Genomic DNA, 54,760 nt, shown 5'->3' on the forward strand with positions numbered 1-54,760 from the left:
ACAACTCAGAGAGGTTCTGGTTTCAAGGGGAACTGGGACTTTTCCTCCCGACTCCCGTTTTGAGTGCTAGAAGCATTGAGATGAGAAGGCTCTGGACTTCTGGGGCATGTGTCTTCCAGCAGGGGAGCCAAGCTTATGGACGTCTCCTGTGTTATAATTTACCAAGTGCTAAGGTAGGGGGATGAAGTGTCCAGAATACTGAAGGAATGAAGAGGGAGGAAAGGAGTCAGGAGTCCTGCTACGAAAAAGGCCACCCAACTTGCTATGAACTACAAGCAGCTGTTTCCTGGGCGCTGGTGGGGACAGGCTGTTCTAATCCTGCCTGGGCCCCGAGTGACTCTGGCTAGCCATGGCAAGTTCTGTGAACAGAGCAGTGGGTGAGATGAAAGGCGGCTGTGGCTGAGGTGGGGCCGGAAGGCAGGGACCTGCAGCCAAGCAGGGAGACCTGAGCTCACCCACCACACAGACACTGAGGGTCTCCAGCAGTGTTCTGTTCAGGTCTCACCTCTCTTTTATTTTCCCACATCTGGCCTTTCACGGTAATCTGGGTCTTCAGTCTGACACGATTTCTTTCTGATCACAGCTGCAGTGTTTATTCACAAGGCCGTGCAGGGCAACCAGAAATTTTCCAGAGATGCAGACCTGTGAAGCTAGTCCACAGGGGCCTCGAACCAGGGACAAGCCAGGTCCTCAGTTCTTCAGCTTCCTCGGCTTTAAAACGAAGCTAGCCCTACTCACAAGGGATCGTTTTCTTTCCTTCCTTTTTAGGACACAGCTGCCACTGGAGACTGTAACCCCAAGCTTCATTTGCAGCTACAGAGGGTCCTATGACTAAGTTTGGTCATAGGGGTATGTCAACTTTCGACAGGCCTTAACGACAGGCACAGTACTTACCACGCCCACAGCTCCTTCTTCCCCTCCCCTTTTCGGGTAACAACATGGAAACAGCTGGAGTTGTTTGTTTCATGCGGATGTCAGACTGGCCTGCCACCCTGTGTTCCTGGATGCTCTAACAGAAGTCCTGCCTACCCTGGACCACTCTCTCTTAGACTATTGCATAAGAGAAGGATAAAAGCAGTGCAGCACCTAGGTCCCTTGGCAGCACCAGCTTTATCTGTGGCCTAAGTGACATCCAGCCTCATTTTGGAGGCTGTAGGTAGTATGAGGGCAGCCACATGACACACAGCGGATCTGTGATGAGTGGGTACCTGGTACCTGAGGCTGTCAAGAGGGTGAACTGACAGAATGCACCCATTCATTAGTGGTGGGTGCACACAAAATGAAGTTCATTGGATCCTGAGGTTTCAGCCTGGGGATCTGGTGGTGATGCTAGCCATGGGGATAGGGTTGAGGAAGGGAAGAGGTAGGGGGATTGGAGAGGCAGCTTTTGCTGTGTTGGATGGAATCGTTGGCAGGGCTCTCCGAAAAAGACGCCAATGGGCAGTTGAAGTGAGAACTGAAGTTGAGACCTGGACACAAAGATTCCACGGGCTGAGGGCTGTGGGAACAATGAGGTTCCTGAGGCGGGGAGAGCTGCAGACACCAAGAGTGGAAGGGTAATGAGGAGTCAAGTCTGGCAGCTGGTAAGGCTTCTTGGAGTGGGAGAGGAAGAAAGGCCTGGAAAGCAGGTGGATCCAGGCAGGACTGGGCTGCAGATGCCTGCTAAAGGAGCCAGAGCTTGTTCTATAGGGAGCTATGGTGGAGGAGGATGAGAAAGGAGCTACCCAGTATGCTCAAGTATCCCTGGGGGTGAGGATGGGGGGGATCCACTTCCTCTAGAAGACTTAGAACCATTTCACTGCCATTTTAACAAGTGTGTAAGACAGGAAGAACAGCTGCTTCTTCATGGCATAGCACAGGGCTAGAATGTTTCCAAAGCACAAGGGCAGGTGCAACGGAAGATTTTATCTAGGTCTGCATTATGGAGTTGGTACACCGAGGTACCTCAAGCTGGGGAGATTACTATGGAGACAATGAAATCAAAGCTATGGTCAGATGACCACAGGGACTAGAAGGGAAGAACAAGAACTGAAGTAGGAATGGGGAAAGGGGGTCTCCCATTCATGGCTTCAGTCATCAATCAGAAAATGTTTGTAGAGGGTCTGCATGCCTCCATGCACCAGGTCCGTCTTTCACCCTGGATGCAGGACGGAGCCCAAAACTAAACAAACATTCTGGGAATTCCTGAGTGCTATGGTGAAAGATAAAGCTGGGTGAGAGTATGTAAATGAAGGCACAGCTGCCTACCACAAGGAAGTCCTCAGCACTGACCTTAGAGCCCAGACGTGTGGCAATGGAAGGAAGCCACGCAGCTCTCCAGGCCACAGCATTCCAGCTGAAGAGGATAGTGAGGGCCGAGGTTATGAGGTGGGAGAGAGGCAGCCAGGAGCTGAAATCTGGAATGAGAATGAAGTAAGCAAAGGACCTAAATATGAAAGGAAGCTCTTCCGCCCAAAGCCTTAAAAACCTGCCACCATTCTTCCTTTCTTGCCTTCATAGTGGCAGGAACCAAGCGTGGAAAATAAAGAGAGGCTGCAGTCCCCAAAGGTTCTTTAGACTTCAAAGGTTTGAGAATTGGGAAATCCAAAGCTCACCCTGCCCCCAAACTACTTCCAAGATCCAAAATTCTATGGAGTCTATGAACTCAAATCTCTGGGAGAACAACTTAAATAGAGAAAGAGTTGTTTCTCTGTTTTGGCTCATGGTTTCAGATGGATCTCCCCATAGTTTCTTGGCCCCACAATTCCTTGGGCAGAATGTAATGGTAGCAGGAACATGTGAAAGGAAACCCTCTTTATTATGGTAGACAAGAAGCAAAATCCAAAGAAGGGATCAAGACCAGGTACGACCTTCCAGTTTAGGCCCCTGAGTAACCTTCCCTCTCTAGCGAGGCTCCACCTCCTGAATTTCCCAGAACCTTCTAAAATCACACCACCAGTGAGGACTAAGCATTCAATACCAGAGCCTAGTAGGGGATGTTTCATACTCAAACTATAACAAGGACTCTGTTGCATCAGCCAATTAAGTCCCATGTTGACATTTTACAAATATCTATTGTCTGCTTGTTGTGTCCCAGCTCTCCAAACATGGCAGGGAACATGATGGCTATACCAACTCTTCACCATCCCCGGCGCCTTTGGGCTCTGTGCATCTCTTAGCCATACCCTGACTCCCTTTCCCTTGCTCTACTCTTCAGAAAGGGCCCATGAAGTCCTTTTCACCATGCCATTGGCTCTGCCTCCAGCGGACTCCAGGGCAAGCTTGGACTCCATTGTAGTACACCGCCTTATGGAAAAAAAAACTTTGTAGAGCCTTAGAGGGCCTCTTCCCTGAGGGTGGAAGGATGGGGACACTTAGATCCTGGATACTAGCTACTCTAAATTTCCACTTGACTCATGGTGCCCTGCCCAGGGAGGCTGCTGGATCCCAGCTGGCCACAGTTCAGGATGCCAGGATTCACTTGCAAATGCATGATGAGCAAAGAATGGAAACTCTGGCCCCACATGCAGGGAACGCCCATGACAGACTGCCTTTCTCTGCAAGAAACTGATAGCAGAAAGTGTTAGTAACTGATAGCCAACATGTAGGGGTCACCACCAAGCAGAAAGTGAGCTGAGACAAGAGCAAGCAGGCTGCAGAAATCACTATGATTTGTTTCCATGTGAGGTTCAGCCATTAATATCTTGTTACCCAGAGTGATGGAAAGAATAAGTGCCAAGGTCCTGGTCCTCCAGGAGCCTGCTTCAGAGAGGTCCAACCAGGAAATGAATGGAAAGGTCAGTCTCCAGAAGGTCTAGGAAATTCACACTGGGTTCCAGTCTGGTCTAGAATAATTCTTTCCCTGCCTTCAACTATGTAAAGTGCTTGTATTTGCTAGCGTTAGCTCTAAACTATCTCCACAGCCTTCCAAGGTGTGCCTTACTGTGCCCATTTTTCAAATGAGGAAACTGATACCCAAAGAAGAAAAATGACTTAGCCAAGGCCACATGATACAATGAGATTCTGTTCCAGGTCTACATGAACCTAAGATTTTCTGCCAACACATCACATAGCTTGAACAAACCTAATAGGCAGGAGCTCATCATTTGCCAGATTCAGAGGCCTTATACAAACCAATTTCAAAGGCTGGAAGGTGAAGCCCAATTCCTAAGCAGTAGAACTAAGGCTCCTCCTATCTCCACATGTTGTACTCATGCTTCATATGTGATGATTTCTCTTCAAACTGCTCAAGCAGCAGCTGGCAGGTAGCAGGTGATATCAATGCCTGGTGGATGACTGGGTCCTTCCTTGAAATGGAGTTCTGTCAGGAGAATGGTTGTCCTGGCTTTATGAGAGAGATGTCAGTGATTCACTGCACTCAAAGTCAAGGTGTGAATATGAGGGAAAAGCTGTTAACCATGAAGTAGGTCCCTGAGCTCAACTCCAGGAAGAGGAGAACTAGAAAAAGAACTCACTGTTGCAATCTGGATTCAGAGTGGAAACCATGAAGGTTTCCAAGAGAATCATAGAGAAGAGCAGTTCTTAACAACCTTGTCATATCAGAGCGATAAGCATCTAAGTACCCAGGCTCCTCTCCCTGTCCTCTCCCTCCAAGTGTTAAGGTAGATAGATCCACTCACTGAAAATTGGTGGCATTAATAAAACAACTGCTGTGCTTACCTCCAGGGAAAATCCACTCCTGTTTCCCCAAACAGCTAATGGCAAGCAGTGAGGGAAAGATGCTGTCACGTGCCAGCTTCGTATCCAGACAGGAACCCACCCCATCCTCACTGTAACCTGCAAGGGACGCAGCCCCATTATAGAAGGAAAAACAGAGTCAAAAAATATTCTGGGCGTAGCTAATTTCCCCGGTGACTAGCCACTGGCACGAACCTGCATTCAAACCCATGACATCGAGTCTGCGCTTTTCCCCACCTGCCTGCCATGATGACCTAACTTATCAGTGGTGGCCATTCTTCTCACCAAGAACAGCTCACAAATCAGTAATCCTGATGAGCAGATGGGTGGAGCAGAGGAGAGGGAGCAATCTCCACTTTACTAATTTGCAAACTGAGGCCTAGCAGTCAACACGACTCCTGGCCATAGCATATATTAAGGTTGAGTTTCCATGACATGAACGTTTCCGAACCAGCCTTTCCCACTGTCCAGCCATCGGTTTACTTTGGCAAAATAATAGTGAGTTGCTTAACCAAAGCAGCAGGCTCAAAAGTGAAACGTTTGGTATCCAAATCTAGAACTTTCCACGGTTTTCTGTAACCAGGGTCCACCTGCTCCTGCTGTCGTGTCACAGAAGACACGCCTCCTGAAAACAAATGAGCATCTTACTGATTGCCGAGCAGGCTGGACGCTCAGATGCTATGTGGAATGTAGAAAGCCTTCAAGCGTGAGGCTTATAACCCACTTGTAGGGTCACGAGCATGATTGAACCAGTGTGTGAAGCCTGCTTCTGAATAGGCTACCTGGCATGCCACCCAGGAAGCAGTGGGAGAGAAGGAATTTGTGATTATCTTCCTCCTGGGGAGTGGGCAATCACTGCTCTATGCCAAGTGCTTAATTGAAAGTGTTGGAAATTAAAATGGTCTTTGTCTGCTTGAAGGACACAAATGGTCATGTTGAGCCAAAACCACATAGGGCAGAATCAGGGACATGTTGCTAATCTTGCAGAGACATTCCTTTTCAGCCACAGTTAGTCGACCCAAACCCACAGGAATAAGGGTCCCAAACAGGGAAGTTGAGTGGGAGGACCCGGGGATACGAAAGAAAGAATGCAAAAGCAATGGCTGGGACCAGAAGGTCTTGCGTAAGCCCATGAATAATTCCAAGTAAGTTTATTAAAAAGGACAGCATCTTATAGTGTTTGAAGGGGGAAATAAATGGCCAAGGTCAGTAGGAATATAAATCAGACAATGCTGGCAAAGAGAACACAGGATACCTCAGACCACAACTGCCTTAGGACTGATTACCACCGCCCTTCAGAGGGGAAAAGGCCAGGTTCCCAGGAACCAGAACCTTCATTTCTTTGAGGCCTTGATCCCCAACCCCAGGCCAGACCCTGTCAAGTCTGCCCCTGAGCAGAGAACAGAGAACTTACCTTCCCTTTGACTTTTCATTGGGGCTTTTGAGAAACCCTTGGGCTGGTCTGGCACCAACCAGTGCTCAGCAAAGGTCTCCAGGATGCCTGCAAGAGCAGCTGTAGCCAACTGAGAGAGAGGAGATGGACACAGATGACGGTTGTTGTGTTTCTCTGGAGCTTAAGGGGCACTAACAGGCCACAGCCTGTGGTGGTCGCTGACCTGAAATGGAAAATGGAGGCAAGCACCACCCTGGCTAAGAGTCTTCATGTCTGGGCCGATAAATTTGTACTTATAGTTCATTAGGCAATTTTTGAAGGTTTAAGTGGCAACAAATATAATCATAACATTTTAAGTAAAATAGTCTTGTCTTGATTCATCAGCTGCCTACTGAGCACATTACCAGCTGTGGCATGTTTTCATTTTTGCATCCCTGTTGTCGGCATGCTTCACACACATACAAAAAATGTCATGGCTGTGGTTTGCTATCCATAAAATCGTGACAACCAACCTCTAAGACAGCCACTGACAGGTTCTCTCCTGGCTTCCCTGCTGTCATGTAAGGCAACTCACCCAGTCACCTGTGCCATGAGCAGCTCTATGAGGAGGTCCACATAAGGTCAACCTCAACCTCAGCCTCCTGGGGGAATTTTAACTTGGAGGTGAACGGGCCCATCACAGATGACCATAGTTTCTTGACAGATCCTGGCCAGAACCACCCAGCTAAGCCCCGCCCAGCTTCAAACCCTCAGCACTTGAATCCACATGGACACATCCTTGTCCATCATCCACAGCTAATGAATGCTTCTTGTTTTAAATTTCATCTCTGCCTCTTGCTTCCTGTGGAGAGGTTAGTAAGACACTAGTCTTCCTAGCACGTGTGATGTGAAGTGAACTAAGAAATTCTCTGGGAGAGGAAGAGACCAGGCAAGATGGGAGCCCTCTGACCCCTTGAGGAAGAAAACTTTGCACATGCCCTGGCAAGCCCCGACCTGTGACCTCACATAGAACTGAGTGTCCCCCTGAACTCTAGGCTCTTCCTGGTCAAATTGATGAGTGACAGTTTTTCCAGAAAGAGACCAAAATACAAAGGCTCATTTGGCCCTGCGGGACTATTCAGGATAGGGAATAAGTGTTGGGTTTGAGGAGAGGTAGGAAGGGGTGAGCAAAAAGGATGATGAGGGAGATCTGAACCTTGCTGCTGAAGGAGACCAGGAAACCCCTGAAAGAGAGGCCTCTCCTCCCTCCCAGGGCAGCTGAGACCTCAAGCCGAGAAGTATCTCTAAAGGGCCAGCTCTTCTAAAGCAAAATATTCAGTGTGTACCCAAGCCATGTGGATTCCCAGAAGGGCCATTTTCCACCCTCCTGGTGTCCAGGAACGGCATCCAGAGAAGGAACGGAGCATGCCGCCACCACCCTCCTCCCTGTCAGCAGCCTAGCCTGGCTCTACCGAGAAAACAGCCGGAGCAGTTTGCAACCTGCTCCTAAGAGGGAGTTGCTGGTTATCTGCCAGATGAGTTTCACGTAGTCCTGGAAGTAACCAGATACGGTAGAGAATGGCTATCTGGACCCTTTCCTGAATGACAGTGAGACAGTAGGACCGCCTGGACATGGAGGTGTTTTCTGTCCCGGGAATCAACCGAACAGATTAGAAATCTGCAAGCCCCAAACATTACTGCAGCGTGTCTTTGAGAGCGGCAGTTAAGTTGTTACTTCATTTCCAAACTGCCTTTGCTTGGTTTGTCATTTGTTTTTCTGAATCCAGACCTCCTGGCCTTGAACTTAATAGGGACTGCCCTGAACTCCTGATCCTCCCACCTCTAACTCCCAAGGAATGGCTTTATGTGCCACCAGGTCCAGCCAACTGTTAGAGTTTTGTTTTGTTTTGTTTTGTTTTGTTTTGTTTTGTTTTACTTTAATTTTGGCAATGTTGGGACTCTTAAGCCTTGAGCATCCTAAGCAAAGCACGTGCTTCATGCCCTGATCTAGGCGTTACTTTTTGTTGTTGTTGTTGTTGATTGAAACATAGTTTCTCTGTGTAGCCCTGGCTGTCCTGGACTCTCTTTGTAGACCAGGCTGGCCTCGAACTCATAGAAATCCACCTGCCTCTGTCTCCCTAAGTGCTAGGTAGGCTTTACTTTCTAATGATGTCAAGTATAAAGAAATCTAAGGCTTGGGCATCTTGCAAGTGAAACAAATAATGCAGAGATGTATTGTTATAAAGAAAACAAAAGCTGGTTTAATGCATTAACACCTCTTTTACTAGAAATCTAACTTTTGTTCATGATGAACAAAAGTTCTTATCGTACTTAACAGATACGTTTTTGTATTTTGAAACTTGGAAAATACTGCTTCAACAAGGCCATGAAACTCACAGCATTCCACACAGAATGGTTACTTGGTACAGTTGTTCAGATCTTGAATACCTCTGTGTTAAAGTCTTGACCTTCAGTCCAGGCTGCTTTTTGTGAGGTTCTGGCACCTTTAGGAAGTAAGGTCTCCTAAGGGGAAGCTAGGTGGTTAAGAAAATGTTCTGGAAGGGGATATTGGGACCCTCTCCCTCCCTCCCACTTCTTTCCTTCATGCCCTAGCTGCCATGAGGTGGGTGTCTTCCTCTGCCACACGCTCCCACTGTCACACACCGCTTCACCACAGGCCTGGAATCAGTGAGCCAACCCACCACAGACTAGAATCAAAACTATGAGCAGAAATAAGCTCCTCTCTTTTTAAGTTGAATGCCTGGGGTATTTTATGATAATAGCACAAAAATGACTACTATCAATCCGGTAAGCAACTGCTCTTGCTTCTGTTCGTGGCTCCTCCTGCTGTTACCATCGGCATCTACTCAGAAAACCCCAGCAGGTTAGCCGCAGGGCTTTGCAAATGTTCCGTGCATAGTGCCTAAAACAGAAGGTGTTCCTCCTTTACGAAGTAAACGTGGGGGTGACAGCATTGGTTTCTATTCCTTAGTGATTAAGTACCTGGGCATACGATCTGTGGAGACATGTTTCAGGCAAAAAAGAAAAAGAAAAAGAAGAAGAGGAAGAGGAAGAGGAAGAGGAAGAAGAAGAAGAAGAAGAAGAAGAAGAAGAAGAAGAAGAAGAAGAAGAAGAAGAAGAAGAAGAAGAAGAAGAAGCTCTAAGAAGGGGAAAGCGGCATGGTAAAGCAGGGCAGAGAACAAAACCATGACTCTCTGCTCTAAATGCCTCTGAAGATTCAGCCTTTCCCTCTGAGTCCTGGGTGACGTAATTGACACGAGTCTACGTGACCTTTTGGTGTCTTTTCCCCAGAGCCTAAAGGATGAGGCAAATCTGTCCTCATCCAGTCCCTCCCTAAGAGGCTCCTCACTACCTTGCAGGCCTCAGTCCCTCTGAGCAAATACCCCTCCACCCAGACCTCACTCCTCCCTTCCAAGAACTCTGCTGCTCTTCCAACCCTCCAAATCCTTGTCCTTGCCATGGCCTCTCCCTGAACCACCTTCCCTCCCTTCCCTTGGTAAAACCCTGTGTGCCCCTCAATAGGGAGGTTTGCCTGTCGTGTTGGGCTACCAAACGAGGATATATCTTTGAGGATGGGGCAAAGCCTCTTTGTCCCCATGGCATCCTGAATAGATCTGGCACTAGGAGACTAGATAGAATGAAGCAATTACTCAAATGATTTGGTGGCAGAGCCAGGGCAGGAATGGCAGCCTTCTGTCCCTAGACCCCTGATGTCCAAAGACATCTCCCTAGAGAGGGTTACAAAACCAGCATGCGATACTTTGCCCTTTTCTAATTCCGTCCTCTCAGAAGACAAGTATAGGGTAATGGGGAAAGTGGCTGTGACTTTAGTAACCACAAGTCTCTTGGTGTGGATTATTTAAAAAGGGGGGAACCCTCCAATGATGACCATGGAAAGAGCATCACACGCTTCAAGATGGATCATTTAAGAGAGGAAGTAAGACACCTCTAACTTTCAGGCTTTTGTCTGTGGCTATCTCTCATCAGGTCCTAGAGATGCAGGAACAGTGGGGAGGAATATGTCAATGAGAACCAAGTGACACATGTTGGCTCTGGTGGCAACACAGCTAAGAAGGCCCAGCTAGGAAGCACTCACAAGGTCAAGACACACACATTGACACTCCCAGTACACCTGGCTTCCTATCCTGACATCCTCACTGGCAGTCACATGGCAGGATATGACAGTGGCGCTGAATCCAAAGGCTCTATTAGGTAAAGCCCCAGTTAGGGTCCCAGTGAGGATACGGTCAGGCTGTGAGCTTGGCAAGGACAGGCTGCCACCCGAAAAGATTGTTGTCAGCGAACAAACCACGTTAGCCCAAAGCCCAAAGCAAATAGCATCAATCTCAGTCTTCACTGCTAAGAAAATTGAAACGTGATAGATGTTTCTCAAATGCTTCTCCTGGATGTTCTTGCACTTCAGGAAATATAAAAAAGAAAAAAAAACACTGTATCTTTGTTCCCAGGGTAGCAAGATCACATGGATGGTACTCTTTAAATATGCAAACATTTGATTTGATTAGATAGATTGGTACATACATACATACACACACACACACACACACACAGAATAAAATAACATGGACATTCCTGTAGACTTTAGGGTAATCTGCACACAAGGCATGGAAAGGAAGAAATGAAGGCTTGTAGGAGGTTAACTTGAGTGAGGGATGCAATCTCCAGCTGGGCAGGAGGGAAGTGAGGAAGAGAGGCTATCTGGAAGCCTCTGCACACAAGGCATGGAAAGGAAGAAATGAAGGCTTGTAGGAGGTTAACTTGAGTGAGGGATGCAATCTCCAGCTGGGCAGGAGGGAAGTGAGGAAGAGAGGCTATCTGGAAGCAGCTAAAGGAACGCCCAGGCTTCCGGCAGGGTAGTGGCACGAAGAACAAACCACAGGGTAAACGTAGATTTTATTAGACTAAGGGATCCAGGATCGCTTATCCAGGAAAAAAAAATCAAAGATTACATTAAGTAGACATGGACCCTAAATCTCCAAGCAGGGTTTTTTTCTTGAACTCTATTCCAAAATTCAAATATTAGGCTCACACAACCAGCCATGCAATAACATTAGACAAGACCCTGGAGATAAATGTCCTAGGACTTCAGAGGAAAAGGGGTGGTGGGGGTGCCTGGGAATTCTCACTGTAGCTGGCCCTGGCCTCTTTCCTGCTCCTGCCTGTTGAGAACAGAGGAAAATCCCCGCCCCTCGGAGAAGACTTTCAATACACAGTGATCTCCCATTTCAGCTCACAATATCTTGGGTCTAGCCCGTTGAGGAACAGCTGGGAGAAGTTGGGAGAGGGGCAGTGCCCTACTAAGCTCATTGTTTCATCCAAGCTAAGAGTAGGTGGGCACAAGTCTTAGTGTTCTCTGGTCCCATGCATTTTCATCTGCTCTGGCATTTCCCTGTTCAGACAGCTATGAACTCTTCAAGACTCAGCCCAGGATCACCTTCAAGGGAATGCTGAGTCAGCTGTGGCCTGGCAGATGAGAACAGGACTGCCACTTGCCCAACCTGAGGTGCCCAAAGCCCAACATGCTCCTTAAGAGAGGGAAACTTGCCCTCTTTTTCTGTTCTACTTCAAGACAGAGACTGTTTTTCAGGGAGTGAATCTAGGAAGGGGAGAGAAAGAAAGAATTTTCTAGCCATGGAAACTGTCTTTCCAGATCACAGCAAGCTCCCTGTCATTTGTTGTGAGCAAATATTTTGTGGAAGATGAACCCCAATGGAGAAGTGCAGAACCCAAATAAGCTTCAACAACAGCAACAAATGTCTAGGAAAGGCACCATTAGCAACAGCTTGTTTTGTTATCATGCTGCTGGATCTCTCTCTCTCTCTCTCTCTCTCTCTCTCACACACACACACACACCAAGCGTTCTATCTATTTCTATCTATGGTGAGTTCTTCCTTCTCTTGACACTTCAACCTTTATCATGTGCCTTCCAGATGGGAGCCCCACAGCCTTCCTCTTCTGCTTCCCACATGGACAAGGCTGATAAAGGCAGAGGCCATGTTTATACAGAGAATGTATTTAGAGTCAATGGTGAGTGAATCCTGTTGAAAAAAAAAAAAAAAAGCCCAAACTTTGAGACCAAAACAGGAGCTTCTGGAGACATCAGGACTTTGGAAGATCTGTGTGTCTTCTATGTGCCCTGTGCCCAGGCCAAGGTCAGGGGCTGCCCATCCTCCACCACATCTTCAGAGCCTTAATTTGAGCACCAGTCATTCACCCTGCTGAATGACTGGTGCTCAAATTAATAAAGAAGTGAACGAAAATGGACAACCTTCACCTAAACTATAAGGTGCTACACTGAGCGGTGTCAAAGCCTAATGGAGAAGTGGCAGCATTGTCACAGAGGCCTTCCAGGCCTGAAGCCCACAGTTGTTGTTACCGCTGACGAGGCAGCACACATAGATCACAAACCGCTCTGACCTTTGCCAGCTGCACAACTGACAGAGAATTCATGTCTGGAATATACAGAGAACTCAAAAAACTAAACACAGACACAACAACCCAATTAAAGCGGGCTGTTGAATGGAACGGAGAGTTCTCAGATGAAGAAATACAAGTGGCGGAGAACATTCCAAGAAGCCATGCTCTTTATCGGTGATAATAAATGACCTTGGTTATCAACTTGACATACCTGGGAAAGGGAACTCTCATTGGAAGAGTTACTTCCACAGAACTGGCCTGTGTCGTGCCTGTGAGGTATTTTCTTAATAGCTGATTGGCATAGGAGGGCCCAATCCACTAGGGTGATGCCATCCTCAGGCAAATGGAAGACATAGAGCTGAGCAAGCCAGAGGAAGACAGCCTACTCAGTCAGCAACCTTCCACCCTTCTCTGCTTCAAGCTCCTGCCTTGAATTTCTTGACCTCACTCAGTGATGGGCGGTAACCTGTAAGCTAAAATTAACCCCCCTTCCCCCCCCACCGGCTCAAGTTGCTTTTGGTCATGCTGTTTATCGCAGAAACCGAAAAAAAAAAATCAAACTAGGACATTAGCCATCAGGGACATCCAATTAAACTTGCTTTGAGATTTCATCTGACTCCAGTCAGAATGGCCGAGATTAAGAAAACAAAACCTAACAAATACTGGTGATTGTGTAAGAAGGGAGAAACTCTCATCTGCCGTTGGTGCAAACTGGGGTGGGGCAGGCACTGTGGAAATTAGTGTGGTAGTTCCTCAAAGCACCAGAAATGGATCTCCTGGATGACCCCACCATGCCCCTCCTGGGCATGTACACACAGGACTCCACATCCCGGTACGAAGACAGGCTCATTCATGTTCGTCACTGCTCTATTCACAAAAGCTAGGACATGAAAACAGTCCACATGACCCTCAGTAGACACGGACCCTAAATCTCCAAGCAGGTTTTTTGTTGTTGTTGTTGTTTTCTTGAACTCTATTCCAAAATTCAAATATTAGGCTCACACAACCAGCCATACATTAACATTAGACAGTGAATGGGTGATGAAAACGCGGTACCTGTACACAACTGAATGTTATAAGCTATATCACAGTGCTAGAGTGCTTGTCTAGCGTGGATAAGAGGCTGTGTAAGTCAGGAAGACGAGCATTGAGAATGCTGTGAGACCACAGAGACTGAGATTAGAGAGTGCTGAATTATTTAAAAGCATTTATTTTATTTATATTGGGTCGGGGGAGGCAGGTGAGTGTGTGCAGAGGTCAGAGGACAACTTGCGGAGAGAGTTCTTTCCTCCTTTTGTGTGGTTCCAGGAACCGAACCCAGGTAGAAGGAGCTTGGTGGCAAATGCCTTTACCCATTGAGCAGTCTTGCTAGCCCCACATAAGGTGATGAACCAAAACCCTTGGAACCTTGAGGAGGTAGGGCAGAACTAACCACGGAGGGGCAGGCTGGAGCTGACTCAAGGAAGAGGAATGTGCCTTGGGGTTGCTTACAATACACCAGGAGTGGCAAAGCTTGCAGGAGCCGTTCTGACAGAAGAGGCACACGTGCAGAGCACAGAGCACAGAGCCCAGCCATTGAGAGGTGATGGCATTCCCAAGTAGGGCCTAGCAAAGGGGAAGGAGCAGAATTAGACTCATTGATTACATAACTAGCACGCAGAAGAAAGGCAACTTGCTTTTTCTGTCAGGGGCCTTCTGGGCAAAGTCTATCCAGGGACAGAAATTCTAATTAAGAAGTCTGAGGTGTCTTTATTCCCAGAAAGTCATGGTTTTCTTCTTCCTAAAGAATTCTCAAGATGGCCCATTCTGGTGGAGAGAGGGGCGTCGGAAGGCTGCCCCTTGGTTGCACGGTGTCAAGGCACTAGGAAAAGGGCCAAGGAGGCACCGATATGTCCATTGCGGTGGCTGTTGCTGGACTGCTTGCGTGACTTTGTCTTCTCTTGTCCCCACACCCATCCCGTGGCCCCAGATCTGCCACCAGCTCCATGTTGCTTTCAGTAACTTCAGTGTGGCTGTATGTATCAGGCTCCCCAAGCCCAGAATTCACTTACAACATAATCTCACATCTGAATCGGTACAAACATTTAATGCAAGATTAGAAATCAAACTAAAGGAGCCTTCTCCATTCTCTTGAGGCTGCTCTGCTTCAGCTAGATGACAGCCTACTGCAGAAGAGCTGCCCGGTATAAAAAGGCCTCACTTCCCCTCATCTATCCATCCCCATGAGTCTCACAAAGATCAACCCAAGACTTCCACCTGCTCCTTTAACTGTCCTTCCTACAGTCATCCAATGTCATATTTGCATTAAAAGAAAAACTTCAGAAAAATTACATTTGGCAAAGGGCCACCCAGATGGCTCCCTGAATAAAGGTGCTTAGGCTAAGCATGATGACCCGAGATCAATACCCAGAGCCCATGTGGTAGAAAGAGAGAACTAACGTCCACAAGCTACCCTCTAACCTTCACACATGAGCCACGGCATGTGCACACACACAAACACACAAATAAATAAATAAAGGTAATACATTTTAAGATTATTATGTGTGTGTGTGTTTCCCCTGCACATTTCTTTATGCACCCTGTGCATGCATACCTGAAGAGGCCAGAAGAGGACATCAGATCTCCTGGAACTAGAGTGACAGATGGTTGTGAGCTGCCATGTGGGTGCCAGGAGTAGAACTCGGGTCCTCTGGAAGAGCAGTTGGTGCTCTTACCTCCCGAGTCATCACTCCAGTCCCAGACATTACTTTTTAAATTTTATTTAGGAGATTCGTTTGAGAAAAAGAAACCATTCATGAGTCTGACACCACTGGGTACTGAGACTGGCGGGGAGCGCTGCAGCCAACCCCTGAGCAGGCTATTTTACAACCAGAGGCGCGGAGATGATACGCAAAAGAATCTGATTGGCTGATGTTGGAATTCGCCTTGCTATGATTGGCTGGAGGTCCTGCGGGTCAGGTTAGCAGGGATTTAGTAATTTGCGAGGGTATACGTCTGCGTTAGGCTATAATCTGTCTATACATCAAGTTAGGGTGAATTTCACTGCATTCAGAGATACCCTTAGGCCAAACTTAAAATGCATACAGAGACATCTCTCAGTTGAACTTAATTCCACTTAACATTTCTATAGCAAATCCTCCAGACTCCAAACATCAATGGTTACCTTCTTTGAGTCCTGAATGAACAGTGGGAAAGTATTCGCCATTCTCTTTAACCTCTCTGTGTTAAGGTTGCTTGCTCCCCCATAATTATTGGATCCTGATTTCTGTTTATTATGGTCCCATACTTGTACACTGGTTGCAGAGATTGTCTTCCATGCTGCTAACGGTAACCATGCGATGGAGCTCTGGCCAATAGGAAGCCGTGAAATGTCTGGCAATGCCCTAAATGAAAAATGAAAGCAGCCCCTCTCTCTCTCTCTCTCTCTCTCTCTCTCTCTCTCTCTGTCCCTCTCTCCCTCTCTCTCTCCCTCTCCCCTACTGGCTCATAGAAGTGCAGAGAAGGCTAACTGAAGCTGGGAGAGCTAGCCTAACAGGTAACAGAACCAAGAACGCAGAGCGGGGGTGTGACGACGCCCTGGATGACAGATACTCCACCTCCATTCTCAATCCCCACCGTCTACATTTTCACTCACCCTGCTGTGATCTGGGGCTCAAAGAGACAGAGCAAATATCCTATCTGTTCTGTTTTGCCAGCTGCAAGCCACTCGGGCAGGGTGAAGTGGATGAGCCCCCCCACACACACACAGACTTCACTCGGAGAGCAAGCAGCCAGACCCTGGGCAGAGGCTTCTCACACTTCCGGCTTCGGGACTCAGTCATCCCCGCTGCCACCCCAGCCCCCAGGTTGGATCAGGGTTAAGGTTGAGACTAAGCCTCTGCTAACTCAAAGGAGACAAAGGCATCACTTGTATCAGGGACTCGCTCTGCCCTAACCTGTCCATCTCCCTAGGAGCTCAGAATGCTTTGACCTCTTCTGCAAGCAAATAAGCAGTGTTCCTGGGTCTCCCGTTGTTTAAGGCAGGAAGTTCCTGCCCTGAGTTAATCCAGGCTTAGCTTCTACACAGACCATTTCGGGTACCTACATAGAAATTCTAAAGGTGCTGAGGAGAGTAGGAGAGAAGAGAGGCAGAGGGGTGTGTGTAAGAGAGGAGTGAAGAAACAGGAGGTAAGAAAGGGAGACGTGTGTTTGTATGTAAGAGAGGGAAGACAGGAGGAAAGAGGAGGTGGGGGGCTGTAGAGGTCAGAGACAACCTTGGGTACCATCCCTCACCATCTACATTAGCTGAGACAGAGTCTCTGGTTCACCACTAAGTACAGCAGGCTTGCTGGCCCACAAACTTCCAGGAATTCTCCCCTGCCTGCCTCCCAGCCTGCTGTAGTAACACTGAAATCAGATGTAAGCCTGTAAGCCACTACTGACCTGTGGGAGCCGGGAATCAGAAGTCAGGGCACTCAGAACGTGAGCCTCTACCTGCTCGCCCTGTCTCCAGCACTAACAGGTCCTGCCCTGTGAGCAGTGTGGCCACATCACATTTCCCGCCACATAGAGAAAAAGGGGGGCTCTCATACACTTAGTAGCACCCCAGCACCTGTAGGGTACACAAGCTCCTGCCAGCCATGCTCATGTTCTCTGCAACCCATGCTAGAGGACTAATGACCTCATACGGGAAACAGGCGTAATGTGACTGAGAAATTAAGCGTCTTGTCCAAACTTACACAGTCAGAAAACCCTGGGACAGGATCTGATCTAGAATCCATGCGTTCTCAGCTGCAACCCTTTGCACAGATGGGGGGCAGGAAGAATATTAACGGAAGGCCCCATGACAAGCCACCTGGAAAGTCAGCTCACTTTTTCTTCTGATTTTTATTTTAGTTTTGTTTGGTGCTTGGAAAAAAAAAAAATCGGTGATTGCCTTTCTTTCTTTTTTTTTTTTTTTTCTGTAAAGACCTTGATTAAATTCATGTTTAACTTTTTATATTGGGCAGAATTCAAACCATGAAATAACACAAATGTCAAATCAGGTTTCTTTTCAGAAAAAAAAAACATGTGATATTGAAACAGAAGCATTGAGAGCTTTTTCAAAGTCACACTTTGAGCACAATGTTGACTTCTAAGCTATTATTATTTCACGCTGATCATTTTGACAATTTACATATTAAAATTTTCCCTGCATAATAAATAAACATTGAAAATGACAGCTTGCCTTTGAAAACCTGTGATTTCCACAATTAAATAGAAGTGTGTATAAATGTTGTGACTATCTTTCTGTTGAAAGTGAGCTCTGCTTCTGTGCAGGGCTGCCAGAGCCATTTCTTTTCCTCCCACCAATATAAAGGTACACGTGAGAGAAGGTTCCAGAAGCAAACTACGTTCGGTCCTGATGTTGCTGTGATGAGTCACCCCAAAAGCACTGGCTTAAGACAGAGATTTAGTCTCTCATATTTCTGGAGGTCAAAACTGCAGCTTCATAAGATTCCATGCACATTGCCCAACAGTTGGCCGTAAGTCTCAGCATCTGCTTTGATAGTCTGCAGGACAGAGCCTTTCAGAGACCATCCTTGGCGGGTTTCTAGCTTGTTTCCTGTTTTCTTCTTCTTCTGATGTCCATCCTCTTTGCCTTTCGGGATGGGGATTGAGCATTTTACAGAAGATGACAATACAGCCACTCCTGATGAGATCTGATAGACTAAGATCAGAAGGAAGGAGAGGAGGACCTCCCCTATCAGTGGACTTGGGGAGGGGCATGCGTAAAGAAGGGGATGGGAGAGTGGGATGGGGGGGAGGAGGGAGGGGCTTATGGGGGGATACAAAGTGAATAAAGTGTAATTAATTTAAAAAAAAAAAAACAAAAACAAAACTCCAGCTTCAGCTGCACAAAGCTAAAGGTGAGGTGTAATGGGAAGATTCCTTCCAGGGACTCTGAGGGGGCAGATCCATTTCCTCGTGTGAGTCAGTGTCTAGTGGCCACTGGCCTGTCTTGCTACAGCTGCTTCCTGCATCTGAAAAAGCATCATTCCTCTTCTGCTCCAGCACCTCGATGCCTTCTCCTTTGGCTCTCATTTTTCTGGATTGTCCTATAAAGACCCTGTGTTTACAGCTGTCCCACCAGGTCACTCTGCTTCACCCTCCCACCTAGGCCCCCCCTCATCAGGTACATACTCAGAAGCCCCAGGTGGGGTAGATAAGATCATCTACGGGGGGAATTATTCAGGTTAGTACATAGGACTACTTGGGTGAGGGGCTGCAGCTAGAGGTTGGATGGAGACAGAGGATGTGTGTGAGCTCTGATACTACAATGAGGGGGAAGCAGGGATCTGGGGACTAGGGACCAGTTCAGGACCAGATGTAGGACCTGCAGAGCCTAGTGCAAAATCAAAGTATAGGGTCTAAAACTGAGTAAAGATTTCAGTGTGGAAAGAGCTACCATTAAAGGAAGCATGGGCTTCCGGCTCAGGGCCTGGGTGGGCAATCTCACTGGTTTGCTTTCCTGGGAAGCCAGTGCTGGAACTACAAAAAATCCAGACCGAAGCATGTGATAATTCTGTGGCCTTGGACAATGTCATAAACCTCTCCTTGGGCCATTTTCCTCTCTGAAGAATAAAAAATGATCCTTGTATTATAGGCCTATTGGTTTCTTGGAAAACAAATGCTGTTATTTCAAATTACCAAAAACTTCCGGGCTTAAATGACAGAAATTTATTTTCTCATGGTCCTGGAGCCAAAAGCATGAACTCAAGGTGTTGGCAGAGTTGGTTCCTTTCTGAGGGTGAAAACAATTTCATGCCTCTCTCCTGGATTCCATGATAGCTAGCAACCTTGTGATCCTGGACCTGTAGATTAATGGCTCCAGCTTCTGTCTTTGCCTCACAGCATCTTCTGCACTCCATCCTTCTATGCTGTAAGAACACTACAAGATAGGAAAGGATGACGAAGGGTACAGGGTGCAATTGGCTAAGAGGCACACCTACTGTTATAGAGCTCTGTGTATAACAATAATTAATCATTTCCAAAGAGCTGCTAGAAAGGAATTTGAATATTTCTAACACAGCAAATCATATATATCTGGGGTGATGGATATCAATAACTGTGATTTTATCATTATGTATTATGTACATGTATTGAAATATCCTTCTGTACCCCATAAATACATACAATTACTATGCACCAATTTAAAATAAAAATATATTAAGGAAGCTGTATCCATGAACTCTCAGTAACATGTCTCTCTGAAAAACAACAGCGTAATGATGACACCAGTTGACATGCCAAGGTGAACAGGGGAAATTCCATGTGATCCCACGGCTAGATGAAGAGTTACAGGTGATCAGTGTCCGCTGAGAGAGAGAACCAGTCTCCTCCAGGGACGAGCTCCCTCATAGATTGTCCAGTCCCAAGTCGTCAGCCCTAGACACATGTACACACACACACATACACACACACTCACATATATATACACATACATATATAATACACATACATACATTATAGACACATATACACACATGTATACACACATACATATACACACACATACATACACTCACATATACACACATGCACACACATATGCACACACATGCATGTATGAACACATAACCAGGAATTGGGGGAGATCTCAAGGAGAGTTGGGAGGGGGAAGAGGAATACAATACAAGATATTGTTGCAGGCCTCATATACAAAGTTCTAAAAAAAGAAAACTCGAGTAGATAGGGGTTGATGGCTGTGTGTGTTTATTCATCATCTTACTGTGCTTAGGCAGGGGACAGTGTCAGGCCCTGGGGATACTAAAACACAGAAAGAAAATCATACTTTTATCTAATTTTTGGTATGGCCTTTGTAAAGCTTGTTTGCTTTTACCATGAAATTAATTTAAGGTTCTTGGGAAATAGTGGAAGCAAACAGAAAAGCTGAGTGGGCAGTGATGGGGATAAGACTTTAGGCTTTGAAGCCAGCCCAATCTTGCCTTGCCTTGCCTTGCCTTGCCTTGCCTTGCCTTGCCTTGCCTTGCCTTGCCTTGCCTTGCCTTGCCTTGCCTTGCCTTGCCTTGCCTTGCCAATAGGTGTTTTACAGAGTCCCAAACATGCTTGTGCTCTGCTCTATGTGACATTACAACTTCCCTGGTTGATGTTCATCAGATGCTAACAGGTTCTTGTTTTCTGGATTGTTGCTGCTGCTTTTTTCTTCCTCATTTTAAGCAAGATCTTTTCCTGCCCGTGTGGTAGCTGGAAATAAAAGCAAGAAATATAGACTACAGTGAAATTGGGAAGCCTTTCCTGTAAAAACCCCAGCAGATTTATCGCAGATGTCTGGCCCACTCATGGCCTTCTCCTGAATTCTATTAAGAACAATAACAAACAATCAGGAAACTGAACCCAAAAGCCCAGAAAACAGTGTTCTGGGTCTTTGGCAAAGTGGGGTCATGTACACACACAAGGGACCTGAGGCCCTCCAGGCACTTCTTGGTTGCTGGGACAAGGAAGTAGGCAATTACCAAGCACCCCTGCACACAGCACTGTACAGGGCTCTTTTACAGTCCTAAGCCTTTTTGGATCCTTTCAGAGATCCTTGAGTCCCAGTGCCCCCATTCTTCAAGTAAGAAAGCCAGAGACTTTATTCTAGGGTTCTTGGGTAGGGAGCTGCCTCAGAATTACTGGGCAAATTTCCTTGAGCAGAGATTTGAACTATGCAGGCCAGTGGCAAGACCACAGCACAGGCATTCTTTTGGAAGGGTCAGGTGTGATTCCAATGTGTGCCTTCTGCTGGTACAGGCTCCAGCGCCAACCTAGTCAATCACACAGTAGGTGGCAAGCTGCTTACACGCTCCGGATCTCTGCTCTTTGGGAATATAAGACCCAATTGATTTCAGCCAGGATTAGATGCACAGCGGGGGGGGGGGGGGAGCACGAACACTTGTATTGGTGGCTAGAGCACACTAAGCGCTTGCATTAGCTCCTTTCTTCATCACCAAACTAGAACCACATAAGGAAAGAACACATTTGGGATCAGGCATGCTGGTTGGTTTGGGTCAGTTTAACCGAAGCCTAGATATATCAGGAAAGAGGGACTCTTAGTTGAGAAAATGTCTCCACAGGCAAGCCTGTAGGGCATCTTCTCGATTAATACAGGAGAGTCCATCCCTTTGTGGGCAGTGCCATTGTCAGGCAGGTGGTCCTGAGCGGTATAAGAAAGGAGGCTGAGAAAGCCATGCTGATAAAGCTGATGAGCAGCTCTCCTCCATGACATCTGCACCAGCTCCTGGCTTGAGTTCCTGCCCTGACTTCCCAGATTGACAGATTATACAAGCTGTAAGGTGGCACAGTTTTGGATCAGTATATTCTTTCATCACAGCAATAGAAACCCTAACTGAGGCACATGGGTTTGGGTGTCATAGCCTACCATGGAAGGGAAGGCACGGCAGAATTCATGGCAGTTGGAGCAGGCCAAGAGGCAGAGAAAAGCTGTTGCTCTTAACCTTTAAGTCCACCCTCTGTGGCATGCCTCTAGGAGGACCTGCCTCCTAAAGCCTCCATGGCCTTCCAGACAGCGCTACAAACTGGAAACCAAGTATTCCAACATGAGCATCGGAGGCACATTTTAGAATCAGACTCTCTCTGTACTCAGCCACACAAACTTCTGATTAGTTGTGTGAGCTCAAGCAACCACCTGAACTCTGGCCCTTTAGGTCCTCCTCTCTAAAGTGAAGAAACCTTCAGCTGGCATCTTGCTGCACTTAACCTTGAACAAGCCCCTGGATCCCCCCACCGTGAGGAAGGATGTGACCAGAGGAAGCTATGATTCTGGGCTAAGGAATTGAGCAAGAAAATGATGATTATTGCAAACCAGTGTGCTTTTGTTCTGTTGTTAGAAGAACTGGTCCATCTTCTGCAAACCATGTCTCAGCCAACCCTTGCTGACATGTCTGCAGATCACTCCCAACTTATTCTTCCCAAGAGGCTGTCTCTGTGCTGCCCAGGGTTACATCACAAGCCATGTGTAGTGGAAGGGACAGCACAAAGACAGACCACAAAACTAAGTGCCATTGTCTAATTCTTCTGCTCTCAATCACAGGATTGGATGAGCAACAGGTAGAGCATAAGGCACACTCCCTCCTTTAGTGTTTGTTAAGCACCTACTATGTCCTGGGTGCTGAAGACACTGAAACAAGACACAAGTCCAGCCCTTGTTCTTATAATCAAAGGAGGGAGAACAGTCAGGAAGAGGAATCAGGAGTGTGACTAAGGAAAGAATGGTGGTTAGGGTTACTTAAAGATGACTTCAATGCCAAGTTCAGGTTTATTTCACACATTGATTCCTTAATATGAGAACCTACTATGTGCCAGGCTCCAAAGAAAGGACATAAGTTTTCTGGTTCATCATCAGATTCAGTCTTCGGATTTGAGCTACTTGTAACCCAGAATACGGAGATTTCCCCCATCCATCCCCTAATACAATGGTATTCCACAGGTATTGTTCTGTGCCCCTTTTGTTTGAGCCTCTGGGGCCCTAGGCAGCTAGAATTCCCAGCCTCTGTGGAGAGGAGGCTGAGAGGGCCTGCCATCTAATGGATGAGAGAAGTCAGAGGCAAGGGGAAGCTGAGCATCCTCAATGAAGAAAGAAATAGAAATTTCTCCCAGATAGACTGTTGAGTAGGACTGTTTTAGCCCTTGGGACTAGAGAGATACAGCCATGCCTGAAGGCTATCTATGTGCGGACAGAGGCATTTATAAAACTGAAACCCAAGGTCTTGGCCACAGCCACACTCCCAGAAGGCCTCATTAGAAGTTACACACGGGCTCTGAAGGAGGTAATACATATGTCCCTAAAAACATGTGTCAGTGTTGAAAGGAGGGGTGATCACTGTTCAGCTTAAATGTGCCCTACTTTGTACCATTGTTTAGTGTTTTGCACTTGCTTTCAGTTTCCTGTGATAGCACAAAGAAGCTTGGTATTGCCTTCATGAAGGACATTGGCTAATGGAGGCCTCTGATCTCCATGGAACTCTGTAAGAGCGTTCCCCATGTTGTCAAAGTCACTTCCTGATCTGCCCACACAAAGACCTGAGGACTGAAAGGAGAAAAATGAAGTCCCCCAAGGTACTGAGACATCATAGAACTGTGCACTTGCCAAGACCAGACACGTAGTGAAACAGAAGTCTGCCCGAGGCCTGTGTGCACAGGCCATTTTATACAGCAAGCATTGTGCCCTTCCTGAGAGGGGAGGCAGATGAGTCTGCAACTTCTCTCATAGTGGGGACACACACACACACACACACACACACACATACACACACCAGAAAGAAACCTCATTAATCTCCCTTCCAATGGGAAGGAGAGAGGCTTTCCAGAAAGAGACTTCAGTTGGAACTGAGCAAATTTTGTTATGGACACGGCCCAGGAGAAAGCAGTCTTGGGATCGAATCCCTGGAGCTCACACCTCAGCCAAACCCAGTCACTCAGTCTGGTGAGACTCAGCAGTGAGGACTCAGCAGAAAAGATCTCACACGTGTTCAATAATCCCAATCATGGCAGCGTTCATGCGGGCTTCCTATGGGCCGGGAGCTGCTCTGTGACCGCACTGACTAGCTCTTCCACTGTTTCACACCAGCTCTGGCGGTAGGCATGCGGCTCTTGACCAGGCTACTGTGTTTTTGCTCTTTTGTGAGCCACATGCCCCTGGGGAAAACAGAACTGTCCTTTAATTCCCGTACAGTGGACTTCAGCAAAGAATCTTCAGAAAGAACCCAAGGCCTGGTATTACAGATCGTAGTGTTTCCTTGAGTTTTACCCCAAAGCTTCACTTTCCAGAGCAGAAGATGCCTGTGGCCCACGCTCGTGGCTCAGCTTTCCCAGACTGGTACAGACACTCACAGTCTGCCTGGCTGGCTTCTATTTAAACATTCTTCTCACAGCCAGATAATGCAGGCACTTTGCAGAGCCAGGGACAGGTACAAGTTTATCCCAAACGTCCAAAGACAAGACAAATGGGTGACCCCTGAGGGACTATTGTGCCTCCCAGAGGCTGGCCACCCACCATCAGCCCTCTGGCTCTGACACCCACCCACCCCTGCTCCAGGCCTCAACCTCACTGGTTTTCTTTCACTCTTCCAACAGCCATTTCTCGTTCCTCACTCTGGGGAGGGGGAAAGGTTGGTGCTGGGTAGAAGATAAGCTTTGATGTGACCATCAACCAGATGCCTGTGCCGGGCCAGAGGCCTGCACCAGTTCATTGCTAGGGCATCTCCGAGACCCGGCCTCTAGGGAGCTTATATGTCCTTGCTCAGTGCTGTCTCGAGGAGAATGGCTGCGGTGTGGTGGTGCTCCGAAATGCGATCAGTCAAAGCCACTTTTTATGAGAAGAAGACCAGCTTTTGTCACTTTTCCCTTCAGATAAAATGCTTCCTGTTGTTTTCCTTGAAGTAACCCAGAATTCAGTTTCTGGGGTTGAAGGAAGCCAGGAGACTTCTCCGGAGGCTGCCTAGACTTGCCCCCCTACCCCTTCAGCCCTGTCATTGGATGTGTGAGTGGGTAAGCCCCCCACCCCCCATCCTCACCTGGCCTCTGCTTCTCCACCTATAGCTGTGACAGCCTGATAACAGCAACGGCCAACACCTCCCTAGCACCTCTGCGTCCGAGGCGCAGCTCCGAGGGTTCTCAAGTACAAATACATCTAAATAAATAAAGAAGCGAGAGTGGAGGAAGCCTGGATCGCTGCGGCTCCTCCCAGCTCTGCAGATCTGTGACTTGAGGCCCGCCTTTGGGGTTCCAATGATTAAGCAAGGCATTAATGGCCCTTATCTTCCTCAGATCATCAGACAAGCAGGCCCTATGATGGTAGCCCCGAGTGCTGGGAGGCTCCCTGAGAAAGGGACCAGCCTTTGTGTGAGCTCAGGGTGACGGATGAGGTGTGGGGACAGCGAGTGGACACAGAACAAATGATGAAGCAAGTGGGCCTGGGTGACCAGGGGTGAGGAGCTGCAGGCCCTTACCTCACAGCCTCCTAGGAAGCACTCCTTGGACACCTTCCAGGCCTGACACGGGATCCTCCCTAAGCAGGAAACCATCTGGACCCTTTCACAGAAGCCTGGTTAAAAGGGGTTTGCCCTCTCCATTTGTGGATTACAGGGAGACAGCGGACTGGCTCCAGGAGAAGATAACGGATTTTGCCTGTTGTAAACTGGCTCCGGGAGCTACTGGATATGCCCCCCCATGCCTGCTCCCCCCGTCATTTCCTCTCCATGCAGTGAAGACCACTGACTCTAAAGGGGCCACGTTCTTTCCAAGGCCTGGAAGCAAACCTTTAAGCACCTTTCCACCTGGCTAACAGCTCCTTGATTTTCAGGATTCTGAATCAAGAGTCATTTGGTTATTCTCAAATGATCTGGGCCCCTCTTGCGGCTACTCACTGAGCTGGGGATTTGGGCTGAAACAACATTCTCAGTGTATCCTAATCACCAAGGCACGTGTTAGACCGCAAACTTCTTTAACCCACCAGAAAGCCAGGACTGGCACCCTGGCTCAATATTAGCTGTTTATCTGAACTTTATCAACCAGTCAGCCTCAACTGACTGCAGTGAAAAGCAAGACGAGGCCTGCTGGGTTGCCTCTGGAGCGCTGGTCAGGGAGCCAGTGTTCTCTGCGAGCCTGTCAACCCACCTGCACAAAGTGGATTTCCTTACTCCTCAGAAGAGGTGGAGTTTACAACTCTCATGTCTGCAAGAGCCGGGCCAATCCTTCTACAACGTACCGGCTTGTGATGTTTGGAAAGGGGTGTTGGCTGGTGGCTTCTGTGTTCTTAGACTCGACAGGTTCTTTGGATGGTTAAAGTAGGACTATTGACGTGCAGAACCATCTAGGTAATAGCTGAGATTGACTGGGTCTCTGAAAGAGGCCAGTCACTGCCCTTACGTTCCGGGTCATCTGTGAGGTGTCATACCTTTGCACAGCTCCAGCTGGCCTGGCTAGGATGCTAACGGAAGGAGAAAGAGACAGGCACGCGGAATACAGATACACGGAAAAGCTGGGATTGGGTGGACTGGACTCCATGATGGAGAAGTTACAGTCCCCTGCTCCCTCCAAGCCTGGAGTGTTTTACTTACAGGTGAACAGGGACGTGGGGTTACCTGCATACAGCTGAACACGGAGGCACCTTTAGGAGCAAACTCTCTAGGGGAGCCATCTTTGGGTTGTAAAAGTTCCAGAGGAGAAAACCATAGTGGACATTTTCTGCATACACCATTAGCATTCACACCTGGACCAGAGAAAGACCTGGCCATCCCCCTGGCTTCACTTACCATTCCCCTGGTGCTGAGACACTGGGGTCCTTGCCATGGCCATGACAATTCACTCACTGAATGAATTCCCTACAGCGAGGCCAGTATCCTTAGTACTCATCATAGAGATGAGCCAGGAAGAAGAAGCAATGGCCTAGACTGTCCCCTGCCACTCACCGGCTGTGACCGGAAATGGTACTAAAGGTCTAAATCACCTTCCTAATGCTGGGACCCTCTAATGCATTTCCTCATGTTGTGGTGTCTCCCAACCATAAAATTATTGTGTTGCTGCTTCATAACTGTAATTTCGTTACTGTTGTGGATCATAATGTAAATATCTGATATGCGGGGGTAGCTGGCATATGGACCCCAAATGGGTCATGGTCCACAGGTGGAGAACGCTTTCCCTAGGGCTCATGCCCAGGAATTAGGCACTGAGTGTTCAGCTCAGGTAGGGATGGAAAGAGACTGCTCATGCTGGGGTGTGGGAAAGCCAGGGCCTGTGTGCACAGGCCACAGCTGGTAACATCAAAACCTGATGTCTGTACTCTCCTCCAGCCACTGCCCTCAACTGTTCCTTTTCAGATGTGATGAGCCCCTCCAGGCCCTTTAGGCTACCTGTAGCACGCGGTCCAACACATCTGGCCCACGTCCAGGCTCTGAAGGCCTCATATTAAACATCACCTCCTCCAGGAAGTCCCCCTGCCATCCTCAGACAGCATTATTGCTCCTGTGAGCACCAACGCTTTCCTTGACGTTTCATCTCTAAGGTAACCGGGTGATTTTCCTGCACATTTCAAAAGCTGAAGCAACCTGCCAACGCCGAGCTTCTGACTCCGCCACATCTAAAGCGCCTCTCCTCTCACCTCGAGGTAACCCCACGTGACTCCTTCTGGAGTCGAGTGGGCAAACAAAGGCATCCTCTCGCACCCACCTTTCCCTCACGGAAAGAGCTTCCCCACACACTCATGTCTCCCCTTACCCGGCTCTCTCCCCACTCGGCAACCAAGTCCTAACAGAAACGGCTAACAGGAAGAAGAACTTGATCATCTTGCAGCTTCAGGCGGCTCAGGCCATAATTTTCCTGAAAACAAACATGGTAGTTGGGAACCTGTGGAGAGGAGCCCCCTTGACCCTTGACCCGTGATGGACAGGAAATAGAAGGAGAAGAGGTTCCTGGAGACCACGTCTCGCCTCGAAAGCCTCCACTGACTCCTGCCCTCCACCCGGTCCACTGCTGAGGCTGTCACCGCCTCCCTACTGCCACCAGCTGGGGACCAAGCACAGGAGCTAACACGGACACTCCATATTCAAACCTTAGCAGAGGCCGCTCTAGCTCAGGGCACAGAGTGCTCCTCGCTCTGTCCTATGGTAGCCTGACAGTCATTGCACTGAAAATAGGCTGTATAGCTCTTCCATTGTAGATGAGTTAAGTAAATACATAGACTCGACAGATACGTTCCTACAGGTGATTTTTAAGGCAGTTATAATACTGTCTAGCGTCTTCAAAGACAAGCCCCATGCCAGTCACGGCATCTGTCCCTCCCTCTGTGTCACCAAGCATAAAGCTCAGGCTCAATACACAGCCAGGCCCACCCCCTGTAACCACACATCTCTGCTGGGAAAGGAGTGTCAACAGCCAGGATCCCTGGTCCCCAAATCCGTACTGAGTGACCCTTCTTAGGCAGAACCTCAGCTGCAGGCAAGTATTTGTCTGAAGGCTCGCGTCTGGTTGTCAAGCGATCCTAGCCTATGGAGATGAAAAAAAAAAAAAAAATGAGAGAAACTCTAAGCAGCCAGTGAAGATAGATGCACATGAGAGTGGATGGGCAGCAGAGAGAACCAGGCGGGAAGGCTGTCCAGAGAAAGGAATGGAATTCACCATCTCTCCTCGGAGTCCCACCTAGCTCAGCCAATAGTTTGAGTCAGTTCAAGGTTTGTGCAACGCACACTCTGTCTCTTCCCAGCAGTGTTGATGGCAGTGGGTTGCCTGAAGCAAACCCTGGACACTTGAAGAGCTCACAGGGACAGGTGTCATTATGCAACAAGACAAAAGGAGTGAGAATGAACATACGGGATGTGGAGGCAGCAGAGAGCAGGGACCGTTCCCCCTCTTTGGGGCCAGAGGCTGAAAGAGACACGCAGACTTGGAGGACACAACTCAGGTCTGGATTTACCCATCCACCAAATAGTTACTGAGAGCTTGATATGACACAAAACAGTAATGAGCTCTAATAAAGTCTGGTCTGAGGACTCTGAGACTCCTGACTGAGGAGGCTCGTGACTCAGACAGCCTTGGTTACACTGCAGATTACTGAAAGGAATACAGGGAATTTTCCTGTGACGGTCTTCTGGGCTCTGTGAAGAGCGAACTCACTACCTGATCTCCGTATCACCACTCTCTGCTCTCTGGAACTATCACTCTCCGGTTTCCGTTCAGGTCTCTCCATCTCTTCTACCGTCTTAGGTGTCCCGGGCTGGTCCTTCAGCTTTACTCTGAACAGTGCGGTTGCCAGAAGGTCAGATGAAGTGACAGCCCTACAAATAAAAAGTGAACACGCGCTGAAGATTTATTTAACTCATTAATGAGGGGACCAGCCAGATGGCAGCGCTGAAGCGGACGGTACTTGAAGAGCTGTTTACGTTATTACATAAGCACTGCAGTAAGAAGTCAGGGAAGATTTCCTGCTAGAGACAGAACTGGCTAATAGCCTTCAGGAGGAGTTACAACCACAACATTTGGAGTTACTGTTTTTCTACAAGACAAAAGCTATTTGCATCTCAATCAGACACTAATCGACAAATCAACATATAATTTCACAGAGCATGAACCTTAATTTGATGGCAAACAACACATCAGAAAAAAAAAAAAAAGTACATTCCCACAGTGTAGGAACTGGCACCGAGTCCTTGCTTTTGTAAATAAAGTTTTATTTACTCCCGTCATGCCCATTCATTGTACCTTTGTTATTGGCTGCTTGGCTGCTGGTATTGTTGACTGTGACCAAGACCATACAAATTGTATGACCAAAACATTTGTTACCTTGTCTTTTAAAGGAGAAGTCTGTCGAGCCCTGCCATAGAGAGTCAAGAAACCCTGGGTGATCTGTTAGCCAATGCCCACCTACAACGGTGAAAAGGACACAGCGACCTCTTTGCCTCACTTGCATATTTAGAACAGTTAGACTTGTGTCTCTTCACCCTGGTTTCTCCCCTACCCGTTCTCCAGACTGTTAACAGACCTTCAAAACCATACATCCCACATACTTGACTCGGTTTAACATCTTCCAGCTGGTCCAGCTGACCTTGCACAAAATCTCAAGGCCCTGGGCACCTTGTGGAGGGTGGCTCGCTGCTAGGATCCTATGTGTGAGGCAACACATCCTCCTGCAGGCGTCCCCCCTCCCCACATCTGCAGCTATGTCTGTGGAGAGCACGGCTTGCTGTCTGCCCACACCCAGCGGCAGAAGGAAGACCTTGGTGCAAGGGAATTAAAACTGAGGTCTGGCTCAGAGGTCAGAGGTCACAGTCAAAGGTGTGTTGGATGAGTGGTAGTCCAGAGACCGGGCGCACAACATAAGAAAGAGAGTTTATAGACATGGGTTGTGCACCATTTGAAAAAAAAAAAAAATGCTAACAGGGTTTCAGTGCTCTTACCATATATAACAAAAGGTATTTGCACAAGGTCAGTCGATGCGTGAGCTTGCTTGACTATAGTAACCATGTCTCTGTCATATGTGTGTATCAAAACATGCCGTCCACTCTGAATGTGAATAGCAAAGGAGGGTTTCATAGCAAGCATCTCCCAGGTTTCTGGGGACAAGCTTGTTTATGAGCCTTGGCATCTGATTGGTGGCTCCACAGCGTGAGCGGGTTCCTACAGCCCCTGGTTTTGTGTTGCTTTGAAAGGAAGACTTGATTGAGATGCAGAGGCAGGGGAAGAGATGGGAGCACAGCTGGAGGAGAGGGCCAAGAGGACAACATCTGCTTTCTATTCCCCAGGCTCGGGGCCAGGCGCCCTCCTGGTGTAACGTTTCTTCGTTCTATATAAACAGAAAGGATGATTCTCGTAATCTCGGCAACAAAATACGCAGGCCTTAAAAACGGGTCATATTTTACTTTAATGAGAGAAATGAGGGACGATTTCCTTCACACAGAGAAGCCCGGGTTGCTGTAATTAACACCAAATGGTCCTGAGGCCAGTCGCAAACATGATGAAGAGGTTGTTGGAATGGAAGAAACCTGGAGCTTCGGGAGCTGCTGAAACAGTTCCAGCCTCCATTCTACCAGCCCCAGCCACCACCCCACCTCAGCCCACCAGCGCCAGCTCCTGAAAACAGGGGATAGGAACGAACATCATTAAACACTCTCTATGTGTTTTACACACATACCTGTCCCACTGAGCATGAGAACATGTAACTACTACACAACACACTACATACCATGCCATACTTTCACACTGTTCACAAGCCACCCTCAGCCATGTGCACACACATACCACATATATTCCATATACATACACACCATATACATACATACACCACATACATACAATATCCAGTAGCACACACATATACACATGTGCACTCATACACACAGACACAAAGGGCATTTGTCCAAGCCAGAACATTAAGGTTCAGAGAGAGAAAGCAACCTCCACAAAGGTCTCACAGTGGTGAACTTTTACGAGTCTTGCCCACTGGGCATGAATTCGACTTTCACATCTCATCTGTGACCATACGTGTGTATGCACAGTTTCATGATCCAATCACAGGGTACTTCTCCTTTCCCGTTTACACCTGCTTCCCTCCCTGTTCAAGCCCTGGAATCTCAAGGTTCGACAGGCCGCTCGAGCTGTTCTGCTTGCCCTTCAAGAACCCAGCTCACAAGAGAGCAAGCAGCTGGGAAGGAGCTTGAAGTGCTGGCCTACAGCACGCGTGTGGATTACCCAGCTCACATTCCAAACGCGTCTCCATCTGACTCACCTTCTCTTTGAGCCACTGCTGCCGGTTTGTGAGATGCGAACTGCTGAGGACCACGGAGAAACGAAGCCAACTGAACACACAGCAAGTGCTTTTGCATGGGCCTTGGCACAGGGTTCGCCTGTAGAAAGGCTGCATCGCTCATCGTAGAGACGCAAAGTCAGGCCTGTCTTCTCATGAGGAGACCACTGCCATCAGAAGCAGCCACCGGATGTCCCACTGCTCCCTCATTCCACTCTTGAACACTTATTACCTCGTTATCTGTGTGTCAGCCTGCCGGGGATGGCAGACTTACCGCCAGCTCCTGGGGATAGCCTGGACTACTGAACGGATACTCTGATATCAGCACCACAAAAGGTATTTCACCTGCACAGGACAGTGACAAAACTAAGTCATGTCCATCCCTCCTCCCCCCCCCAAAAAAAAATCCATTTTAAAGGAGGACCCAAGGAGATACCTATGGCACAAATATTTCCAATTATTTGCCTTCTGGAATGAAAATAGTGGCATTACTCCCTTTGCAGCTTGGTAGGGTCACATGGCATCCTTTGGCCAATGACAGGTAAATGAAGGTGAATGAGTCACTGCAGAAATAGTAAATGGTGACAGCAGACTTTCCAGAACTTTCCCCTCTTGCATGGAAAGTGTGTATTGATGCACACAGTCAGTTTCACTGGTGAGTTTCCTGGGACCAACCGCAAACTGCACACACAGAACGAAAGATTCCTTTTTTGAAGCCCTTGAAACTGCCAGGGGACGAGAGGTTGATTCCTGCAATACAAATTGACCTATCTCACAGATACAAAAAGCCAGAAGAAAAGTGTGAGCAAAGTGAAGGATTTTGAGGATCCTGGCACATCCCCCTTTCCTGGAAATAGAATGAAATATATGCTGATGGTGATAGCACTGAAGACATTGCTGAACCCTGGAGAACTCAAAGTGCATGTGCCATGCTCCAAGGTGAGGAAATGACAGGAAGAAGAACTCCTAGAAATGCAAATTAAATTAAAATGAGAGCCAGGGTGAGGAAGCCAACACATATGAGAGAGAGTAGTGAGTGATAAATCCTGTAGCGTTTTAGAGTTAAATGGAAGAGGATGATGAACACGAGACTGGGAATGGTAACACGAGTGAAGTAAGGATTACCGAAACACGAAAGGTATATGGTAAGAAAATATGGCCTAATACGGCAACTGTTCTATGTTTACCCAGCAAAACCCAGGAGGCATATGTATGACAGAGAGATGTGGGTAGGTTGTCAAGGGGAGATCCCACAAGAGGGTAGAAAAGTGAAGAAATTAAAAGCTTTAAATTCTTCATCACGGTGGAGAGCACGAAGCCAAACAAAACAAAACTGGGGGAGGAAAGAATTAAGAAGAGTTATTAAATTTTTATGGAGCAACAGAGAAGCTTTTTTACTATAAAGATAGTTAACAACTTTGATAATTGCAATAACCACTGTTTATTCAACAAATGGTTATTGATAGCAGGCCCACTCCAGGTATGTCTCTGAGAACCAGCGTTGAAGGAGCGGGTGGGTCAGTACATAAAAACAGATGGGCTCCTGCTCTCACTCTCAAGAGGAAAACCGACATGGGACAGATAAGCAAACCTGATGATTTCAGACACGGATCACCGCCATTTCTGTTCCTTGGAAGAGAAGAGAAATTAGCCATATTAAGATGAGGACAACATTCTACGCACAAATAAAAGCCACAAAATTCTAAGGTGGCCATAAACTTAGCATGTCCCAGCAATAAGGTGAGAATGAGAATGGCTAGGTATGTATGGGGGCCCAGAAAACCAGTTCCCAGTGGTTGTTTGGCTGAGAATGTGAGATTCATGTGAGATGGTTCTGAGTGGATGCTGTGTCCCGTTCTGATTTAGTTTGAAGACCACTAGCAAGTGTGTGGGAAATGGGGCCTGAAGGGCAGCACAATAGTGAAAGTGAAACACCAGGTGGAAGAAGAGATGGCTGGGACAGGAGGATGGCAATGGCATGGGAAGCAGAGACAAGACTGGGGTTCTTTCTCAAAGACAGTTAATGCTGTTGTGCTTGTGATCCTACACGAGGAGAAGGAATGAGTCTGAGTTGATTCTTTTTTTTTTTTTTAACTTAAGCGTTTGAGTAGATGTTGAATGAAGACTGAGATAGAATAAGTTGGAGGCTGGGAAGGCAGGTTATAAGTGAAGGCATTGATTGGGAAAGTCTAGTTTTCAATAATTAAACATCTGGTGGAGAAATCAAGCTCACTTGGCCGTGTGAGCTTAGAAAGAAGTCATGGATGAACATCAACATTCACTAAAGAGAAGGTTTCTAAAGCCAGCCAGGGTATTGAGCCCATTGTCCAAAAGGAACACAAAGCTACATATCCAGTGTACCTGGGGTGAGCTTAGCATCTAACCAATGGCACTCTCTCCTTCCATTAGGGGATGATTGAAGACATGAACCTGGACTGAGTTTCAAGATACTAGGTGTGATGGTCTGACTGAGAAAAGTCTCCCATCGTCTTACATTATTAAGTGCTTGGTCTCTAGTGGATGGCTCTGTTTGGGAAGGTGATGGAAGAGGTAGAGCCCTGCTAGAGGAAGGCCATCACCATGGGAAAGGCTTTGAGGGACTATAGTTTTCCTCACTTCCTGCTCCCTGTCTCTGCTTCCTGTGTATGGATAGAAATGTGATCAGTCAGTTCCCTACTCTGTTCTCCTGCTTCCATGTCTCACTGCTATTATAGACACTCTCTCTCTCTCTCTCTCTCTCTCTCTCTCTCTCTCTCTCTCACCATAAGCCAAATAAACACTCTCTGGTAAATTGCTTTTGTTCATTGTATTTTATCGAAGTACAGAAGAATAACTAATGCACTGAGTATCAGCCTTGACATGGGCGAGGCACATCACTATCTTTCTGATCCCTTGTTTGCTCTACTCTGAAAACAAAAGCAGGTCAATAATAGACACCTAAAAATCTGGTGAGACTGGAAATGGGATTATTAGCCATGAAGCATGAAGAAACTTAGATGGAGACGGGCGGGTTCTTTATATCCATGTGTTGATAGCTCAAAGTGTGTACATATCTTAAAATGTCAAATTGTGAACTTCAAGTAAAAAGGTTCTTATATGCCAATCATACCTCAGTAATGCTGCTCATTACAAGAAGAAACAATATATGCTTTTATTATTGTTGTTGTTGCTTAGAGTTTTGTAGAGGAATTTTAATTCAGAACATGGCTGCTCTGGCAAAAGATTATAACCAAAGACCTTCTAGGTCTCTGTGATCCGGCTAGAATACAGACAAGCCTTTAATACCAGCACTCATGAGGCAGAGGCAAGCAGATCTCTGAGTTTTAGTCAGTGCTGTTCAGGTCAGTTGAGTCAGTTGGTTGAATCAGGAAATTTAAGAGGCAGTGTGGTAGTGTTGAGCTTGTGGTAGTTTAGCTCATGAAATTCAGAGGCAGTTTTTACCAGGAGAGTTTTACAAAGAGAGGTTGAAGAGAAAACAAACTAGACACAGGTGAAGACAGAATGAGCCAGAGAATGAGAAGGAGCCAGAAGATTAGAACAGATTGCTATAGTTATAGTTTGAGGCCAAGCAGAGCAAATCAGTCAGAGACCAAGAAAGGAGCCACATTAAATCAGTCAGCTAGGAGAGGAGTTTGAGTCAGAACAGCTGAGTTGAACCAGAGCAAGAGTATAGAAAGAACTAGAAAGAGTAAACTTATTCAGCAGTAAGTCTCAGAGGCTGAAAACATTCGAGGCCTGGGTTAGATTGTATAGAGATGAGAAGCTTCCAGGACTAGGCCTGGGTTAGTAGATACAGGCAGTGAGCCTCGGAGATGACAGTTACCTCAGGTGAATAAAAGCTACTTTAACAGGATTTTTGTTTGGTTGGTTTATTTCTTGGCTAGAAGTTTTATTTGGCGGACAGGGTTTCTCTGTGCATCCCTGGCTGGTCTGGAACTACTCTACTGGAACTATCTCCAACTCATGGAGATATACCTGTTTCTGCCTCCTGAGTGCCAGGATTAAAAGTTTGCACCACAACACTCAGCTTATACTTTATATATATGAGCAATTGTGCCCTTATGATTCAGATAATAATTAAGATAATTGCAATAGTAATATGCATCCCATTTCTGGAAATGCTTGTTCTCCTAAAATTGACATTTCCTTGAGAGTAGAGTGAAAGAAACATGTGAAGATTTTCCTGAAAATATGATAAGGAAGATAGGAAGAAGTAGACACTAACCAAGGTGAAGATAGATAGATAGATAGATAGATAGATAGATAGATAGATAGATACAGTCAGACAGACATAGATAGGAAGATATGTTTTTCTTCATAAATACAAACTGTGTGTGTGTGTCAGTTGCTCATCACTGTGACAAAATGCCTTTCATAAGCAATTTATAGGAGGAAGGATTTATTCTGCTCATGGTTTCAAAGGGTTCAGTCTGAGTTTTACTGGACCCATAAGCTTGAGTAGAACTGATACAGGAGGAGAGGGTGGAAGACTTTCTCCATCCAGTGGCAGACAGGACACAGGGAGGGAGCATATGAAAACCAGATACACCCTTCAAAGGCAAGCCCCAGTGACATGCTTCCTCAGTGAGCCTTCACCTCCTGAAGTCTCCACTACCTCCCAAAACAGTGCCACCAGCTCAGGACCAAGTGTTCAACACCTGGACTCATGAGAGACAGTTCATATTCAAACCATGAAACAGAGAAACCAATCAATAGTGATTTACTATAAGGAACAGGCTGAAATAATTGGGGTTGACAAGTCCCATGCCACACCGTTGGCAGCCTAAAGACCAAGAAGGCCTGGGATGTGGTGCCCATGATGTGGTTCCAGTCCAAAGGCCTGGAGGCCCAAGTACCAGTTCAAGTCCAAGGGCAATAAAAGCCAGTGATCAGATGGAAGAAAATAAGAGCATCTCCCTCTCAGCCTCTTGTTCTACTGGGGCCTTGAACTCATCATGTAGCGGGCAAGGGACCTGATTCCACCTGTAAACTCACATGTTAACATCATCTGCAGTCACACCAGAAACATGGTTTTCCAATACCTAGGTACCACATGCTTCAGTCAAGTTGACACATCAATTAATCATCACTGGAGCCATTGGTGAGTGAGCTCCAGGTTCCAGCAAAACCCAATTGTTAGTAGTGTTTTATAGATAAAACAGAAAGGTCAAAAGGGTGATATCATGTTCCTAGGAATGACAGAGTTGGGTTTCAGTTCCCTTTCATCTGAGAGCACTCTACCAAGCTTTCTTTTGTAGTCCGAATGAGAAATATCATAGGTTCCTATATTTGAACACTTGGTCCCCAGCTGTTGGCACTGTTTGGGATGGTTGTGGAACCTTTGGAGCCTTGATAATAGAAGTGAATCACTAGAGGTGGGGCATGAGATTTCATAGGTGGACACTTCCTGTAATCAGCTAACTTCCTGTTCCTGGTATATTGACTTTCCATACTAGAAAGCACAAATGTGGGTTGGAAAAGCCTACCCTAAGATTGTGTGCTAGTTTTAAGGTCTCAGAATGTTTGCATGATGATTTCCATCCTGTCCACTGGCCGGCTGTAACCGTCCCTCCCAGCTGCTCTGGTATAAGAGCCAACCAATACCTCTTCCTTCCTCTCTTGGAATAAAATGATGCTCAGACTTCCTGAACTCAAGAATGGGGGCTGCCTGGCAGGGTTACCTCCTTGATAAGGAAGACTTACTTTTCTAAGGCTGTGAATAGCTGGATCCTGGGATCCCTCTGAGTGCCAGAGAAAAGAAAAAGAAGTAGAGAACGTGACAAGAGACATGTTAAAGATGTTGCCCAGAGAAGGTAGAAGCCTAGTACAATGGAAACTCCATGGAATCTACAAGAGTGACCTCACGAAGACTCCTAGTAAAAAGGGACATGGAGCCTGACTCAGCTATCTTCTGTAACAAGGCAAGACCTCAAGCTTGGGGAGTCCTATAAGGGCGTGGGAGGAAGGATCGGAGAAACCAGAGGAGTGGGGGAACACCATGAGAACATGACCACAGAGTCAGCTGACAGGGACCCTTGGGGACTCACAGAAGTCAGGGAGCCTGTAGGGGTCTAACCTAGGTCTTCTGCATGGATGTTATGGCTGAGATTCTTGGGGGAGGTGCTGTCTCTGTTTCTTTTGCATGCTTGGGGGACCCTTTTCCTCCTTCTGATTTGACTCATCCAACCTTGATGAAATAGTATGTGCCTGTAGCTTTTTATGTCATGTTGATTCATGTCCCTGGGGGTCTTGCTCTTTCCTGAGAGAAGGCGGGCTCTCGGAGAGAAGAGAGGTAGGCAGAGAGACTGTGGGGAGGAGAGGAAGAGGAAACCGTGGTTGGGATGTGATGTATGAAAGAAGAAACAAAAATGAAGATGAAAAAATAAAATAAAAGATGTTGCCCAGAGATTACTTTTGCCATGGTGACCTTAGCTGACATGTATGACATCTGCCAGCCAGTACTCCCAGTCAGACCATCTCAGACATCATATGCACCCAGCGAGTTAGACTCTGTCTTCATTTCACTAATAAACCGAGGTGGAGGTGTTACAGAAATGTTGAGGTCACATGCAAGATACCTGGTTTTCACCTCTATCAATCCAACACTAGGACTTGGGCATAGACATAAATTCAAACAGTAGTTTCCAAAGTATGTTTTTAAGTTATCTTGTTAGATTTGTACAATCAGGCTAAAGTTGACTGTGTGCCTTGATTTCATGCACTGCAAGTAAGTTCAGGGAGTAGAGACTCTAAAACAAATCATGTCTACCCAACAGATCAGTTATCCAACCGGAGATAATTTTTACTGACTAGTCACTTGGTGCCAGGAATAATGACTAAGTTAAGTTATAGCCTCCTGAATAAAAAATAATAATAAAAAGCCAGTGTTTTCTGTGATTGCCTATGTGCCCCACTAAACATGGCGCTTTATCCTACTGGAGGATAGGCCAACATTTATGTCTTGTTCAGACCTTCAGCTGATTGGAAGACATCACCTACCCCATGTAGGATGACATAAAGTTCTTGCCTTATCAAATCAAAGTTAATCTGTTATGTAGCTACTGCCTTCAAATTGAGACATTCATTCCTGGAGGGAGGGAGGAAGTTCATAAGACTCAGGAAGCTAATGAAATTTACAAGGCAAACTTACAAGAGTCAGGAAGCTCAGAAAGTTACAAGACTCATGAGGCCCCTCCCCACCATTAAAATCAGCAGTTAAGAACTGCTCAGGAAGAGAGGACTCCAGCAGAGCTGCCTGAAAGGCACTTGGAGAGCTCCAGGGATGCAGCTTTCATGAGTGGCCACCCATGCTGGAAGGGCTTTTCATCAATACGGTCACCCATGCTCCTGTGAGTCAGCCAGTAAATTCACGGATTCACCCAAGCGGGACTTGAGTAGGATGGTTTCTTTGCTCTAACATCAGTGTCTTTTAGAGGGTAAACAGGCATCTTTGTTCATATTGCTCTAGAAGGAGTCATACAACATAATCTCCTCAAGAACACTTACAGACATACCCAGAGCAATCCACATTATATATGAAATACTACAGACTAACAAGACACAGAGGCAGCTACAATACAATCTGGCTGTTTTATTATTGGTTTTAAAATTTTATTGTTTTTAAAGTAGAACAACATAGCCAAATCTACAAAACAAAGTTACATCTCAATAAATGTTAAATATGGATGTGGATATATGTAGAATAAAAACCTTCTTGTCAGGTTTTAGACTATTCCCCCCAACACAGACGTCTTCCTAAACCCAGTGATCACTATTATTCTGTCCGCCTTCACTGTGGATTTGTTTTGCCGGCTTTGATCTTCATTTGAATTGAACTGTGTAATGTGTCGTTTGCTCCACAGGCTGTCTCCCATGTTGCCTGCAGAAGAGCTTCGTGTCAACCCAAGGAATTACCTCCTCTCATCAGAGTCTGGGGCTAACACGGACTGTCTTCAAGGTCCTGGCAGAAATGGGCTCCTTGGGAAGGGCACCCTTAAGCAAAGTGATTCATTGCAGCCAAGGGCAGACAGCACAGCATTCTTGCCAGCAGAGCAATGATCCCATCCTGGAGGGGATCAGGACAGCATACTGATGACACCATCACACTTCAATGTGTTTATCTACTCTCCTGATGTGCACACAGGTGGATTCCAGTGTATGTGGTTAGGAATGTCTCTACAGATAGTTTGGAAAATGTCTTATCATGGATATAACCACTTGTTGCTGTTAGATAAAGAATATCCCTCATAGACTCTTCAGAAGTTTCTATTCTCAGCAATAATACATGAGAGTTGGGTTGTTCTGAATGGAATGGGCCTCAGACTCTGCTCAAGACACCCCAAACGTTCTCAGCACAAAGGAGATGTATTTGCTCCAGAGGGATAAAGGGCAAGAGGTAAGAGATAAAGACAGGAGAAAGAGGAGAGGAAGAAGGGAAAGGGAAGAAGGGGAAGGGGTCTTTTCCCCAGAGGGACTAAGAATGGCCTCTGGGTGGAAGGAAACAGATGTGGCCCACAGGCAGATGGCAGCTCATAAAGGGAAAAGGGAAACCCCAAGTTAGGATGAGTTGGTTAATTTTGATGGGGCATGTTAGTTAGGGTCGCTGAAAGAGGGCTTTTGATTGCTGAATTTAATACTTTGATAGCTGGACCTTGGTATTGGTAGCCATCCTCGGGAGGAAGAAGTGACCAGGTAAGAGGCTAGATCTTGGTGGCTAGCTTTAAGAATGTAATCTAATGGTTTTTTAGGAAAAAAAATAAAAAGATGGGAGAAGGGCAAGGCCTGCCAGAGCTGTGTTTGTTACACTCAGGCCTGTTAGAGCCCCTTCATCAACTTTTGTGGGTGAATATTTAGAGCCACTCATTAGGTTTTTCTGTTTGTATTTATTTGCCTGTCTCAATATGTGATATTTAGGCAAATATCTGCCTAAATTCTTGTGTCTAGTCAACTTTGAACTCAAGGTCGTTGCTACTAAAGATTTCTCCCTGAAATAGAGTCATATCATTGTGACTCTTCCCCATGGTTTTGACAAATAGCTAACAAGAGCTAAGCTAAGAGCAGAAAACATCAGGAAGGGATGCAGGAAGAATGTGCTTCACCTCATGGTGGTCAGGAAGCAGAGAGGAGGGACCAAGGGTAAGTATTTTCTCAAGACATACCCCTGGTGACCTACTTCCTCCTAGGAAGCCCTGCTCCAAATAGCCATTCAACCGTGGACTCAAATGTGAGTGAACCTATTCGTGAGGTTAGTTACAACAGGATCTTACTTCCCAATACCCCCTCCAGCTGAGAACCAATCTTTGAACACATGAGCCTTTGTCACATCCAAACCGCTAAGATCAGGTTGTTCCTTGTGTACCGGAAGTGTCTGGATCAAAGGCTGAAGTACTTCTGGTACAGTGCTCGCCGGGAACTGACCCACACCCTTGGCCATCCGTGTGGCCCTTCTGAGTTTCTCAAATACGAAGGGCGCTGCTGCGACTCCTGAGGCCAATCCTCCCTTCTTACTGTCACTCACATACTTCTCTGGTCACCTATGCAGTGTCTACATGCTGGGGAAGGGGGTCCAGAGCCAGAGGAAGCCAAGATTGTTACCTACTGCTAAGAAATGAGATGCTAGGACCTGTTGGGGAACGGCCAAGAATCATTTGGGGCCCCTGATAATCCTGAACCTCCTTTAGTGCAGGCATCTTGATAACTGAAAGGGTTAGGCTAACTTTGTAACCTATATGTCTTCTAAAGCCTATAGTTTTGAGTTTTAGGTCCAGGTTAAGCTAAAGCCTCTTAGTACCTTTCCAGAGAGTGAAGGAATGTGACCCTATCTGTGAGGACAGATATAAAAAAAGGGCAAGCAAGCAATGACCTTCACTCAGCAAAAGAACGACCAGACCCTTGTCCTTGAGATAGCGTTTCTTAGCAACAAACTAGACTTCTTCTGAGTAGCTTTTGACCTCCAGCCAAAAGTCTGTAGCCCCTAATCTTCAAGGATGAGCTAACCTCCCCCACCTTCAATTGCAGCTGCATCCACACTTGGCAGGACTGGCCAAGCTTGAGCACCTAAGACTAACCAATTATCTTACTTTATAACTTCCTCATCCAATCCTAAATTGCCAAAACTACAACTTCAAATTTCCTGCAATTTTTCTTTTAAAAACCTAAAGGCCTTTGTCTCCTGGTGCCACTCTTTGCTGACTGGCAGGGGTGACCCCGTTGTACAATGGTTAATAAACCTCTTGCTTTTGCAACAAGTCTTGGTCTGGGGGAGTTTCTGGGAAGGGCGCGATTGAACTCCTGAGCTGTGAGACCTCAGGTCTTACATAACCACATTGATACATTTCTTTCATCACCTCAGCGTTTTAAATTCTAACTCCTGTTATTTACAGGTAAAGGTATCCTAACTTCCCTCTCCCACACCAGAACTTGAACAAGCTGGAACTTTTGTTCTAGCTTCTCTGCTAGAAAACACAGAGATCCAGTCCTTAGATTGTGTAACTCCTTTGCAAAGCAACACTGTTGGCAGATGTGAGCGTTGACTCTGTCTCACAGACTGGAAAACCATGAGCTTGAGCCCAGGGCCTGCAGATGAAATGGTCCAGGATTCTTCTCAACAGCAACCTCTTGTTCAGACACCCTGGCCAAAACCTTGGAGAAGAAAGCGTCCTGCTTGTGGTCAGTTGCCAGCGAGCTAAACAACTGAAAGCTGGTGGACCCTCATGCCTGTGCTCTCTCCTGCACTTCTCTGTGCTGATATGTCTCTTCAGAAGAAGAAGGGGGGAAAGTGTGTGTGCACTTTCAATAGGCTCTTCGGAAAGACCCAGCACACCACCACGCCAGATTTTAACTGCTCTTTAAAGATGGTGGGCTGTCGAAATGGATGTAACCCCAGGTGTCCCTCGTGTATCTTACAGAGGATGGATATCCTGACACCGAATAGAAAATAAAAGCAGCTCCTTGCCAAGACTCATAAAGTTAGCACCTTTGCATCCATGGACAGTGTTTACTGAAGCTGAGAACTCACTGAGAGCCGGTCCGGCTGTGCAGAGGAAATGAGAGCCAGGCTCCGCTCAGCTCCCTCTCCCTGCCTCTAGGGCAGGTCAGATGAGACTAGCTCCTTTGAAAAAGCACATTTCAACAGTTCCAAGGCTCCTGCCCCCTCCCCCCCCAATCCTGCCCCAGAGCACAGCAGGACCTTTCTCATGCTCTTAAGACGCAGATTCTCCTGAAGGCTCCTGTCCCTTCTTACCAGAGTCCCAGAAACCAGCCAGCTTCCTTCTCTTCTTTCATGCTACCAGCACCCACTCTCCCTGGATCCTCCATGCTGCCTGCTAAGATGGGTTCAGCCTTCCAGCCCCACTGTATGCTGCCGGTTGCTGCCCTCAAGTGGAGCCTTTGGTTCTTCGGTTACAGGTGTTTACTATCAGTTTTAAGGCAAAGAGATAGCAGGGCGGTGTGCTGGAGTTGGGATCTGAACCCAAAGGTTTGTGTGTTAAAGGCTCAGCCACAGCTGGCACTACGAGGTGAGAGTCTCACTTAAGAGGTGGGGCCTAGGGGGAGGCCTCCTGATCACTGGGAGTATGTCATTAAAGGGGATAGTGGCGCTCTGCCACCACCTCTTTTTCTCTGACCTCCCTGCAAAGAAATGAACCTTTGCTCTGCCGCACACAACCTGCCATTATGTGCTGGCCCAAAAAATCGATAGAGTTCACTCACGGTGGGCCAAAATTTTCTAAACTGTGAGACAAAGGGAACTCTTCTTCTTTCCCGATGATTATCTTGAGTTGTCATTGCAGTCACAGAAAGTCTTCAAGGTGACTGAAAGCAGCTTGGCATCACAGAAGAATGAGGAAGAGGGTACCTCAGCAAAACAAGACCAAGGCGTAGGGGTAGCCTGTGCATGGACTCACACAGGACCTTGCAGGGTTCGCGGAGGAGTATGGATTTCTTGGAAAAGCAAAGGAAAACAATTGAGAGATATTTTTTCAAAGCAGAAATGCAAAAACATTGCACCTAAGATTTCATGTGTCCAAAGGAGAGGTGAGGAGGAGGGGAGTAAGAGTGGAGGTTGAGAAACTGTGGCAATTTTCTGGGCTGCTTTGTCAAGCAGGGAGCCCTTGTCCCTGGAGCATGCAAACAGAGGTAAAGATGCTGTGAAGAAGTGTTCTACAAAAACATGAGGCCAAAAGAGTTTCACCCGGGGAGAAAATTTACCTGACCCAGCATGATCTCCACTCCCTCCCCCCGCCCCCCCAAGACTCTAAATCCAAGGCTTTGAAACTAATGAGTACCAAGAACCAGAGGCCAGATTGCATTCCCTGCATCCAGGCCTGAGTGGGCTTCTGTCTCTGTGGCATGCTTGAGGTCCCCTGCTAGTTCCCCCCAGGGGGACAAAGGGTAGTTCCATTCTGTTGTGCAACAGCTCATAAATCCAGGAATTACAAACAAAAGAGATTCTGTTACAGGTAAATACCATTTGAAATCCAATCTCTGTGAGGACTTTATGTTTGTCGTGAATTTATAAATTGTTGCAGTAATTAACAGGGCATAAAACAGGTTTCCTACCCCCGTTGGGAAAGGCCTTCCTGAATGCTCCATTGTCGGCTGTGCCCTGGGGATTTCAGTGCCTGTGCCGGGGTGACGCTGGGTGTGGGAGAGTGCTGGGGCAATGTAAAGCTGGGGGGAAAAACGCCTCCATTCATAGGAGGTGGTTTAATGGGCTTATTTTGGGTGACTCAGAAAATGACACAAAGATTTACCTCCTCGGTCCTTCCCTCCATAAATTAGATCGGGACCCAAGACCTGCAGGACAATTAAGGCCTTCCCCTGCCTTTAGAATCAGACGCTGTATGAGAACAGTTTTCTCATTTGCAGTAACTGCATGTGTTTGGGGCATTTTCCCACTTTTTTCCCATTTGTTTTCTTTCTCTCTGAGAAACTTGCCAAACAGTATACAGGAAATAAAGACCCCAATTCACGAACAGCAGCTGGATTTCTTTCTGCTACATAATACCTTCTTGAAGTCTCACTTAACCCAGGGAAATGATCTCTAGCATACCCGCTCTCGGCACCCTGGGCAGGCTGTCTCCTTCCACACCGTTTGTAGGCTGCCCAGAGAGTCGGTAAGCACCGTATCTTCGGTATGCCCTCCTCGTGTGCTTTTAAATTAAGAAATATTTCAGGTGGGCAAAAATGTTTAGCAAGGATGAATAATATGTGAACCCACTCTCGCTGAAAATGCAGAGCACTGTAGATCAAACTGAAGCTCCTGGCTCCCCTCCCATCCTCCAGAAAGTTATTAGACCAGGCTTTGATCTCTGTATAGGCAGGAAAGACAAAGCCTGAGTATACAGAGTCCACAGCTGTAATCCCCCTGCCTCAGTTCCTCAAGTGCTGAGATTACAGGTATGTGCCACCATGCCTCAGAAAGTCCCAGCTTCAGGTGTTTTGAGCTAACATTATTATTCCTATCTTGGAAAAAGATACAATCTGTTCATGGAACCATGCTTTAAGATAAACATCTGGAAGCAGTGGTATAAAATAAGTATTTGCTTAGCAACTACTTTCTAGGTGCCAGGCACTGTTGAGATAATTTATAAATACTATCTTATTCTCATTGGCCTTCTCTATCATCCCATAAAAATTCAATTATTATCCCATTTTACAGTAAAGTAAATCAAGGCCCAGAGAAAGTAATTAGCTACTGCACAGTCATAGCCCCGGTAAATGACGAAGGTAGAATTTCCATTCCATGGCCTGTGATCTTACACACTTGACTCAAGATCAACTGGCAAAAGAGATAAATAAGCGTTGGTATTCAGTATAATATTGCCTAATTTTTGAAAATGGTGTTTATTTGTAAATGATAAAACTGCAGGCAGATGTCAAAAGTGGTTTAAAATTATGAGTTCACAATGATAACAAAAGTTATAAGCAGATACACACACACACAGACACACACAAACATACACACACACCCCAAAAGAATATAAACTGAAATCATACCAACATTTGCAATAAAGTAATTAGACTAGCATTGTATTTTACTTTGGGTCTCTGCTTTTCAGATATATTAGAATTCTCATGGTAATTTAATAGTAGGAGAAGCATGTTTATTAAGAATAATTCTAGACGAAGAACCTGTGGCCAGGGAGCTCATAGGCCTGAGATTCCACTCCTCATTTTTTTTTTTTATAAATGCATAGAGTATCAAACTGCCCTGAAAATACATTTCTCTGTACCTATCGATTAGTGCAGCTCTCAGACTTCATCAGGGGAGTGTCTTTGTGCAGAGGACGGTGGTTTACTCAGAAACCCATCATTGATCAAAGTGCAGAGGATAAATGTATATGAAGAGCTTGGCCATAAATAGGCCACCTGCATCACAACCTCTTTCTCCTTTCTGCATTGCTCAGGAACCAGTGCAGACAACGAGGCAGGAAGATGCTAAGAGCCAGAGATCTGGGAGGATAGGAGTGAGAGCGTGTCATCTGGACTTAACAGATGGCTGCAGTCATGAGTTCACAGCAGCAGACAAGGTGCCAGCACAGAACCTGAGTAAGATCAAGCCAGTCAGAGGTCCAGAGTGGAAGGAGGAGGGTCCAAAGAGTCCCCACCCCTAGCTGAGGATGGCTGCTTGCCCTTTTTCTTTAAGGGTACAGCACCTGATCAGTCACCCAGTAGGTGGTCCCACACTGCACTCATGGGCAGCACACTTTTGATCCAGTGGGGAGGTGTTCGGGGAGGAGGGAGGAGGATCAGGGAGGAGCCGGACTAGGACAGAACAGGGTAAGAGTGAGATCAAAATACATTGCACAAAATAAAACATTTTTGTCAAAAATGACTCTCACAAACATCCGCCCTCATATTAATTATCCGGGCCATCTTCTAACAAAAACAATCACCCTTGAGCAAGTCAGAGAACTAGTTTTCCAGTCTTGCTGATAAAAGTTCGGCCCTTAAGAGAAAAGAAACAGATGGACAAAGAACAATAGTGCCTTTATGGTTCACTCATTCTCCCTGCTTTTTCTTTCTTGGCTTCAGCCTCTTCTCAAGGCAAAACAGATCTGGAATCTAGAGTTTGGAGAGATCCCCACAACGTGCCTAGCCAATTCACTCGGTGCAGAAATCTCAGCCACATAGTCTTTGAGCCCTCCTGGTGCTGGGAAGCAGTTCTACAAGGCCCTCGCACACTTCCTGTAAGTAGGCGCCAAGCACCTTTTCAATGACAGCACAGACAGCTTTGGGAGATGGCGCCTTCCCTAGGAGCAGAGGGTTGTGTGGCTTGCAGCCATGTTTAGTAATGGCTTTCCCCAGAGCGAAGGCCTTGTGGGGCTGCTTGCGATCCTTTGTCAAATATTTGGGGTCTCTAAGCGCTCCACCAGCTGTAGAGCAAGTTCTACTACAAACAGCACCTACCTGGGCCACTTCATGTCACTCCGTGGACTGGAAGGACGGAAGAAAATCAACAGGAAGCAAGTGCATGCAGTTTCCTCTGCACACATGAGCAGTGAAGTGCTGCTGTCTTGAAGGCAGAGTCCCACAGCTTCGCTCAGGAGCCTTGAAACGGCAGCCAGCTAGCTCGCCAGCTGGGGAGTAGGCTAAAGTCACAGAGTCCTCACACCTCCTCGGCCCTTTGCTTTCCCACGTGTGTGTTGCTATTTCTGGATAGGCCAAGCAAAGCGCCTTCTTTCAACTCTGTGTTATTGTCCCAAGAATAGATTTAAGCCAGAAGAGAGTGCAAGTGTTGAGGGCTTCCTTTGGCTGGATGGCGACCATATGAGCTGGAGTGCCCTCTCCGTGTCTGCTGTACCATTGTAACTATTAATAGCACCCCCCCTTTTAGTCTCAAAAGGGTCCACATTTGAATAATGAAGTATTACATGGGCACCCTAATTCAAGGGAGCTGTGGCAGCCCATTTAGCAACCGGAATGCAAGCCTAATCGCTGGGACACCAGATCCCTGCAGTATTTTTCCGTCAGAACACTAGGGGACCAAGTAAGGCTTTCCAGGCCAGTGTGAAAATGCTACGCAAATAATTATGTCTTTACTTCCTTATCTATAAAATGGGAAACGTGGGTAGTATCTACATAATAATTAAGTTATTATAAAGGTTAAAGCAGTTTCTGTATATAAAGATAGGTCATCCATGTCATACCTGGACTCCAAGCTATGGACTCCTCTATAAAACCCAGGATGACAGCTCTTACATTTTTCTGAGACTCACAGAAGGACTTTCTACTGCAATGTCACTGAACCATGCCATGACAGTAATGAATGTGTTAAAGCAGGCTATCTCTACAACTTTGTAGATGACCCGTGCTAATAAATTGTCACCACTGTGTGTGTATATATATGTATACATATACATAGATCTGTGTATATGTATACACACACACACACACACACACACACACATCTATGCTTCCTCAAAGACTCTGTTCAAATTTGCCTGGAAAATGGCCTTCCATGGTTTGAATGTTGAAGCCTTGGTCGCACCAAAGCAGCATTCAGAGTTGAGGAGGTGACCTCATCAATGGGTTCATCCACTGGTGGATTCCTAACTGAGTGGCTACCGGGAGACAGTAGGAACTGAGGAGGTGGGCCCTAGTTAAAGGAAATAAGTCATGGGGGGGTGGCCTTGAAGGGCATCCTGGGAGCCTTGTTCCCTTTTCTCCTCCTTCACTGCTTCTCACCGTAAGCGGAGCAGCTTTGCTTCAACCACTACTCCTCCCACCATGATATTCTTCCCCACCTCAGGCCCAGAAATAATGGCTATAAACCCTAATCATTTGTCTGGGTTTGTTTCTCTTTTGTTGTCTGGGTTTTGGGGTTTGGGGTGTTTTTGTTTGTTTGTTTGGGGGTTTTTTGTTGTTTGTTTTGTTTTGTTTGCATTCACACAAAAGGCATGAGTGAGTTAAACCCCTTAGTGGTCATGCAAGTCACCCCACCCTTAAGCCTGCTTCAGATGAAGTAAAAGCCAGCTCGCAATTTGTCCGCTCTAATTTAAAGAAAAAGAAGAAAACTTATTTTATAGGAAGTTAAATACTATAAGTCAGCTCGGAGGAAAACCCATAGGCCTGAGGCCTGGGGCTAGCCCAGGAGCTAGGACACTTGCTCGCACTGGTATCTCATAAACCATATCCAGGCTGCGGGCAGGAGGGAGGCTCCCTCATCATACCTTACCAGGCCAAACAACTTAATATCAGACTTGCATTTCAGTTATAAATCAAGAACGTGAAGCTTCACTGAGGTCCCTTCAAACACCAGTGGGTTGGTGGGCCCAGGAGCCTGTGTACTCCATAAAAAAAGCAAGACATTTTTATGGCCCTGGGGGGATAATAAACGTTAAAACACCAAAGGTGGCAATATAACAAATATGCAAACTATCCTGGAGGGTATTAAATCTCCGAGCAAGGCAGCCTGCGTTTAGATTGTCTTTGAGTCCTGACAAGCGTAATGGATTGTCCAGCCCGCTCTGGTCATGGGCATCGGAGAGGAAGCACTGAGCGTGGCAGGTATGAAGTGTCGGCTCTTTGTGATTCACTTGTTCCCTGCTGAAACTCATCCCCACCCCCTCCAAAGGAGCCACTTGCACTACTCGAAAACTACAGGAACATTTATAAACAGGAGCCTCTTGGGCGAGCCCCAGGGCCTTGGTCTGCAGCTCAGAATGTGGATCCCTCTTGATAGTTCTGGTCACACCAAAAACTGGCATTCTGGGAACATGTCCCTTTGGGCTCCCTTTACCATAGGGACTTCAGGTTTTTCTTAATCGGAAGAAACGATGACAGCAATAATATCAGCATGAGCAAGCACTGTTACTGGAATGGTGACAGTCTCCCGTGGCCCTCCTGTAGTTCCTACTGTGTCTACCTGGGGGGTGTGCCATATATGTCAAAGATACCTCAGGACACGCCCAGTGGGAAACTGGCGAGCATGCTCGTGAACATTAAGAAGTCAGGCAGGGTCCCATGAAGACAGGTAAACTGATGTGATGCCTGGGGGAGGACACTGGGTGAGGGTGGGGGGGCTCCCTTGGAGCCCATGGAAAAGTTGTGTTCTTTTTGCTGCTTCCTTTCCTGCTTCATGATTTTCCCACTCTTCACTCCAAAGGCCACAGTCAAGGCAAAGCCCTCCTGGTGTTCTTAGAGTTCTAGTTCCTGGTGCCTCTCACATTCTCGGTTTTCTTCGGACTTTCTGAGTACCTGAGCCCCCCCCACACACACACACACACATACCCCAACCTAGGTCTTCTTGCCAGTCCAATAGACGGTACCAGTTCAGGAGCCTTTCGTTCCCAAACCACTCAAAGCAGGAAACGAGCACACCTTGCGCCTGGTCTTTGAAGGTAAAGCTGAGAATGGGGTCTAAGTTAGAGAGGTAGAGGCAGGGAAAAGAGTGCACGATCTCGTGGCTGAGAAAAGACTCAGATCCCACGCCTCTCGGTGGCCTGCTTGGCTGCTGCTGAGGAAGGGTGACGAGCGCTTGCGTGGCGGGTGACCTGCTACACATTCAAGCCTCTAGGCGCCCTCTGTCCTGTCCACACTGTGAGCTGCCTACTTGAGCAACACACCCCCGAGAGTGTGTACTGCAGAGACACAGTTGTTTTGGACACTGCTTCCTTGATGTAACTTTACACTGGGCTCCTGAGAGCCCTTTCCACTCGAGAAAGGCAAACGTAAATCAGGATTTCCCCATGGTTTACCCAGAAGCCAACCCTCGAGGGGAAGTCCGAGGGCTGTCTCTCAATGACTTGTACAGTTTGCAAATCTCTCGTTATTCCTATTTTTCTTCACAAAGAAAGTGAGGCTCTCTGGTGCTAGAGTTCACACTCTCACCCACTCACACTCCTACCCTTTCACACTCTGATCTACACACACTCTGACACACTCACTCTGACACACTGCACTTTGCTCTGTGTCCATCAGAGTTCTGTGAGGCTACACACACGTGACTGAATGGGGAATGATATACATGAATATTTATTAACTAGTATAAGGACATCAAGAAAATTAGATGCATTTCACATTCTGATGTTCTAGGTAATATGTAGAGTGCGGTGCCAATCAGATCCCGGTTATTATAACGAAACACCTGAGATAATTAACTTAAAAAGAAAGAGACTTGTTTTTAAAATTCATGGTTTTGGAGGTTCCAGCCCATCCCTGAATGGCTCTATGGAATTTGGTGTGCATGTGCCAGGAAGCAATGGTGGGAAGCATGCGATAGAGAGGAACTGCTTACATCACAAGTCATGAGGCAAAATATCAAAATAAGTAGCAGGTGTGCCTCCTCTGGAGGGATACCCCAGTGACCTTAGAGGCCTTAGAGGTCCTGCCACCTCCCACAGAGCCTCCCTGAGCCTTTGGAGACGGTTTAACGTGCAAACTATAGCAGATGGAAAGCACGGCGAACAAGGTGGTCAAGCTTGAGTATCATGGCGAAGATTCCCTGTGCTAGGCACTCAAGGGTTAGGAAATCATCTGTCAGCCATCCTGACAGTGCTAGTGCTACATAGTGTTATCTTATCTTAAAAGAGGATGGGAGAGGTGACTTCTTCAGATACCAGAATAGAAGTGGTTTAGCCCACCATTCAGATGGGACACATGCTTGTTCCATCCCCAGTAGGACATTTGCTTTTGAGTGTGGAGACGAACGATCTTCTAACACTGATTCTACAGGCCTGTGGTCGAACCTGAGATCCTGCCATTCAGACAAGCTCCCTGCCACTTCATCCTGAGATCGCACTTGGATTAGCCAGGCTTCCCCCCAAAACCCAGCTCTTTGCATCCTGGGTTTTATACATAGTTCAATCACCTTCTAATTTTGTTGTTGTTGTTGTCAAAAATCAACCTGTCAGGGAGCCCGCACTCCGGGAAGTCTTCCTTGGCTGCTCAGGTCACTCAGGCGTAGGCCTTAACTCTCACAACCCTTCACAATTCCCTCTGTCACAAGGAAACAAATGACTGTGCTACAGTGTAGCATCTTCTCTGGTCAACCCTTGGGACTTTGCCAATCTTGCTTTCTTATCCCACTGTGTGAGGCAGGTAGTGGGTGATTTTAAATAGCTGTATAGATAAGGTGCTGTGCCACCAGTTTTCTTGCTCATGAAAAAGGTCAGTCGGAGGGGAATGCTACAGTCCCTGGTGATGGGGAACAAGCAGAAAGACCCAGAACTGGGTTCAAGTCATTACCAGGAGGCATGCATATGTAAACTTGGCTCTCTAAACCTATTGTAATTTTTCCTCTGAAATAAACTTAACAGAATATGCACCTCATACATCCTCTGACTGTGAGATTAGGTCACAATCTAGCCCAGCAGCTGGCACATGGTAGGCAGTGAATTAAGGATCATTACTGAGTGGCTTGTGTTGCCCTGGGCATTGCAAAGCTTCCAAGGAAACCAGAGCCTAGTTGGAAGAGGTCTTTGATCTGACAGACGAGGGCAGTTTGTGACTCCCTTGACCTTCTTGGGGAAGCCTATGGCATATCCTCCTCTGCTCCCAGACGGAGCCTGACACAGCCACAACACCAGTGGAGGCATTTGGCCATCTCCCTTCTGCCTCTCTTAGCTGTGTGAGTTTAGCTGTCCCCTTTCCCAGCCTCCCTTCATCTGACTATGCAGGGCCTTTTCTTCCTCCCATCTCCCCTCCTCCTGTATACCTCACTGCTCGTGCCTGTGCCAAGGCTCATCTTCATGCAGATGATGGGGTGTGCTAGGAAGCGCTGGGGAGTCAGGCACACAGACAACCAGTCCTCTCTGCTCCCTAGGTGTAGGTCCTCAGCTTTCCCCAGCCTTGGTGTCTGTTATCTTACTGCTAAATAATAAATGGCTCCAAAATCAGCAGCAAAATTTCAAATAAGCACTTACTGTCTCCTAGTTCCTGTGGCACAGAGGCCAGCAGAGCTTCGCCAGGTAGGGCCAGCTCGGGGTCACTGAAGCGGTTCTACTTTTCTGAATGTTTGACAATGGCTGAAAGACCTACTTTCCCAATGGCTCTGAACAGGAGACCTGGGGTCCTGATAACATGAATCTCCCAATATGGCAGCTGGCGTTCACAAGAGGAAATGGTTCACAGAAATCCCAGGGTGATCAATGGGAAGCACAGCCCTTCTGTAACCTCATGTTGGAAGTGACATGCCAACAGCATCCCTTCTGCCATGTGTTACTGATCACGTAGACCAGCTCTGGGGCACCGCAGAAGGGACTGCGCTTTGCAGTAAATATCAGAAGGCCAGATTGTCGGGACCTTCGTGGAGGCTGCCTTTCTGCTATGGGCCCCAGTCTCCAAAGTCATAGATTGAAGACCTAGCCTCTAGGCCCTCCCAGTGCAACAGTACGTGGAGATAAGGCCTTTAAGGGTGGGGGAAGGGGTTAACAGTTAAATGAAGTCATTGGAGTGGTACCTAACCCACTGTGATCATCATTCTCCTAAGAACACACAGATGGGCATGTAGGAAAAATATAGCCACCTATGAGTGCAAAAAGGAAGTTTCAGAAATACCTTGATCTTGCCTCCAGGATTGGGAGAAAATGCATTTCTATGACGACCACCGGGTTTTGATGCTTCATTGTGGCTAGTCCATTACCAGACTTCAGCCATTTTGTCTACTTAATGGAGAACATCCTGTGAACCACCAGCTGCATTGTAACCATGATGTCAGCAGGGCCTATCGCAGAGCTCTGTCAACAGGTCTCCACGAATAGTCATATCCCAACTCCCTCTTCTCCTCCTCCACAGCTATAACTGGGGTGGGGTCCCATGACCTCAGAGGTCATCTCATTTTACCCCAGTCTAGCCCAGGGCTTTGGAAGACAAGAAGCGGGTCACAGCCAGCAGGGGACAATTTTGCCTCTGGAGTCTATCAGGGGCCCTTCAGCCAGATCATGGGGTGGGAAGTTCGTTTTTTTTATGCTGGGGAAGGACAGGAAGGACTCACATCACAAGATCCTTCTCTGAGGCCCTTCTTCCCAGCTGAAGTTTAGGTATGACTGGTAACTTCTGGAACCTAAAGAGGGCCAGGTGTGACCTTGATTCTGTTAGGTGTCAAAGAAGGCTGGGACAAATGGCTAACTGGGGTGTTGTTGTTTTTTTTAAACACGTCAGAGGTGATGAACACTGGGCACCAGGTTCTTTCAGCAATGGTTCCAGAGACCTGGCTCCTCTCTGCTCTTTTCACCTCTGCCCCTAAATCTCTTCAGACCCTGAGCTTTGCTTCCCTTCCCCAGCTTTCTGCTCCCTCTATAACTCTCTGGATTCCCTTGGCTTTGCCCTTAGTCATCTCTTTGTTTGTCCCTCCCTTTCCTGGTCCCCTGGTCCCTTCCTGGTCCTCTTGTCCCTCTCCTCGTCCTCTCTTCCTTCCCCACCACCAAATCTCTCTCCTCTCACGGCCTGGTCTATTCCGTTGGCCATGTTCAGTCTGGATTCTTCCAGGACTCTGACCAATCCCTCCCTTACATCTACAATAAAAACCTTCTCCTCAGCCATACCTAGGAGCGGTCATGCCCTCATTTCCATTCAGATTGCAGGTTTGCCTGCTGTGGAGCCTGACCTCTGGCCCCACTGCCATTGAAAGTGGGAGCAGCTTAGACTGATTTGTGTTTGGAAGAAACATTCTGGCAAAGAACACAAGTGACTGGAAATTGAAGAGTTAGATTGGTGCCTCCCAAAGTAGGATCCCAGGCCAGGAGCCTCAGGTTCACTTCACCAGGAAGCTTGTCACAAATGCAGTCCAAAACCCATGGCCAGTAGCACCACTTTGGGAATTCTGAGTGAGAGTGCAGATACCTGCTTTAATAAGCCAGGCAGGCCAGTGATGTGATGTTCCCTAAAATAGGAGCCCCACTGGCCTGGAAGTCACATGACCAAGCTAAAATCTTGTTTACATACTCTGGAATAAAACAAGAGGCAAGGTTAAGCTAGAGCAAGGCTAATAATCTGAGTATTAGCCCTTACGACCTGTTTGAATCATTTTAATCCTG

The 54,760-nt window shown here is 47.0% G+C and overlaps 3 long non-coding RNA genes across 4 annotated transcripts; all 3 read right to left on the bottom strand.

Moving 5' to 3' along the window:
* Positions 1–4,658: 4,658 nt before the first annotated feature.
* LOC132646849 (uncharacterized) lies at positions 4,659–27,912 on the bottom strand. Its single transcript, XR_009585180.1, has 3 exons — positions 27,761–27,912; positions 6,092–6,200; positions 4,659–4,776 (listed from the first exon to the last, which is right to left on the bottom strand). It is a non-coding gene; the product is annotated as an uncharacterized LOC132646849 (long non-coding RNA).
* A 123-nt stretch (positions 27,913–28,035) lies between these two features.
* LOC132646848 (uncharacterized) lies at positions 28,036–47,557 on the bottom strand. Of its 2 annotated transcripts, XR_009585178.1 has the most exons (4): positions 32,218–34,535; positions 31,764–32,126; positions 29,159–29,316; positions 28,036–28,528 (listed from the first exon to the last, which is right to left on the bottom strand). It is a non-coding gene; the product is annotated as an uncharacterized LOC132646848 (long non-coding RNA). The 2 variants fall into 2 exon arrangements; XR_009585179.1 differs by lacking the exons at positions 31,764–32,126; positions 32,218–34,535 and adding an exon at positions 47,193–47,557.
* LOC132646846 (uncharacterized) lies at positions 39,471–43,973 on the bottom strand. The gene is made up of 2 exons (XR_009585175.1): positions 43,024–43,973; positions 39,471–39,846 (listed from the first exon to the last, which is right to left on the bottom strand). It is a non-coding gene; the product is annotated as an uncharacterized LOC132646846 (long non-coding RNA).
* Positions 47,558–54,760: the final 7,203 nt, after the last annotated feature.

This window comes from Meriones unguiculatus, chromosome 12 (genome assembly GCF_030254825.1).
Source record: "Meriones unguiculatus strain TT.TT164.6M chromosome 12, Bangor_MerUng_6.1, whole genome shotgun sequence".
NCBI lineage: Eukaryota > Metazoa > Chordata > Mammalia > Rodentia > Muridae > Meriones > Meriones unguiculatus.